At 35.2% G+C, this 72,089-nt stretch overlaps 1 protein-coding gene across 1 annotated transcript; it reads left to right on the top strand.

Annotated features, from left to right (window-relative positions):
* Positions 1-24,946: 24,946 nt before the first annotated feature.
* Positions 24,947-48,533, top strand: LOC131053707 (disease resistance protein RUN1). Its single transcript, XM_057988317.2, has 3 exons — positions 24,947-25,052; positions 25,165-25,950; positions 46,006-48,533. Exons 2-3 carry the CDS (start codon positions 25,265-25,267, stop codon positions 46,451-46,453), a joined length of 1,134 nt encoding a protein of 377 aa, XP_057844300.2. The 5' UTR covers positions 24,947-25,052; positions 25,165-25,264; the 3' UTR covers positions 46,454-48,533.
* Positions 48,534-72,089: the final 23,556 nt, after the last annotated feature.

Below are 72,089 nucleotides of genomic sequence, written 5' to 3'. Positions count from 1 at the left end.
TTTTTGACTTTTAGATTTTTCTTTTCAAGGCTTGATTTTTGATCCCCAATTAGTAAGGGCTTTTGTAATTCTTGTTGATCCAAGTTTGGAAGTGGAGTGGAAATGGAATGAGTGGATGAAATAGTAAGGCTATGTGAGTCATCAAGAGGGCTAGCAATATGCTCAATAGATTCTTTGCTAGAACAACTCTTAGGACTATTGATATCAAGAGTTGCTTGCACCACTAGAGGAGATTTGCATTCAGACTTAGTAGCCACAACACTAGGTGGTTCATACCCAATTCCTTGGCATTGCAAATTCTTTGTAGTTTGTTCTTGTCGACTGAATGTCTTAGCAGGTAGTGGGAGTTGATCAACATGAAAGATATACTCACCACATCCCATGTCTTTAAACTTGAATTTTTCTTTGTGCTCTGCTTGTTTTGATGTAGAAGCTTTCAAGGATTCTGGATCCACATATGCTGATGAAGGAATAGCTTCTCAATTGACTGGAATTGTTATTTCTGATCTAGGTCGCATATTGTTGCAATATATGAATGGATTTGGGTCAGCTTTGATGGTTACTTCAACTCCATTGTGTGGAAACTTGATACATCGATGATATGTAGATGGTACTGCGCTCATTTCATGAATCCATGGTCATCCTAGCAATATATTATATGTGAGATCCAGGTCTAGGACTTGACAAGCCACATCCTTTGTAACTGGCCCAACTCTGAGAGGTAAGGTGACTGTACCCTTGGATGAACGCTCTTCATCATCATATGCTTTGATGGTGATTTGATTTGTAGAATTCACAGCTTTATCAGAATATCCCAATTGTTTAATTGTGCTCAATGTACAAATATTCAGACCTGCTCCTCCATCTATCAGGACTTGTTTGATTCTATGTTTGTGTATGAAGGCTTCAATGTGTAAAGGTGCATTATGTGGCTGACTTACAGAGGCGTCCTCGGCTTTTGTGAATGTAAGGGATTGTGGAATGGAAAGGTATCCCACCATGGCTTGAAACTAGTCCACGTTCAGATCAGTAGGGACAGAAGTGTCTCTCAAGATTTTGTCAAGAATAGCTTTATGTGCGGGAGATATGCGTAATAGCTCAAGGATTGAAATGAGCGCGGGTGTCTTCCCTAACTGTTCTACAAGGTCATACTCAGGTTTAGTTGATGAAGAAGGGGTGTTTTTAGTTGGAGCACCTTGCAAAGTGATTTTACCTTGGCGGGTTGTAACATGACATTCAGAGGTAGGTTCGAAAGAAGATCCAATACCTTTTAGGACAATCTTGGGTCTCTGAGTAGAATTCTCGGATGCTTTGTCCTTGATGATAATAGTAGAGACGTAATTGTCCATAGATATGTGATTGATAGTTGAATCATAGTTGTAGGATGCTCTAGTATAGTTGGTTTGATCCTCTGTGGCTTTAGCTTTTCCTTTGTCATGTTTTGGGAATGGTTCCTTAAACATCTCATGTTCTTGATTAGATGAATGTCCCTCAATCTCAATGTCACCTCTATCAATGAGATCTTGTATGATGTTCTTCAGTCGATGACAATTTCCTATCTTATGACCCTTGCTCTTATGAAATTCACAATACTCATCATCGTTCCACCAATTTGGTTTGACCTTTGGTTCATATGGTGGGAAATCTGGAATTGTGATCACCTTGTTTGCCACTAACTTCTTGAAAATTGACTCAAGTGGTTCTCCCAACGCGGTATACTTCCTTCGTGATCTAGAAGTTGTTTGAGTATTCACTTGATTGTTTGTAGAACTTGATCCAGAAAAAATGAATTTGGGTCACACTATGTTGGCATCAACAACACCATCATTGACTGTGTTCTTGTTTTTATTCCAAAATCTTGGCTTGTCTTTTCCTTTAAAGTCATCTTTGTTTTCCTTGAATATTTTAATGACTCCTTGTTCAATTAGGACCTTTTCTGTCGCTAAGCCTTTTTCAATGACGTCCTTGAAGGTGGACAAACAAGCTTTCCTTAAATCATAGCCAATGTCTTTGTTAACATTCTGGGTGAACATTTCTACCATTTGTTTTTGTGGAATTTCACAAGAGCATCTGCTGGCTAGATTTCTCCATCTTTGTAAAAATGATGCAAAAGACTCTCCCTCTTTTTGCTTGGTGTTGCATAAAGTAGTGAGTGATATGTTTGTCTCTATATTGGAGGAGAAATGTTGAATAAATGCCTCTGCTAAGTCACCCCATGACTTAATACCAGGTGGGAGTTGGGAGAACCATTCCATAGCTTAATCACCTAAGCTTTGTGGGAATAATCTCATCAAATATGTCTCTTCTGCTGCTACCTCAATGCAAGCTGTGAAAAACTGTCTTATATGTGCCTTAGGATCCCCTTTTCCTCTATACTTATCAAATTTAAGCGTCACAAAGTGTGTAGGAAATGGAGGCATTGGAATGCTTTTGTCGAATGGATAAGGACATATGTCTCTCATTGTGTATGTTGGTTTCGGTGTATTTATGTCCTCCATTTTCTTTTGTAAGTCCCTGATTTGTTGCTCCAAATTGCTCTTAGGTGGAGATCGACACCCCATGCTTGAGGCACCAATTGGAGGAGGAGCATGGTGCATATATGGATGATATTGATCATACACATGTTCATACGGAGGAGGTCTATAATGATGTTGCATATATGGAGCACTTGGTATAGATTCATTTTGAGGAACACCATATCTATTTTGTGCATGTATACCATACTCTACAGGCATGTCATGTTCTATTGTGTTGCCCCCAAATTTGACACGGGGTTTCCTTGTGTCCAAATTTTGAGCATGCCTTTGAATATCCAATTGCTTTGGTAGTTGATCCTTAGCATTGGTATGTGATTGAGCATATCTTTCTGCATAAGACTTCCATAATGGTCTGCAAAGGTGAGTATCATATACTTGACCATGTGTATGTGGGACCTCTGGTTTTTGAAGCAAAGATGATGGTGATTCAGGTACCATATATGGTCCTCTATTTCCTCCACTATTAGGCCTCCTTTGATCCATGTTGGAGTGAGTTTGTTGCAAAGGTCGATTTTCCATTATTTGAGACATGTCAAAATCATGAGGTATTTTGGCTCCACTTTGTGCCATCATTTGTAAGAAGTATTGTCTATCCCTCCTCATTATTTCCTCAACCAATCGATTGAAATGGGGATTCATAATGGATTCTTCCACATCTGCTGAATGTATTGAAAAATTGTCCATATTGTCATTATGTGTAACATTGTTGTTTGTAGTGTCCGTGTTCTCAACATTTGGAATGTTTCTATAGACATCCATGTTAGGCAATGTAGTGTGATCAGTATTGAAAAATATATCGTTGTCATACTCATAAGAACTCATGTTTACGGACTCTTGAGCCTCTTTAGTTTCTCTTCTAGATTTTTGAAGATGAGTTTCAACCATGAACTAGGTATTGACCAAGATGTGTGAGACTAGATGAAAATGGAAAAAGTATGGAAGACCAAGAGTTGGATGGAGTGTAAATGAATCTGAGGTGTACTTGCAATGTCCAAAGTGTAAGACCAAGTATGTATGTAGTAGAGTAGGTGTGACTTCCAAAGAGAGGATAGTTTCTTTTGATGAGGTAAGTTGACCTTGACTCTAAGTAAGACCAAATGAGACCCAAAGGTAAGAAACCTTGATGAGGGACCACTTAGCAAAGTGTTGTTGTATGTAGTGTGTTGACAAAGTATGATGAGGACAAGCAAGTGACCTTTTGACTCAAGTTTAGACAATTGTGAATGTAAAGCAAGATGTAAAGCAATGATTGACTTTGTGAGACCCAAAGACAAGTTGAATGCTAAATGAAACCTAGGGAAATGACCTAGGAAGCTCAAGAATTCTAAAACTGATTGCTCTTGTTTGCTGGACTGTAAAATTTTTCCAATTTGTGAAGTTGTGACCAAATCTGAATGTTTAACTGTTTTTCGTGACAAGAGGACACAATGTTGATGAGGACTCAATGTTTGCAAGTGTTTAGACTCTCCAAGAAAAGTGTGTTGTTTGATGTAAAAATGTTTTGCATACACTTGAAAACTCAAAAGACACAATGTTTTGCTGTTTGGTTTTTGAATGTTTAAAATAAGTCAAGCACAATTCTTATGGCTGGCCAAGACAATAGTTGTTGATCCCACATGAGGTTTTACCCCCGAGGCTACGCTATTCAGAGCAGATACTTAGATGCTTGACCTCACTGGCTCCACCCTCGGCACTCACTTCTCGGGTTAGCCAAGCATCAGTCCCCACGAAAACTCCCCATGGTGAACTTTGTATCTCTACTAGGAACTGTATGTGTGTGGGCCGCTACCAGAGGTTCGACCTCCTGCCCCAACAACTAGAAGGATTTGGGCTTCTAAAACAAAAAGGTGCTAGTAAGGGCATCCGCTTGTGTGGCCATACATGCGGCACTTTCAGATTTGTAAATACAGAAGGCTCCCAGCCGGTAGGGGTTACGCCCTACAAATGATCAAATAAATTTGATCAAACGGGTTTATGGGGAGACATAGTGTCGGTATGAACTAATCAGCACACGTTATCCACAGTTTTCACCATGAATACATTTTTTTATAGTGGCTCGGAAGAGGTGGGTTTTCCTCGCTACCACTTGGGTCATTCTCTTCTCACTAGTAGTCCTAATGACCACACGGGAAGACAGACCCTCTAAAGATTAAACAAAAAGAGCCTATTGCTCAAGACACAAAAGACAATGATTCAATTTTAGTGCACCAATTGAAGTGTTTGCTAGTCTATGAAAACAAGGCACATAATAAAAATCCAAAAACCCTTGCCAAGGACTCGCAACAAAGATTTATTGGTAGTTTGGATTGTTTGAAATAATCACCTCTTCCTGCAAGCACACAAGTTAGGTAAATTTTAGATCCAAAAGACTTTGTGAAATAGGGGCCTTCAACAATGCGTTTTGTTGACCAATTCAAATATTTGATTCATCATAAAAAAAGGCCACCTGTAAAATTTCAAGAGATTTCCAGAAATGTAAGAAAATCCAAAAATTTTGCTAATTTGCTCCAAAAATTAATTTTTTATGAAAAATCATATAAAATGTAAAATCAATCCAAAAAATCTAAAATTTTTACTGGACAGTCCTGATGGTCTTCCGAACCTGCAAAAAAAATTTTCTACAACAAATCCAAGCAGTTTGTGAGATATGAGTAAAATAATGCAAAACACTAATTTTCAAAGATTTGATTTTTGAAGAATAATTTTGCATCAAATTTAAAATCACAAATAACAGCTCCTATGTATAATTCTGAGATATTTCAAAAAAGTAAGAAAATCCAAAAAATTTGCTAATTTTCTCTCAAAATTATTTTTTTATGAAAAATCATAAAAAATTCATATAAAATGCAAAATCAATCCAAAAAATATGAAATTTTTATTGATTCTTTCTAATACTTTTTCTGACCTACACAAAAAAATTTATGTCAAAATTCGAAGGCGTTTGTGAGATCTGATCAAAATAAAGAAAAACCCTAATTTTTAAAGATCCAATTTTTAGGGAAATATTTTGCATCAAAATTAAAATCACAAAGAATAGATCCTGTGTATAATTATGAGAGATTTCCAAAAATGTAAGAAAATCCAAGAAATTCTCTCATTTTCTCTCAAAATTAATTTTTTATGAAAAATCATAAAAAATTCATAGAAAATGAAAATATGCTTCAAAAATTTTGAATTTTGGATTGAGAGCTCCTGATACTTTCTTCAACTTGCAAAAAACATTTGGTGCAAAATTTCTAAGCCGTTTATGAGATATGATCGAATCTCTCCAAGATCTTGATTTTGTGTCCAAAACCCTAGCTGCACAAGGTTATTCTCCAAATTGTTTTACAAAATAGCAATATAGGGTTAGAAAAATCTGCAAAAAACACAGATATAAGAAAAATCCATGTCCCACCGGGCGTGCCAAAATGTATATGGTGAAAATGGATAACAATAATAACGATATTGGAAGGCTAAATGAATTCAACCACCAAACCCTAGCCTACAACAACAAAGATCCACCATAACATATGAAGATTACCTAAGACAATGCAAATCAAATGAAATCACAAAGATTATACCATCACATGTCCAATAGGGTTTTGATCTCCATTCTTCCTATCTCCATTGATCTTGCTTGATATATTTGCTCTCAGATTTTATGTGCACAAGAGCTCAACAAAGAACGTAATGTGGTTGCAAGTAGGATCGTAGTGTAGTCAATTGCATAAAAGATCATTAGCATGAATGATTAGGGTTTGATAATGAAGGAAGCATCTCCTTATATAGAAGACACTATATGAAATGGAGGGATAAGATTGAGAGGTGTAAAAGGAGGTCGGCTATGATTAGAGGGTAGGTAAAAGAAATAATAAAATAATGAAATGGGTAGGTAGTGTAGGAATTAAGAGATGAATGACATGTGTCATGGGTGGAAAAGGTTAATGAATTAATTAAATAAATAAAGATTTATTTAATTAATAGAAGAAGTGGGATAATTAAATAAATAAGATATTTATTTAATTTAGGAAATGGATAATTTAAATAAATAAATGTATTTATTTAAATGAGAAATAAGGCTAGAAGAGGATAAATGAATTAATTAAATAAATAAGGATTTATTTAATTAATGGAAGAATTAGGCTTAGATAATTAAATAAATAAAATATTTATTTAATTAGACATGACAATTTTGGGTGTCTACAGCACCATATGGTGTCCTAAAGGCTCATAGAACACCATATGACCCCTGAGGACACCATAAGACTTATAACAACATCATATGGTGTCATATGGTGTCCTAACGATTCATGAGACACCATATGACCCTTTAGGACACCATATTCTCTCTCACATTATTTCTTTTCCTCAATTACCCTTGATCACCTCTCTCCTCCTATGGGTTTATAGATACTTCCCTCTCCCCCTCTACCCACCCCCTAATTACTCTCTATTTCTCTCTTCACCTCCATCCCCATCTCTCTTCTCTCTTTGTTGATACTTTCCCCTCTCCACCTCTCCTCCTACCCCCTAATAATCTCAAACTCTCCATCTCATTCTCTCTTCACCCCAATCACCCCCTCCCTCTCTCTCTTCGCCTTCCACCTAATTACCTATAGCTCTCTCTCTCTCTCTATCTCACTCTTTCTTCCCCCCAATTAATCCCTCCTTCTCACCTCTCTCCCCCTCTCCTTTTTTTGATACTTCCCTACGCCTCTCCTTGTCCCCTCTGAATTTTGTTGCTAGAGATGATAAGGAAATATAGAGAGACTAGTCTAGATCTTAGGGAAGAGAGAGTGACATAGAGGAGGAAATTATGAAGAGGTAGAATATAAGCACATTGTAGAGCTTGAGAGATTTAATGAGGTATTCATTGATATTTAGAGATATAGGTCTAGAGAGAGATGTATAAATATGGACAAAAGAGAGGGAGGAAGAAACAAATAGGTGGAGTGATAGGTTTAGGAGAGAGAGGTGGAGAAAGGAAAGAACATAGAAAACATGGTTTATCAAAATTTATCGAACTCAATAAAATTCATAAATTTTCTATTATTAATTAATTACTTATTTAGTTTATTTTGAGATGATTATTACAAAAATTCATGCAATAGGGAAATCATATGAAAAAGTCATGAGTTTTTTATGTTTTAAAAATGAAGGATGAATTTAAATGAATTATAATTATTTTTTAAAACAAATAATTGAAAATATACCTATTCCATATCATAGAGCTCTTAATTACCTTTCCAATGCCTATAAAACATCAAAATTTCGAAATAAAACGCAAAAGTTATGCCCAATTTACTAAAATATATTTTTGTATTTTTTCAAAAATCGGATATCTAATTTTAAAACGTAATTTTTTCCCTCCATATTTTGGTTTGGGTTTGCTTTGGGATTTGGCTTGGAAGTAACAAGCCTGGAAAGTCAACTGAAAAAACGTGTTTTTCAGTATTCTTTGATTTTCTAGACTTTACATTGGTGGTTGACGACTTTTTTTATAGCCAAAATTGATAAAATGAAAAGGTTTTTTTAAGGACGTTCTCAGCTTTCCAACAATATAAGACTTGTCTTATTTCGACTTTAATAAATAATTATTATTTATTTTCTAATTGAATTCTGACAAAAGTCCTGATTGATAGACTAATTGAAAAATACTCATAACTTTCAAACCGCATAACATTTTTTGAATCTGAAACATGCGTCACATCCTATGCTTCGTCTACTATAGGTAAAAATTAAAAAAAATTGAATTTCATAAGGTTTTGACCAAGTTAAGGTGGTCAGACGTAGGAGTTTCTGAATTTTTGAAAAGCTATAGTAAAAAATTGATAAATAATTATTTACTTTATAAAAAATTATAAAAAAATATGTGTCACATCCGGACATGAGTCTAATAATTGTATGATAAATCTTATAAAAAAATATTATGATTTGATTGTGATTAGGGTGGTCAGACATACCCCTACTTCTTATCTTTTTCCTGAAATTTTTGTACCACTGCATTGAAATTTGAAATTTTCATCAAATAGGATTTTTTTTTTTTCAAAAAACAACTAGTAGCTTAGAAACTACATTCAATTTTCTATAGATTCTCTTCTTGCATATTTTAAAAATAATGTTCATAACTTATTCAATTTTTCATGTCAAGTTGCATAACTCTGATTTTTTGAAATTTCATTGCCACTTAAGGGGTTGTTTTGGCACACCATGATCCTGCACATACCCTATAGTCTTCTCTGCGAACTAATTGTATTATCTATTTTGTCTCGAGGAGGAATAAGCTCTATAGTAAGGCCTTGATTATCTCCTTATAGAAAAACTGAGGATGCAACAAGCTTCAGGCCTTTTAGGATATCAAAATTTAGGTAACCGACTAACAGGAAAAAGACAAAAAAATCTTTTGGATTTTCTGATAGAGACAAACATTCTTTTCCTTTGCTCTGTAGGTCATAGGTGTTGGAGATGATCTGGAATCCTCCTTTTCCTTGCTCGAGCTCCCTTATTAGGTTGAAAAAAGTGATAACCCTGCAGACCTATTTAATGCACAGTGACAGAGAGCAGCTTACAAATTCTTCTCAAAGATATGCAATTAATAAACAGAATAAAGATCAAAATCTTTTAGACAGAAGTAGAGATTGGCGATTTAACCAAGAAATTCGCCATCTGATATCTTCTACATTCGATATTATACAATTATCTCCTCTAAGAACTTTTTCTTTTCCAAACTAGAGGATTCAGCCATTTCTAGGGTTAGGGTTCTCTTAATCTTATTGAAACAGTAATCAAAACTTTTGAAATTAGGCTCAGGCCAAAAATAGGGTAATCAAAGGATTATACATAGTCGATAAACACACAGAAGGTAATATGAAGGATATAGCGAGTGCAATAAGGACATTGCAAAAACCCTTATCATATAAAACCTAATTGTGATAGCAAGGAAATATAAAAAGATTCAAAGCATATCCAGAGCACTGTAAATGTGAAGTTGAGCAAAGATGATGCCAATATAGCCGAAGATATCTAGATCATCGGACAATTGAATTCATTTGTTGCAAGCATGTAGGCTGCTGTGATGGCGGGAGATAGTTGTTACGATTCATATTTGAACGTTAGGGCCCCTACAGGAAAATATCGTTCAGTCAACGACGAGTGAAAACATAGCACATAGAAACCTCATTATTTTTTATTCACTTTCACCTCTTTGAGCTTTCTTGGCTCTACAAAGTTAACTTGGTAGTGCCTTTTTTGTTCAATTGTGCGATCACACAAAAATCACTTATTTGTAGTCGCCTTCTTCAAAAGTGCCTTCTTCCACCCGACTTAGAAGACGGGAGTATAGGACTCACACCCTTATTATGTGGCTCAGCCATCCATGTGTCCATGCCCTTATTGGTTCAAGTGTCTATCATCATCCCTTGTAGGCCCTATTGGGATATCACATTCTTTAAGAGCAATGGAACAATGGAATGTGTGTGCAAAAAGATCCTAAAAAGTGTGATCGGTTGATATGAGACTTGTGAGGGGCCCACTATCAGGGATTAGAGATTAGGAGGAACAAAGCTCGATGACAATGAGACTTATGAGTTACACTTCCATCGAGTAGTGATAAACCGATAAAGCAAAGGGTTGGGGCCCTTTTGATGTAAGTGAGACTCAATGCCTAGAATAAGGTTGATCAACTAATCGAGTATTTTTGGAACTAAATCATATGAAGTTCAACCCAAAATGAAAAGGGACTTTGAGACCAAAGGGGATATTTTGACTTAGTAAAACATGATGGGTAACAAACACCAGGGTTTAGGGTTTATGGGCTTTATACCAAAAACATTGTAGCAGAAACAAACCTTATACCAATGGCGGACAAAAAGTTTCAAAAAGCATCCCAACAAGACTCTCAAGTGTCCTTTTTGGTTTTATTCTAAAGCCCAAGCCACTTGGAATTGGATCGATGATTGTTTTCAAGTCATTTAGACCTAATTATTTTTCCTAGCACATGATTCTTTTATAGGATTCAACCAAAATTCTTGCAAATTCTACCTTAATTTGAGTGACTTTTAGAGTGGAAAACTTATTTAGCATTTAGAAAGATGGATATTATTCTATCTTTTTAGAATGTTGCTATTCAATATTCATTTTTTTGTCTATCAAGTACATGTTTTTCTCTAATGTTCTCTAATAAATACAAAAGCTAGCTAATAAAGTTGTACTTGAAGTAGCTCATCGACAAGTGTTTATTTACCATTGGAGTAATACACTTTTTATGGTTGCTAGAGTTTCAATACCCTCTCCTTCCAATAGAGGTCAATATCCTTCTTAAGGACGTTAATATTAAAACATTGGATATTGCATATCAACATGGTTTTCATTATTTTCATGCTTCTTAGCCTTCTCAATATGACTCATAATGTGCATGATTGGTCCTAGCATTATCATTTACATTCAATTTCTTCTTCATATTGTTTTCTCACCTTGCTCTAGTTATTTTTCCTACTATGAATGTTACTTTTCCTTTAGATGGTGAGCAAACTAATAAAGGAGGTGCTTCATAGCCAATACCCTCCTACTAATTGGGGCAATCTTGTTGACCATGATCTACCTCCTCCTCCTTGTGTTAGATCCATAGCTTATGTTATTAACATTAACAACTCTAGTCCTTGTCTTTTCTATTTGGATATATTTTTTAAGGCATTGCATTGCATGACTTTGGGGTGTAACTTTTTCTTTCCCTTTTTTGAGGATATATAGTGTAGAAAAAAATTGTATACAAATGAAGTAATATAAATAATTAATTTATCAAATAAATAGTAAATGTTTGTTTTAGGTTTGTATCCCAAAACACATTTCATGTTTTGCCTTCCCTCTTAGACACAATACTCATTTTAATTCATCCTCTAGACATGTATGGCATGGTCTATACTAGACTAGACACTGACTAATGCACCCATCCAAGATTAGGCATATATCAACTTAAGATATCCCCACTACTTGGGCAATATATTGTCTAGTACATACTAGGGCGTACATAAGACTACCATTCAACATTCACTCAAATTAACATTTCATGTTCCAGCTTCCCTCTTTTAAAACACAATACTCATTTTAACCCATCTTCAGGAATGGTCAATAATGGAATCCCAATGTTGAATACATAAGCCAATATCACTATCTCAAAAGTAAAAATAATTTAGACAAAAATAGTCACTTTCCGAATATCAAATAACAAAAATGCAAGGACATCACCGATAAGTTCCAACTTGTTGGGAATGGTGGATGTAAACTTAATGATGAAAGTGTTAACTTATCACTTTTCAATGCTACGTATATCCTCCTATTAATAAATCTTACAATATGAATATCCTCAAGGAAACTGGCCAAATAATAAATGAATCTATCTCTTCAAATCAAAGTATCATCTTCAAGAAATTTATCTCTCTAGTCCCTCCATCATTCCCTACTCTCCTTTCTCTAAATTTATATTATTTAACTTCCCTATTGGCCTTTCTCAACCCCTCATTATTCTCATATTATACCCATCATCTTATACTCATCCCTAATCACATTCTTATTCTTTCACATTCCTTGTCTCCCAACTCAATTTCAAGTCCTATGTCACCAATTATTCTCTGAATGTTCCTCTTACTTAAACCCTTGCAATCTTCCTCCCACTTTTCTTCATATTGTCACTACATCACCAATAATTTTAACTTGGATACTTTTTCACATTGGTTATTGTTAGGGACGAGTTTGATAAGGCCTCAAGTATTGGAAAGCCCTAAAGATCCTTTCTTCAACCTCCAAATAGGCTTAATAAAATATTAGTTGATGGCGTGTCATATGGACTTGAAAATTTCATGTAATTGCTCCTTAAATTTAAGTCTTTTGAATAATCCATATAGAAAAGAAAAGGTATTTCTTGAGTTCTTTCAATAATAACAACCTATTCTTGAATGTTACCTTAATCATTAAATCAATCCAAATTGGAGACAATTGAAAGCAAAATTATCCAACTCTCTATTATGATATTATCAAATGGATCATCCATGAACAACTCTTCATAGTGTAGAAAATACACATTCTTGATTCAAATAAAAAATGAGTAAATTTTACTCAAAACATCTTGAATAAACATAATTATTTCCCCTTTGTGTTTATAGTTAGATATTAAAAGAAAATATTATAGTCATTATCACTTTTTTTATTCTAACCAAGGTAAGTGAATATAATCTCATATAACCTTTGAAGGGAACTATGCATGTGTATACTTTTTTAGAGGAAAGGGATAGGTTATCACATAAACAAAACAACAATCTACAATTTTATATATGATATAATATAAATTTTTTTAATTAAAATGTTTAATATCAAATTTATGTCATTTTTTTAATTTGATAAAAATATGAATCTAAATTAATATTTTTTGATTGAGAGTTAAAAATTGAAAGGTGCCCATTTTATCTCTAGAGCATTAGAATTTTAGTGCATAATATAATACCAAAACATACCATTAAATTTACCAATTAAACTATAAGATGTGATAGATTTAAGAAGTGTATAAAAATAAAATAACAGTCAACTTTTATAGGCACTTACTATGGGGGCAAAAATTTGCACCGCCCCCATCCCAATGCCAGTGCAGCTTGTCTTAACTTGTCTTAGGGTTTTAGGCCCTCCCACAATACTTTATTTTAATACGTTTTTTATAATTTTTTATATTTATTATGTTTTTTATTTTTTAAAACTACAATTAGTAAAGCAATAAACATAATAAATTATATATTTAAAAATTTTAATAATAATTTATATGTTTAAATTTTAATTTTTTTAATTTATTTTAATAAAAAATATATTGATGCTCTACAAAATAGGATGTGTTAGGGCACACAAAAACACACAATATCAAATGTTAATGATGTTAGTTTTAGATCATAAACAAAAGACAAAGGAAATCACTATCCTAAGCAAGCATATCAAGAGAGATATCAAACATCTAATAGAAAGCTTAACAAAACGAAGAAATGCAATAAAACATCCCCAAATGCCCTCCAACATGCTTGCTGCTGCTCCTCCCTTGTTTCTCTCCTCTCCAAGTTCCAAATGAGTGTAGCTCTCACTAGCTTTTTGCACTATCCTGGATGTCTTATTGAGATTCAAGATTGAAAATGATTAATTATGCCAATACAAGTATAAAACAAGCTAAATATGAGATGTTATTTAATTAACTAATGTTAATTTTAGCCAAAAGACAAATGTAGATTATGCTAAAATGCTCTCCTAAATTCACTATAACTTAGATGCATGCAAGATTTCTGGATCTAGATTATGAAGAAATGAGCTTTATTTATAGGAAAAATGGAGCAATGGATGGTTGAGATTGAGTAATCTCAACAAGGGTCGGGATTGATGGGTTTATGATCCATGTGAGGGCTTTCAATCCAATCCCAAGATGACAAATGTCAACATGAGATGGATTGAGAGGAGATGGAAGAAGCATTAAATGCTTGAGATTACTTGAGGGTTACCTTAGGAGTTAAGGTTTAAGTTGGGTTGAATGAATAAAGCCTTTATCCAATGAATAATGTCTTTATCCAATGGATAAACTCTTGTGCAAGAGTTAGTGAGGATAACAATGGTTAAAGCAATGAATGCTTGAGGAGACACATGGGTTATATGGAGGTTGAGTTAGAGGTTAAGCCTCTAACCATGTGGGCAAGTGGAATTAACCATAAATGGTTATGTAAGAGCCATTAATGGTCAATGTAAGAGCCATTGGTGGTTTGGAAGACTTTAGGGGTTAGTTTGTTGAACACATAGAGCATTAAATGCTTTTCAAAGACTTTGGAGGCTTTGAGAAATGGCTTCAAGTTGCTTAGGAATGTGACAATATTTAAGAGATGGATTAGGCTAATTAAGAATGGTTAGAAGAACTTAGAAAGTGGTTAAAAGAGTCTAGAAGGGGATTTACGATTGCAAGTGGGTTTGGTCAGTGAGGGAAAATAGGATTTTAATTGAAATTAAATTAATTTATTTCAATTGTGGTTTTAACTTGCATTTATAGGAAAATGCAAGTGGGGGGGATTTGTTTTAGTGATTTAAATAAATGTTTTAATTATTTATTTAAAAGAGGAAAGGGGGTTAAATTAAATAAATATGATTTATTCATTTAATTAATTTTGAGTGTGGCTTAGTGAATTAATTTAAATAAATTGAATAATTTATTTAATTAATAGGAGAAGAGGTTGAGGATGAATTAATTAAATATTAATTTAATTAACATATTATTGAAGGTTAAATAATCAAATAAATAGTAAATATTCATTTAATTAAGTGGACAGATTTATGTGACTACATATATTATATTTATATATTTTTAAGTAATTTTAAGATATATATTATACAAATTTTAATAATATTTTTAAAACTTTTTAAATAAATAAATAAATATATATATATATATATATATATATATATATATATATATATATATATAATAACATACATAATTATATAATATATAATCAAGTGATATACTTATTAGAATTTTTTGATATATGTTAAAATCGTTGAGTTATATATGATCTAACTAAGTTATATATTATAAAATATGTTAAGTCACATATTATGTATGTTAAGAAAAAATTCTATGTTGTTATTTCTTAAGTTAAATTTAACAATGCAATTTTAACATACAAATTTTTATTTTCAATTTATGTATGTTAAAAAAAATTCTATGTTAAAATCACTTAGTTATATATTATCAATGGTAAAATCACTTAATTATTTACTAAGTTAGACAGGAGCGAAATGGCGGCACTGGATGGCAGCAGGAGCGGCACTGGCGAGAAGAGCAGGGTTACCGATGTGCGGTATTATAGTGCCCAGTTGAAGGTAGGATCTTGGAGCAATGAAGCAGACATTGCCTTCCCCATTGAGATAGGTAGATTGCATGTTGCTTAGAAACCGGTTAATGCTGGGAAAGTAGATAGGTTCCAGGGCATCACATACTCCAATCCGCGGGTAAACTATGGAAATCCTTATTCAAGTGGTAACTAGTACCCTATTGACCCACATAAGTGGAAGGCGAACGGGTTCATTTGGAATAACAAAGGCTAGTTTCTCAAGGCTAAGCATCCTGCATCTGAAGGCCCCCAAAACTGGTACCCACCGTCTGAACCTAACATTTCCGATGCGCCACTCGAGAGAGGTAATCCTCACACTGACTCCTTTTTGGTTCCCCCGACTGATCATGGTAATTTCCAAAAGCGGAATGGGCGCTTTAGGCAAGATAACTCAAGAGCAGACCAAGTTAGGTTTTGGAGATCCAACTTCCGTCGGAACCCTCGATCGAATCATGAAAGATGCCCTAACTTTTGAAGAGAAAGTTGTCTCCCTCAGCGACCCCGTTTCCATAAACCGATAAGGAAAACCTCAAGACCCACTATCTTTTTGGATGAGAATAAAATTAATTCTGCTAGGTCAAATTTGCTTGAGTTTTGCCTTTTCATCAAGTGGGGTGGTGGAAAGTGGGTTAAGGACAACTTTGAATCCTGGTGTAGAGCGTAGTGGGGAATGGATATTAACATTAATATTCTCCCGAATGATTTCTATATGATTGAATTTATGAGCAATGAGGAGAAATGGCAAGCTAAAAATAAAGGTCCATACATCTTAGATGGCATTGAAGTTCACATCATTGATTGGCAGCCCAATTTCAATCCCCGGACATATGTATTGTCAGACAACAAGGTATGGATAAGACTGTATAATTGTCCCTCGGATTATTGGCACATTGATGTCATTAAGGATATATGAAAAAACCTTGGTACCTTTGTATCGGTAGATGACATCTTGTAGGATAAATTATGGGGAAGCTTTCTCAGAATTTGTATTAGCATAGATCAAATCAACAAGATCCCTGACGAAGTCAGAATTATTGGGGCAGGGAAGATCTGGATCCAAAAGATTGATAGGGAAGATCAGTTGTATATTTGTCCTAAATGCTTCTCCTTGGATCATATCGGTATTAGTTGTCATATTTCGACTATGATACAACGAAATTATTCCTCTATGCAATCTCCTATTGAGGTAAATCTGCAACCAGAACCTCCCATTGCCGTTGACACCGAGGAAGCCTTTTGCAATGATACTCTTAATAAGGAGAATGTTGTACTAACAGAGGCAACCCCTTTGATCATAGTTCCCCCCTCCCCTGATCAATGTGAGAGCCAACAAGATCTTCTCACACTTCTGGAAAAGACCAAATCCCTACAGGCAGACATTGAATCCAAGTTAGCGGACTCGCTTCTACACTCCCCTTTTGTGCCTAGGAATCAACTCGCAATCGAAGATGGCAATGTGCACTCTCAGGGTATAGAGACTGGCACTATAGGGGAGATGGGAGGGCAGATTTGCTCCTCGATAGGCATTGAACTAGAAGATGGTGAAATTGAAACCTCCTCCTCGGAGGGGGAGGAAGACTTTGAACCTAACTCAGAGCGTATATTGGAGGGTACTTCAAAAGGTTTTGGAAAGTCAGATTCGACTATTGACAAACCAAATTTTAAGCCAAAAGGTGTGCGGGGGCGTAAGTCCAAAAAAGTTATGCTAGCAGTAGCTGGTGCTGCCAGTGGTCAAACCAAACTTAATTTAGGGAAGGGAAATGCCCTTCCCCAGGAGCTATGAGACTCCTATCTTGGAATGTTAGGGGCATCAATGCCCTTGACAAATGGCGCTTGATTAAGCGCCAGATTGATGACACCAAAGGAGATATTTGGCTACTATAGGAAACTAAATGGAGCAAGGCTGAGATTGATGCGAAAATGAGAGTTTGGAAATAGTGGAATGGGCTTTTTAGGCAATCGGACGGAGCCTTTAGTGGCTTGGGAATCATTTGGAATCCCATGAATGTTAAGATCTCACTTGTGGGGGAAGATAAGTATTGACAACATTGCTCGGTCAGTATTCTTGGACAGAATGAGAACGTCAATCTCTTCAATGTGTACGGACCATCTTCTGCTGGTGATAAACAAGCTTGCTGGAATCTCCTATCCTTCAAGCTAAACAGTATTACTGATGGTAGTTGTGTGATAGTCGAGGATTTCAATGCGATCCTTTCTCACACGAGGAAAAGTGGGGGTATTCAGAAGACTGGTACATCCCAAAAGGACTTCTTGGATTTTGTTGAGAAGAATCACCTTTTAGACATTGTTCCGAAAAATGGAATTTTCACATGGACGAACCGGAGAGTGGGTTTTACTAATAATGTTGAACGGCTTGACCGGTTCCTTGTTTTTGGTGAGTGGTTATGACAAAATCTAGCCTTAGAATCATCGATTCTCTCGCTCACCGGATCAGGTCACTACCCGATCTGTTTGGAGGTCACCTTGGCTCAAGCAGAGGGAGGCACCCCGTTCCGATTTGAGAAAATGTGGCTCAGAGTGCCTGAACTATATGATCTTATAGCGGCTTGGTGGAATGAACCGGTTTTTGGGAATCATTCAAGACTTCTCATTCTCAATAAAAAGCTCAAGTATATTAAGGTCAAGATCAAAGAATGGAATAAGAGCCATTTCAAGAATATTCATATGGAGAAATTAAGAATTAAGGCTGAACTGGTAGACTTAACTAACTCTGTTACATCCTCAGGAATGACTGAGGATCTATTTATCAAAGAAAATTCTCTCAAATCTTATCTAAATGAAATCCTTCGATGTGAGGAAATCCACTTGCATCAAAAATCAAGGGAGCTATGGTTAAAGGAAGGTGATAAAAACACCAAATTCTTCCATCGGTCAACCATTGCCAATCGAAATAAAAATAGAATATCGGAGATTATGAGACCAGATGGAATCATTGTCAGGAATTACAAGGACATTGCGCAGGAAGTTGTAAGATTCTTTGACTCTTTGCTGAATGGTGACCATCAGGTCAACCATGAAGCAAGAGCCAGAATTCTGAACTCAATCCCATCCGTTATTTTCGTTAATCAAAACACAGCTCTCTGGACTCTTATTTCAATTGATGAAGTAAGGAATACCACCCTCCAGTTGAAACTGGATAAGACTCCTGGCTCATATGGCTTCCCTGCCGCTTTCTTCCATCATTTTTGGGATATCATTGCTCAAGATTTACATCTTGCAGTAGAATAATCAAGAAAGAAGATGACTATGTTAGGTGCCATCAATCACACCTTCTTGACTCTAATCTTGAAGAAGCAAAATCCACAACAGATGAGTGACTTTAGGCCTATCGCTCTATGCAATACTGTATATAAGATTGTAACAAAGATCATAGCTAACAGGTTGAAGCCCCTCCTTAAACACATCATATCAGATGAACAAAGTGGGTTTGCCCTTGGAAGATCCATTGTGGAAGGTATCATCGTTACTCATTAAACACTTCACATAGCCAGGAAGACCAAGGACTCCTGTACGATTTTAAAATTGGACATTCTGAAAGCTTATGACATGGTGGACAGGGATTTCTTATTTGATGTTCTTAATAAATTTGGCTTCTGCAAGGAATGGCTCACTTGGGTCACAAGTTGTCTCTCTTCCCCCAAATTCTTTGTTCTGGTTAATAGCTCATCCCACAGTTTCTTCTCTTCGACAAGAGGAATCAGACAAGGTGATCCATTATCACCTTTTCTGTTTATTATAATGGCTGAAGCTTTAGGTCGATCCATAAGAGCTCTCCAACAAGATGGTTGTTGGGTTGGAGTTAATGTGGCAACAGGGGTTGAAAAAATGACTCATCTTCAGTTTGTTGATGACACCATTCTATTTGGTTCGGCCTGTAGGAGGGAAGCTAGAACAATCAAAACTTGCCTTGACGATTACTGTATGGCTTCCGGTCAAAAAATCAATGGGCACAAATCTGAAGTGTTTTTTGTCAACACTCTACTTAACTTGCAAGTTGTATTATCAAGGATTCTTAATCTCAGAGTCGATAATTTCCCAGGGTAGTTTCTTGGAACCCCCCTCTTCATTGGTAGTAACAAAACTCACTACTGGAAGCATCTCATTGATAAGTGCAAATCCAAGCTTGCAACTTGGAAAGGCAAGTGGTTATCCTCTACTGGGAAACTCACTATGATAAAGTTGGTCCTTTCAGCGCTACTGGTTTTTTCCATGGCTTGCCTGAGATTACCGGTGGCAATTGAAGATTAATTGATTTCTCTAGTGAGAAATTTCCTTTGGAATGACTCAGATGACAAAGGTAAATTTCCCCTGATAGCTTGGAAAAAGATCTGCCAACCAAAAAAGGCAGGTGATGTTGGTATTCGCCAAATATCGATTATGAATTTAGCAATGGGTGCTAAACTGGTTTGGGAAATGTGTAGCAACGGGAAGCAAAAATGGGCAAGGCTCCTGAAACATAAATATCTGGACTCCCTAGAGCCTAAAGGATTCTGACTATCAACAACCCTCCCATAGGTTCGGCTATCTGGAATTTTATCGTGACAGCAGGGAAATCATAAGTGATCAGGTTACCTGGGAGGTCAGGAATGGCAGGGATGCCTCCTTTTGGTTTGATTCTTGGTTTGGTGAAGCTGTCCTATGTCTCAACCCCTCTCTGCAACCTGTTATGGAAGAAACTTGTCGCCTTTGGGGGCATAATATTTGTGATTATGGTTATTCGATCCAAGGAAATGGTATTGCTAAATGGAAATGGAACTCCTTGGATTAGCTAAACTTGGATCAACTTCAGAAAGACTTATTTACTGACATTCTCAACAAAAAGATCATTTTCCCTTCCCCTGATAAGGATATTATTAGGTTGTGCGGCTCCTCCAATGGAAAATTCAAGGTATGCTTTGGTTACAAGCTGAAAGAAGCGGCTATAGACAAAAAAGACTGGTCTGTTAATCTTTTTTGGCATCAACACCTCCTTTCCAAAGCGGGCTCCTTTGCTCGGTTGGCTTGCCAAAGGAAAATCTTAACTCAAGAAAGACTCCATTCAATGGGTATCAATGGACCCAGCAAATGTCCTTTATGTCTAGATCAGGAAGAGACTGCAGATCATCTTCTTCTCCACTGCAAATTCTCCAGTCACTGTTGGTGGCATTTCATGGGAAAACTAAGAATCTTCGGTCCCTTCCCAGTAGGGCTAGATAAGTGGTTTTTACAATGGCCTAAACCAGTAGGAAAGGTGGTTTTTTTAATTTTCTTTTCATCCTCCCATCACTTCTGATTTGGGAAACTTGGAAAGAAAGGAACCGCAAAATCTTCCAGGGTAAAGAAATGAGCCTTCTGTCTCTTTGTGGGAAAATTGAGAACCACCTGACTGAGCTCCTGAATGTAGCAGCCCAATCCAAAACACTCAAGAAAATTTGTTCACAGACTGGGATTGTAAGATTAAGCTGGTTCTTCCAAACCTACTCATCCCTTCGATTTTCAGATTGGGCACTCCTGTGGGTCAGACCAATCCAAGAGTGGGGGTGAATTGGGATGCACCAGAGATTGGTTGGAGCAAGTTAAACTTTGATGGTGCTTCTACAGGAAATCCAAGTCAAAGTGGTATTGGTAGCATTCTGAGGGACTCTGATCGTCTCTGTATAAAAGAAATCTCTGAAAAGATTGGAGTGGCTACTAATAATGAAGCGCAATTCAGAGCGACATTCAGAGGTCTTCAGCTAGGGAAGGAATTGGGGGTGCAGAAAATTCATTTCGAGGGAGACTCATTAAATGTCATTAATGCGACCTGTTCCAATAGCATCCCTAGTTGGCACCTTAACCAGTGGCTTCAACCGATCCTGGCGCTGTTAGCTACCTTTGATGAATTTCGGGTTAGCCATGCCTATAGAGAAGGTAATAGTGAAGTCGGTAGACTTTCTAAATTGGCTATAGTCGTTAGTAACCCCGCCTGAATATCCATTGAGGAAGTTTTTCTATTGGACTAGTTGACATGCTCTCCTCACTCTCCGGTTGGGTCCATTGAAAGTTGGCGTGCTCTAGTTGGGTCTATTGCTAGTTGCATGCTCTTCGGTTCTTTCTGCATCTTTCGGTTGTGGAGAAAATTAGTGCTTTGCTTCCCGATTGCCGCGGTTCCCCCCCTCCACTTTATGATCATTGTTTCCGGTGAAGAGATCGATCGTCTACCCTGTTAACCTGTTAAGGTCTATACTTATCAACGTGATGTGACGCTTTGTCAACACCATTGATTAGTGCTAGTTTTTGGCTCGTGGCTATTAAATATAAGTGTACTTTAAGAATATCTAGTTACGACGGGATCCTCCCAAGATTTGTTTATGATCACTTGATGCTTAAAGTCGGTCGACACCAAGTTGAGGAGCTTTAGAGCAGATAGTTAGTTGGATACTGACAGGTCACGCGTGTGGGTATTTAATGGATATGTATTGTTTGCAGGGTGTCGTATTCATTGGTTTGATGCCTTGCTATTTAACAATGGAATACCCTTTCTTTCCACCAAAATTTACTTTCCTTTCTTGACATCTCGTTATGGAGACCCCAATCCTCCTTGAAGCTACATGTCGCTAGATGGCTTTCCTGGGCGAAATCATAGACACACATCTACAAGAGGTCCTATTCTCTCGACATCCTCTTATTCTATACAGCCTAAAGAGGATTCTGGGAAAGGAATTTCTTATGGCTTACCACAGGTACAGAGTCAATGCCGATATTCTAGCCTTTTTTCTTGCAATGATAATCTACTTGGGGACTAGTAAGCAAAAAGCAAAACAACTTACTCAAATGATGTTTAAGCACCGCCTGTTGGGGGAAATAGATGTTGTATTGGACAATATCGATGCCAATCTTAGAATACCTCTTCCCCAAAATTACTATATGTCACTTAGCAATGGAGCGGAGGTGAAGAAGCTTGTGATTGTTAATTCCCTGGATTTCGAGTCCCTCCAAGCAACGTGGCCTGTCATCTCTAGGAATATTGATTTCCTTCTGAAAGTGGCTAGTATACAAAGAGGTTTCACGTTAGATTGGAGGGCAAAATTTCTCTGTGATGAAGATCTAGCGGGAACTGATGACTTCGATATCTTGGAGAATGGAGATCTGGTGGATGGAAACGACTGGGGTTTTGGGTTGGGTGAAGAGTGGTTTCCAAATGATTATCGACTCCCCAAGGAGAAGGCAGAATCGACAGCTCATTCGAATTGTGGCACTGAATGTCCCATTGTCCTACATGCAGCTAATGCGCTTGTGGATGATGCTTTTGAAGACTCTCTTTGACTGCGGTTGTCACTAGGCCCTCCGGTCTCTCTGTTTTTTGAGATTGCTTACTTTTTGTCTCATAACCTCTGCTTCTTTAAGAGGTCGGTATATAGTTGTAGTCATCCAGCCTTTAGGGTTGGTTTCTCTTGGGTAGGGACTAGAGCTAAGGTATGGGGTTTTCTTCCTAATTCTTTCCCCCTACCGCTCTTATTGAATCAAGCCTCGTATTCTCCTTTTTGTTTAATACAAGGGTGCTGCCTCTCTGATACAAATTTTTATTTTCTATGTTAAATGTAACATAAGTAATTTTAACATAATTTTTTATTTTCTATGTTAAATTTAAAATAAATAATTCTAACATACAATTATTTTTTAATATATATAATATATTATGTATGTTATAATATACTATTAAAATTGGTAAGAATAATTTAAAAAAAAATCATATAATTTTTTTTTTTTTAATGAATAAGCCTCTAATCTATATTAATAAAGAGATTAAATACATATTCACAAAAAAAGGGTTGGGTGGTAAGAAAGCACACCCCGAAAGTCACATGGGCAGAGCCCAGAAAATCAGAAAGTCATGGGCCAAGCCCAGAAATCTAAGATAACAAACATTAAAAAAAGGCCATCAAGCGGCCAAGGCAGTGCCAGCTAAGCCAGGAGGGTCTTTGTCATCCCTCTTTCCCCATACATCAGCGGGGTTAGGATTGACGTCAGGAGGAGCCCAACCATCATTATCTTCTTTTTCTTTGATTTCTTTCTCGCGCCGGGGCGAGATTGCAAGGGCCAGTCGCGAAAAGACTTTATCTGAATCTGGCCAACTCGAACCAAAAGCAATACTAGGAGCAGGAGCATCATTAGAGGGCCAACCACCCCCACTCCCCGACGGCCCACCAGAAAACCACCTCTGGCTAGCCCGCAGCGGAGGAGAGCGAGCACGTCGAGGGGGGCGGGAGTCGCGCTGAGGCGGAGGCTGAGAGCGGGGGCGCGTGTAGCCACTTCGTCGCCAGCCCCGAGAGGGCGACCGATGGCGGGAGGAGGAGGGCAAGTCAGGGACTTGGGCCACAGTGCACAGGGCATTGCCCTAATGGTCCAGGAGGACCTGGAGGTGAGCCACTTCAAGCGCCACTTTATTGGCTTGCACCTGTATCTGAAATAATACATTAGAGCAAATAGTAGCTTTAGAATACTCTCCAAAAGCTAAACTTGTTTGTAGGGATCATAAATTGTTTATCAAAAAATTGAGACCTGTTTATTGGCACTTATCAGCTAAATTTTTGAACTATTGAGGATAGAAGTAGGGAACTATTAGTACATGTGAAACATTTTAGTAAGTTTTTTATTATCCTTTTCTTTTTGTAAGGTTAGTAATTGAGGGGTTGAATGAATAAGAAGTGAATGATTATTGGAACAAACCCTTCCCTTAAGAGTTGAATGATTTATCAATGCTTCAAAAAAAAAATTATTTATCAATTTTTAACATCAGTCTAGAGTTTGCTACCTAGTAGGCTAGAAAGCTTCTCACCATAAGAAGTAAATAATTTAATATTTTGAAAGATTAAATATTAACGTTGGATATTTTGATCAATTTTGTTTAATTGACAAATTTGATTGGTTAATAGGGGAAGAGGACTAATAGCCGTTATAGTTCCACTAACTATTAATTCTTTGTGCACCTAACCCAATCGCCCACTTTTTAGCTTTTTTGGACTATAATTGACCCATCTGTGTATCTATTGGGGCATTGAGGCAGCATTGAGGCATTTGTGCATGACTATTGAGACATTTGTGCATAAGTATCGTCAATTTTAAGTGCACGATTTTTTAGATAGCTTTAAGTAGGTATTGAATGACAATTTGAAATCTATTCTTTTTATTCTTACACACATAAAAGATCACACAATATGCATCATTTGTTATTGAAGTCATAACAATAGCTATAAATAGTAAAATCTCACACAAAGACAACTTAAAATAATTGTCAAATATACCAAAGTTAGCTATATCAACTACCCTCCCTTCAAATGAATTGAATCAACATAGGAAGAATAAAAATACTCATTTGTTGTCTATCGTTTTAATTCCATGGATAAGACGCACTGTGGACATGAAAAAAATTTAGAGGACAGCCAAACAAGCGAAGTTAACAGTGACGGGAAAATAAAAATACATAAAAGTGGGCCCGGTGCCGTCTCATCAGTACGTATTCTCCATATCGGCAGTCATTAAACATGAAAAAGTTCGTGACGGGACAGAAGAATTAACAGAAATGGGCTCGATTCCCTTTACTTCACTGCAAAATGTTGGATGTCATTTGCAAATTGGAAGTAGATTTGGCATGGTAATGTGTGATAGGAGTTACAGATATATGTAGTTGAGTTAACATCTGTAAAGTAGGGTTGAATCCCCTGTTTTCCCTCTTTTGTTACTGAGCCCCGCCTTCTATTTTGCAGGTCTACGATGGAGGAATTTTACCCTCCCACATCGTAAATTTCCTTCAAAAGCGATAAGAGGTATGATGGGTTTCTGAGTTTCAGGGGAAAAGATGTGAGAATGATACTGCTTGATAATCTCTTTCGAGCTCTGTCCGAAGCCGGTTCGCAAGTCCTTTTAGATAGCCACAAATTGAAAAAGGGAGAAATAATTTGGTTAGGGTTCCTATGTTTTCCCAAGGCTATACAGATTCAGCTTGGTGTCTCAAGGAGGGGGCTGCAGCAAATTTTGAGAACCCAGGGCTTAATCATAATTTGGTTAGGGTTCCTATGTTTTACCAAGGCTATGCAGATTCAGCTTGGTGTCTCAAGGAGGAGGCTGCAGAAAATTTTGAGAACCACGGGCTTAATCATAATTTGGTTAGGGTTCCTATGTTTTCCCAAGGCTATGCAGATTCAGCTTGGTGTCTCAAGGAGGAGGCTACAGCAAATTTTGAGAACCCAGGGCTTAATCATAATTTGGTTAGGGTTCCGATGTTTTCTCGAGGCTATGCAGATTCAGCTTGGTGTCTCAAGGAGGAGGCTGCAGCAAATTTTTAGAACCCAGGGCTTAACCATTTCTCTGTTTTATGACGTGAATCCATCTGAAGTTAGTTCTTCTCTAAAGGACTACAATTCATATAAGAAATCAGTTTTGAGACATTATAGCCATCCAGATCAATACCCAGAAGAAGAGATTGCTGGATGGAAGCGTGCCCTTGAAGAGATCTGTTCTCGCTCAGACTGGTCCATGGAGATAGCTGGAGGGTAAGTAATGAAACTCACTTTCTGGTTTTTGTTTTGAGGGTTTGTATAATCGTTGAATGGCTTGTCTAAGAGTAAAGATAGGGTTTTCTATTTTAATTTTTAATGAGAAAAGTGGTTTTACTGAATGAATTGTCCCTGTAAGATAGGAGTGTTTCATGCTTAACATATGAGTTCTATACTGAAATAGAAGAGGGGTTTTCAAGTTTTTGCATTCTAGGTTGCAGAGCACATATGCTTTTATAGTTTTTATTTAAATTTCTGATTAAAAATATTATTTAAATTTTTTAATAAAAATATTTAAGTTTTGTTTTAAAAGTTTTCTAATTATTTTAGAATGAATTTTAATTATTATTTTATTTTATGTATGGTCTATTTTTATATTAATTATTTAAAAGATAATATACATTTATTTTAAAAAATATTCAAATGATATTATATTTTAACCAGATTAATATTTTTTTAATAGGAAAAATATCTGATATATCATTTGTAAATTCTCAATTCTGATTTGTTAAAAAAATATTTATTAATAACTAGTTAATAACAGCCCCTTGACAATAGTTCTATGCAATGGCAGGAACTAAAAATAATTTATAACAGATTTTAAAACAATCCAGGTAAAAAATAATCAAGTCATTAAGCAGTTAGTGTAAGAGGTAAGTCTTTATCAAAAGGATTATCTTCAATCCTTTGGGAAGTCCTGACTGTTGGGTATAGGCTCCCAACTTGAAATAGTACCATCTTTTTTAATTAGTAGGAACAATAAGAGCAAGAGCCAATTCAGGGTGCTTGTCACCATCTAGCCACCTAAAGATGAATCTATCATGAGGATGAGTAGCAATAAACATGTCATGTGTTTGCAAGGATTAACCACATCCATTATGTTGAGGTGAACCCTATAAGCCACGGTTAGAGCTGTGAGAGTGGTGCCTAGAATGAACATTAGGTAGGACTATGACCAAGGAGGAGGACTTCTATTGGAAGGAAAGGGTGGCACATGTGCAACAATGCACAAAGCATATTTATTAAGAGTTTGCATATTGGCAACCTCTAGTGAACTTTATTAGCTTATACTTGAATATGCAGCAAAACATTAAACCATATTATGACTTTAAAGTATATGGAAAAAATGAGAATCCACAAAAGCTCCAAAGAGATTAAAACAAAATCATCTCTTTTCATATATTGATTAGAATCTCTATTTTGAAAACATGTCAAATTTGGTAAATTTAATTGGCATTTTCGAATAGTGATGCAAAAGAATCATGTGCCAACAGGACAACTCAGTAAAAAAAATGCTTGAAGAACTCACAAATATAGATCTAGGTACCTTGAGCCCATTGATAGAGCCATAAAAAATGCTTGAGAGTTTTTAGATGTTAACAAAAAGGACAATAGGAAGTAGAAACATCCAAATAGATCAAATAAGATCTAAAGGGGCGATCATGGTAAAGGAGATACCAATCAAAATGAGCAAGTGTGGGCTTCAAAATGATTTAGACAATATGAAACATGTGCTGTCATCGAGGAGCAATAAATTGAAGATAGCACTTTGTCATTCAATTTTTGAATCATTAGCAGATGCACAAGGTCATGAATAGCCTATGTGATGATGCTTATAATTCTTGAAAGGAGTGTCTAATACCACTTTCAAGTTTCAATACTTTTACAAGGGTTTAGAGTATGTAATTCCAATCTTGTGTACCACATCTAAAAGAATATATTCCACAATGATCAAAAAGATTCTTAATCATACTCAGCGAGTTTTAAATTTTAATTAATTTTAATTAATTTTTATTAATATAATTTAATTCTTAAAATTTCATTTTTATTTGATTTTTTATATTTTAAAGTTTAAACTAATCAATTATTTAATTATTGAAAAAGAAATAATTTTGATACTTCATTTTATTTTAATATAATTACTTTAAAAATGTAGCCTAATTTAAAAAAAAAATTATTTGTTTTACATCTTTTTAACTTAAACAATTATTTAGATGATATTTATGTCTCAACTCTACAGCTCCATCCATTGATTTTTCAAATTTTATTATTTAATTTTCAATTTTATTTTATAATGCCAGTCAATAAATGCTTCCATTCTTAATTCTTAATTCCAATAAAATAATTAACATTTTAAGTTAAAACTTTGAGTAGTGTTTGAACTAATCTTTTATTAAATTATTAATTCTTTTATTTTATAATATTATTTTTCAATAAAATAATTGTATCTCCAACTTAAAAGCTTTTTTAAAATAATAAATCATTTAAAAAATAAATGTAAATTATTTTTAATACTCGTAATTTTTGTTGAAATGCTCTTTAATTTTTATAATATATAAAATAACGTTCTATTTACTTTCATTTCAATTTCCTATTATACATGAAGGCTTTATTTTCCAACTTTTCGTGCAAGTAGAACGAGGAGTTTCTATTGACTTTCTCTGGTCATATGTGAGCATTAATTTGCATTTCTTTCCAGTTGGTTGTTACTAAGGCTGATTGGTCATTGTAGTTTCGAAGCTCCAGTGGCTGAAACATTGGACAGAGACTGAGTGGGAATAGAGAGCCTGAATGAGACCTTCATTTGTGGATAAAGTTGAAGGATGCTCTCATTCATGGTTAAAGTTGGAATATAGGGTATTGGTGGTATTGGCAAGACCACAATTGCCAAGGCCGTGTACAGTCAAGTTTATGCTGATTTCGAGACTGCTTCTTTTGTATTTAATGTTGGTGTTACTGCTGCCGCAGAGGTTAGGGCCTTACACCAGACCTACAAAATTGCAAAAAAAAATTCATGAAGATTTATTCAAACATGGTGGAGAAGTGGACAGTGTTGATAAGAGCATATCTTTGTTCAAAGATCATTTGGGAGAAAAATGTGTGCTATTCATTTTAGATTATGTGAATGCTTAAGAACAATTGAATTCTTTGGTTGGAGATTGGCTGGTCTCTGATAACAGAGTTATAACTTTTAGAAATCAACACATTCTCAATGATGCTGAAGTCTCATCAGAATACATCCAATTGATCAGTGGATTGGAAATAAATGAAAGTTTCAAGTTATTTAGCTAGCACACTTTTTCCAGAGAATCTCCAGGTCTTGGTTATGAAAATATCTCCACCACGGGTCCTGATAGGATTCTGCAATTTGGCCAAAAATGATTTTTACATATGGACAGGGGTCTGCTTTAAATTTAAAGCTGAATATTATTAATAATTCAAGGTTTTTGTTGTACCATGTTATAATATCAGTTATAAACTTATTTCATTTGGATGTGTTATGGTTTCATAATGCATTGTTGTTATATATCTGCTAGTTGCACTTGCTGTCCCATTATAGCAACATTATCTGTTGTTGGGTTTGCTGCAACATCCATGATATTTTTATGTGTGAGGGTTTCACATGTTTATTTTTGCTATCAATAAACATTGATCAGCATTTATTAGAGCAGATAAACTTACTGGCCATATATATAGCCCTGATACCATTGGCAATCTGAATCATTTAGAAGCTTAAATAATAAATAATCTCCTTGATACCATTGGAAAACTGTCATGAATTGATCAGCATTTATTAGAACAGATAAACATACTGGCTATATATATAGCTAGCCCTGATACCATTGGCAATCTGTCACAGCTGGAAAACTTAGACTTGAGTGGGCGCAGAAACTTAAAAATTCTTCCTGACACTATTGGCAACCTGTCACAGCTACAGCATTTGTAGCTAAGGATTATATAGAAGCTTAAATAATCTCCCTGACACCATTTTAAACCTGTCACGACTGCAGCATTCGGACTTGAGTTTCTGTATAAACTAAAAAATCTTTTTTGATACCATTGGGAATCTGTCGCAACTTGAACACTTGAACTTGAGTTGGTGTCGAAACTTAAAATTCCTCCTTGATACCGTTCGGCACCTGTTACAGCTGCAGCAATTGAACTTGAGATGGTGTTGAAGGATAAAAATCGTCCCTGATACCATTGGCAGCCTGTCTTAATAACCTCCGTGATACCACTGGCAAGCTGTCACACCTGCAGCATTTAAACTTGTCTTCTCTGGAAGAAGTTTAATAACCTCCCTGATACCATTGGTAACCTGTCACAGCTGGAGGAAATTCAAGAAGTTTTTTCTTTGCAAAGGCATCTGCGATGCTATTATGAGCCCACCTAAAAACTCAGGTGTTGGGGACTGCTTCCTCACCAGTTGTGTTGAAGAACTGCAATGGATCTTCTATTGTTGCTTGAGACAATCGTTAGTCCTTTCACATGGTGAGTAAATGTTAAATATTCCTTGCATAAAATTGAATTGATGGAATGCAATTTTCTTTTTTCTATGCTTGCACGGAAATGCAAAATCATGAACACTTGGCTCTGTTTTACTTTGCGTACGGTATAGTAGGTGAGTGCAGACCACTTGGATTTCTAAAAATTTAAAATGTTAATCCCAAAAGCAAAATGATTGCAGAATGCAGAGTAATTTAAATTTGATGTTACAAACGTTAAATTTTGAGAAATTTTATAATTCTAGTTCATTAGAAAATAGGAGACCTTTAACTAATTTTAATGTCGAAGAAAAGAAAGCATAAGATTTCAAAGAAAATATTTGAACGTCGTCCTTATTGGGATAAAAATATCTATTTTTTATGAAATGATGTTGTCGTTTCCTCCCATCTTACTGGGTGGAACAAATTACAACTTATGGAGAATAAATATGAAGTTTCTGTAACCAGTTTAGTATCAGATACATCTGTAAGCACTATTACAATTTCTCGACTCTAAAATGGGTTTCATGCTGGGAAATTTTGAAGAGATTGGTTAACTGTCGATATATGCACTTTGAGGAAATTGGAGAATGGCTAACAAAAAGCAAGAGAAATGTGCTAGAAAGACCAGCATCGAGTCAACTACTCTGCCAAATTTGTTATTAAGTTCTCCCATCATGCCCACATTTAATTCCGGGTTAGAATTCTTAGGACCTTTGACGCTTGGTTCTAATTGATCTCATCAATCAGTAAACGATTCTGATATAGAAATATTCTGTACGGAAGTGAATCCTTTCTTGAAATCTTGCCAGACCTTCTCTCCTCTTTGATTCCCATTTCCAGATCAAAAAGACAAATTCTTCTCCACATCAAAATGCAACTGGAATGAATCTGAACCACCATAATGAGATGGACTAAATCAGAATGTCAGAACTCATATAAAATAGAGTAGGATGGAATTCCACAGTCTAACACTTAAAAAAGAATGTGTGATTTAAGCTGTCCGCTTAAGAAGACAAACCATTTGAAAGTCCAGAAAATGACCAAAGTAGGTCAACGTGATAAAAATAGAGCCGGTTACAATATCTAACTAAGACTACTAAAAGAAATTGCAACATCTGAAAAGAAAGCAAGCGCCATGTGACACGAACAGACAGAAAACCACCCATCTCATTACTACCACTGAAATCCACCTAATGACAGCGATAAGTAGTTTTGTGTCTTGTGGCAGATGACACATTTGGGGTCACTTCCCTAAACTGATGCATCCAATTAAACATTCTTAAATTTTAAGAGTTGCTTTTGGATTGGCCGTGTATGTTTTTGATCAATATTTTGGATTATACTCAATCATCTATCATGAAGATCATATTCTGATTGATTTTCATCTTCTGACGATGGGTCATTAAATGTGATCAGAAACGTTGATAATAAAACATACACAACTAATCCAACTGCAACTCTCTATGAATTGCGGATGACTAAATTTTAGCTAACGAAATGAAGTGACTTCTCTGCAAAACATCAATTTGCAATTAATGGCAGACACGTGAAACAGAACACCAAATAGTGGCGTGCAATGCGTTACTCCTCAAATCTCCCTATTTTCCCACAGCAACTCACTTTATCTTAAGAGTCTCAGAAGTAGCAAAACACAGAATGGCCTGTTCTTTTGTTGGTAAGTGTTTCTACGTAATAGTATATGAAATGTTTTACTGCTCCTAAACATTAACTTAAAACAATAGAACACTGCTTCTGAATGATCTAAAACTAAAATCTACTCTATAATTCTTCGTTTTTTTGAACATAAACTGTGAAAATCCAATCGTAACACAGAGAAGACTCAATCGTTTCAATGTAAAATTTGTATCCAAGTGAAAGGAAGCCGATCTATTTTGGAACTAATTCTTAAGTGGATTATCAGAATGGCAGTGAAAATTTTGATGTAATGCATACAGGAATCAACAAGTGCAATGGTCATTGGAATCCACTATGAAAGGATTCTGTTCTGGAAACAGTGAATGATCAAAGCACAGAAGAAAAACTCTATAAAGTGATAGAACATTAAAAGCAGGCAAAATACACCACACCTTCGACTTATGTGCTTGTTATAGTGTTCGAAGATTATCTCCGATCTCCACCGTATTACAACGAAAACACATGCTTATCTCCCTTCGGGTTCAGGAATACAGAGAATGAATTCCATATGCAAGAATTTTGTCCATGTTACAATTTTTTTTAATATTCTTTTCGATTTTTTTGAAAAAACAAAAGTAAAATATTAAATTCTTTAATATGTAATTAAAATTTTAATTTTATTACTTGATTTAACTTTTAATCAATAGATTAAAATTTGAAAGTCAAAATTTCAATTGTTGAATCAAAATTTTAAAAGTTTATTATTGAATTTTACATGTATAATTTGTAATTATAATAATTGAATAAAAATATTTTAATTAAAATTATATTGTAAATTTAAAAATATATGTTTGAAAATTTTATTTAGTTTTAAAACTCTTATTATATAAACAAATATTTTACTATTAAATTAATGCAACAATATCATAATTATAAAATATAAAATTTTAGGAAAGGGTTAAATGTTTTAAATCCTAAGCTAAATTTAATAACATGAGTAGAAGATTGACAACCTTATATTTTTAAGATTTTTTTTAAAAATTTGATAGATGTAGATGTAGTGTTTAGAAATATTTCTAAACACTACATTTACTAACTATGGATAATGGTTCATTTTTTCAAAATATAATGGTTCATAAAACCCTCTCTTACGAATGTTTTCCCATGTGAGATAGTTGTTTTGATTACACAACCATAAAAAGAAGTTGTATCTAGGTCGACCAATCGTATTCCAAATTTTCTCCCATCTAGGAAACTCGATGTATCCTCCATTATGAATCTCTAAATCCTGATGCCCAAGCTTGATAGAGTACTCACCTTTAGGACTAAGGCCCTAAGTAATAATATTTGAATCTTCCAAAGGACTACATAATCTAGTATCCAAAATAGAAGCAAGAGGCTTCATGTCTTCCACAAAACCTCCTTTAAGCCAATTTATTGGATCCTTCCATCCATATCTAGCAAGGATCTTCTCAACACATTTTCTAACTTAAAATTTGCCACATTAGATCACCTTGCAACTAGGAAGAACTATCACAAGGAGGTTGGAATGAGGAAATGAAGATATAATAAGAGGACGATTGCCCTAAGAATCATCCCAAAATAAAGCTTTATTCCCTTGATTAATGATATAGAATAGACCTACCCTTTTTAATAATTTTAACGACCTTCTTCAAAGTTCTAGATCATTGATCCTTTTCTGCTCAAGTCCATGCGAGGAATATCATCATCAACCACCCCTCCCAAAATATGTGAATTTAAGGAGTCAGTCCTAAGGGTGCTCTAGGTTCTTACACCATCTTCAAAATAGTTTGTCAATGAAAGCTTGATAAATGAGTGTAGAAAGATGAAGATCGAGACCATTGACCTTTTTGGAACAACAAACATTATCCCAACTCACAAGGCTCCATTCTTGAGACTCAAGATTACTAGCCCAAAGAAACTTCCTAGAAAGGGAATTAAATTTCTTAAAGAAAATTTCAATTTAGTAGTAAGAATCAAGAGGTGATCTTGCAAAATTGACTTAAAAAGAACTGTTTTACCAATTTAAAAGGATAATATTGACAAAAAGTTCAATGATTCACCCTCAAATGAGATTTGTCTAAAATCTTCTTCTAGTGCACTCTTCCAAGTTTGCTAGTATAAAGGGGAATCCCAAGGTAATCCAACTATAAACTCTCAATATGGAAATGAAAAATGTCTACAATTATTCGCTAAATAGCCTTAGAAGTATTAAAAAAATAAATTTTTACTTTAATTTATTTGTTGGCCTAAAGAAAACAAGTATGTATCCAAAATTCTTTTAAGATTGATTTTATCATTAATTTTAGTCACACCCATCAAGACACTATCATCGAATTTTTTCTTGTATGTGAACTAAGATTATGAGTGCAAGACCCCCCTTGAATATCCCCTGCAAGCTTATGATGCTTCAACAATCTACCCAAACCTTCTAGCTTCAAAATAAACAAATAAGTAGACAAGGTTCTCTTTGTCTTAGCCCTCTAGAAGAAGAGAAAGGAATTGAAGTTATACCATTAGTTGAACTCACACAAGACATAACCCAATCAATCCATTAAGAGATGAACCCAAAATCATATACAATTTAATAAAGGAAGGACCAACTAACCATGCCATAGGCCTTAGACATCCCAATTTAATGAGAATGGACTTCTCTTTGGATGCAATCATAGAATGGATGGTTTCAACAATGATCGTGCAATACCATCCAAAATATGTCGACCCTGCACAAACCCTCTTTTGTTAAGAGAAATGAGAGATCCCAAAATTTTATTTAATCTTTCAACAATGAATATTGAGACTATCTTATAAGAAACATTACGAAGAGAAAGAGGCCATAAGATGTCCAAAGAAGAAACTCCATTTTTCTTAGGAATAAGAGCTAAGAAAGAAGTATCGATGGACTTGAGAATTTTCTTATTAAGTTGAGATTCTTTGACCACCTCTAGCAAATCCCACTTCAAAATCTCTTAAAAGCACCGAAGGAATTCAATAGGGAAGCCATCGGGTCTAGGAGCCTTACCCTTTTTCATTTAGGACACAAATTAAAAAATTATTTCTCTTTTGAAACCAAGGTGGTGATGCAACCAATAATGAGCTTTTCTTCTTTAATGTCTTGAACATCTTAACGATAAAATAAAGGGGAAAAATAAGAAATGACTTCCTTGGAGATCTCTTGGAAAGATGATAGTATGTCTCCCTATGCAAACACATGTGAACCAATAACATTCCCACTTCTCTAATCCTTTACAAAATTATGAAATAACTGTTCTTATCTCCTTCATGTAGCCAATCCATCATGAATTCCACTTCCAAAAGCTTTCTTCCTTGAGCACCCATTCAATTAACTGCATGGAAGAAAATAATTTTTCCTTCCAAAGCTCCACAATCATGCCTTCCTCCTTAATCTAAAAAGTGATGCTCTTATGTTGTTCTTAAAGAGCCATCTTCTCTAGGAAAATATTTCCAGAAGTACTTTTGTTTCACTTCTTGAGATTATATTTCACAAATTGAAGCTTTTTAAAACAAGAGTACATTATAGTCTCACATTCAGGCTTCCGTTTAAACTACCAATCTCTTACTAGGCTATAAAGATCTTAGTGCTGAATCCACACCAGTTGAAACTTGAAAGGAGGATTGTTTGGAAGATAAAAAGTTGAAAAAGAGAATTTAATTGGCTAATGATTAAAACCCTCATGTTAGGATTAAGGTGCCATCTACCTTATAACTATGACATGATTCCAACATCCTTGGATAGTGTCCTAAGAGACTTAAGGTGTATTGGGAAAATATTTTGTAATATTTATTCTCACTATTGTTTGTAATACATACATAAGGGGTTTTGGAGTTCACTAGCAATGATGTATGTGGGTTGTGAATATAATGATTTAATATTATTTCCCCCACACATGGATACCTAGAATTAGATAATTAATGACATAGAAAGTTAATAAATGTGTGACCTTTAGGGTTCTCCAAGTGGGAACTTGGAAGAGGCAACCTATGTCTCTTGTTATCTACCAATATTGCATATAATGTAATGTTTATCTTCCTTGTTTGGGTGCCCAAGTTGGAGGGAAAGTATTGGAAGCAGAACTACGTTGAAAATCTAAGGGTTGAGAATGTTTCAAATAAAGAGCCTTATTTAGACACCTTGTTTGGTGGTTTTGTATCTCTTGTCATTTTATATAAACAACTCATTGGATGTAAAATTTATGAGGAATAGTTGGATCTAGAATTACTTTGCAAGAACAAGGATAGGTGGATGCATAAGGCGGTTATTCATGGGTACATAGGTGTTGCCATGCTGAAGCTAAAGAGGATAATGAAAGTGTGTGACATATTGTAATCTTATTTCAAAGATAGTACATACATGATCTCTCTTCTTGTGGATTTTTTTTTTCACAAGGGTTTCTCCACATAAATCTTATGTTATGTGATGCTATTATGCCATTGATTTGTGCCTCATTGCTACTACCTTGTAATGGTTTTAGGTTTTTGTTTATTTCTATTATAAGTTCATATAAGCTAGTATGATTAAATATGATATGTAGGTTGATTTTAGCATCATAAAGAAGGATTTAAGCATGATATTTCCATATTAAGACAACTTAATTTTTAGATTTGTATCTAAGTTTTAGATTTTCATGTTGTAGTATTTCAAGCCTTGTATCTCATCCTTTGATTATTTGGATAGAGATTTAATTTCACAACCTTTGGTATTAGACCCTATATATTTCTGAATATTTTGTATTAGAGTTGAAGGTTAACTAGTTCTAGTTATTCATCTATTTTTTTTATTCAAGTGGTTTAGAAAGATTTTGGGAATCTATTAGAAGGAATTACAGGTTGTTGAAGGCTTATTATGTTGCAATGAATGTTTTGTGAGTTAACTTTATTTTGCAAATCTATGAGATTGAAAGCTCATGATTGTGGATCTTCATGAAGTTGGTTGTGTTTTAACATCCTGGAGCTCTTGTTTGATAATATGTTTGTATCATCTTGTTTGTTGGTTTTGTTCATTTACCTTGTGGTCATGTGTAGTGAGAAGGTGTTCATTTTGGATGAGTACTTTTGGCATTCTAGTTACATGAAGAAACACCAACTATATGGACTATAGACTGGAGTGCTTCTGTTGGTTCATAGTTTTAGCCCTTGGTTACATGAAAGAATTGGAAGATAAGCCATTAATTTTTTGGTAAGTTGTGGAGTTGATATGTTTCATATATTATAAACTCCTAGGAAACTTGGTTTCCTTGTTGAGTTGCAATTTATCTTGTTTTTTAGTTATTGGTTTGCAAATATTTGTTTATTCCATTATTTGGATGACATGTATGATGTGAATGCTTGGATCTTTAGGTGGATTATAGATTTACAAAGATGGTTTTGGAGGTTTTACATGTTAGCCAAAGTATGTGGTGTGGAGATCCATGGCAAGATTGTATTTAGGGTGTTCTAGGTGAAGACAAAATTTACAAGTTTGCATAGTTGATTGTAGGGTTCTTATTGATTTATGTTACTCTTATGTGGGCTGGTTTGGAAAATAAAATCTAGCATTGATCATGTTGTTTGAGTCTCTTAAATCCACATGTTATGCCTGATTATCTCTATTATGTGTGGTACAGATTTAGAGTTGAATATGTTTTAGTTATTTGAGATTGAAGAATTGACTATATATTTCTCCTTTGAGATGTTGCATATGTGTAAATCTTGTTAATTTTTTTAGATGTGGATCCCATTTGGTAGACCTTGCTTTTTTTTTTTTTTTTAGTGAAAGGCACATGCCACATTATATATATTAATTAATAAAAAGATTACAAAAAGGCCATAATTATAATACTGGCATAGACATTCAAAATGCAAATGAAGCAGCATTTGCCTTATATCTTTGTCCAACATTTGATCTAATATGACAAAAAGTCTAATGGTAGGCCTTACTGTTGGTCACTATATTACATTGGTATTTGATTGCAGTGAGAAAATGTAAATTTTTGGAGTATTTGATATAGTTGATCATTTGAATCTTTGGTAGTGGTTTATGGCACATGAAAATCTTTGTTCACTTCTATTGGAGTTTTGGTAATGATATTGGTCATGATGACATGCATAACTCAGTATCACTTTCAGTGGGAGATTCATGCAATTACATAATTTGTTCTCTTATTTGTTTTAATATTTTGGTTCTAAGTTGTTGTGAAGTATAGTGAGTCATGGATAATCTTTTATAAGAAGATGGATCATCTTTTGCAATGGCTCTTGGTGTCATAGGGAGATTTTGGATTCTGCCTTCAGATTGTAGTGAGAGTTTAACCTTTGGTTCTATTGACAAAGGATGTGTGATAATATTTCTTCTTGGTTTGCAAATTGTGGTTTGACTCTTCCCATTTAGAGCTTTTGGTGTTGAGTTCTTTAATAGTGTTGGGACTGCAAAGAATCTTCATTTAGGATATGGTTATCATGATTTTTGGAGAGCTTGGTTACATGATTTAGTGGGAGCTTTGACAGTAATGTGGATTCATCATTTGAATATGGATGGTTATCTTCATGTGATCGAAGATGGTGACGTATTGGTTTTCATTAAGGACTTTTGAATGTTTAGTGAGGTTTCAGTTTATGATATTTTATTTGGAGAATATGATCTCCTAGGAGGAGGTGTTACATCATGATGTCATGTTTATGTTCATGATTCTATAACTTTAGAATTTTGATAATGATATTATTTGTTCTCTTTGATTTTGAGTATTAATCATCATTTTGTTCAAGCTTCATGATTTTGCAGAGTTGTATCAAGAAGATGACATGTATTGATTGCTTGATTGGTGGATGCTCATGGAGACTAGAGGGACATGGATGAAGCTAATAGATATCATGTTTTAAGGATCGTATGGTGAGATGGTTACTCTTTGATGATGATTTTAGTAGAAAGATTGAGGAACCTACACCTAGTTTAAATCCATTATGGACCTAGAGAGAATATTGTCATTTATTGTAAGATTTTATTACTTGGTATTGTGTACACATAAAAATCTTCTATCCCACTCTTGGTCTATTCAACATGTGAATAGAGAGGTATTTCTCATTTGATGATCAAATGCATTCTATATTTTGTATCTTGTCTTCTTTTGTGAGTTAGTATTGAATATAATAGTTTTGCGGACTTGTTGATGCATGGTTTTATGATTTTTTATTATTCTCCTTGTTGGTATTGAGCTATAGATCTAGTTTTGAGGACTTATTTGGAAAGGTACAAGAAGCTTCATGTATCCCCAAGCGGGATGCAACTATGCAAGAAGAGTTCAATTCCTTGGGGAAAAACTACACTTGAGAGTTTGCACTCTTCTCAAGGGAAGAAAACTTGTTCAATACAAGTGGATTATCAGATAAAATTTTGTTTGTATGTGCTAGTTGATAAACATAATGCTCACTTGGTTGCGAAAAGATTATCCTAGATTCTTGGGATTGACTACTCTGAGAATTTTGCATTAGTCACCAAAATGAATCCCATCTAGCTTTTCCTTGGTATTATTGAAGCACACAGATATGAGGTTCATTAGATGGATGTGAAGAGTGCTTTTCTTCACAATGATCTTCAAAAGGAGCTATACGTGAAGCAACCACAGGGTTCATTTAGGATTATTCACTTGTTTTCCAAACTCATAAGTCTTTCTATGGCCTCAAATAGATCCACTGGGCTTGGTACGCTAAGATGGACTCCTTCCTTTTTACAATCGGGCTCACTCATTTCCATTCTAATTTGAACGTCTAAATTTTGCAGTAGGATGATACTCTCAATTTTTTGATTCTCTATGTTGATGACTTGTTAATCACAAGGAGTCACTCATACACCATTTAGATAGTGAAAACTACCCTTCAAGATCATTTATTGATGTTAGTCTTAGGTCTTTTACACTACTTCTTGGAGATTGAGATCATTCACTCTTCTTCAAGGATATTCCTTTTACAACCTAAGTACGCTCTTGATGTGCTCTCAAAATTTTGCATGACTGACTTTAAGCTTGTATTGACTACATTTCTATCAAGGGTCAAACTTGAGGCTAAGTATTCTTCACCTTTGGTGGATGGCACTTTGTATTGACAACTCGTTGGTAGTCTCATATACTTGACTCACATGAGACTAGACATTTCATATGCTATAGGCATGGTCTCTCAATTGATATAGGAGCCTCATGTGTTGCATTAGAAAGAAGCTAAAGAGGATTCTTCACTACATTTATGGTACTCATAGTTATGGGATTCACTATGTAGTGAGCATGGATTTTGACTCAGTAGGGTACACAAATATATTATGTTGCAAGTATATGGCCCTTGAATAAAATGTAGTGTAAATTAGGTATTCTCGACATACAATGATTCTATTTTTTGTGGGATTAACTACCAAAAGCCTCTCCTTTCTAATCTGCACCCACTTCATTTGTCCTTTTTCTTTAAAACCCTAGACAATTGAGAAACCAAAAAAAGAAGAATTGGTTAGCATTTTTACTTAGCCGTCACCTAATTTCGTATTTTTTGAATAAAATATATATAATTAACTGTCAAAAGCCCTTCCTATCAACTTTATAATTTCATTTGGCTATGGTGAGATTGCATTAATTTGCCACAATTTATCCTTTTCAAATTGTTTAAGATGTATGGGGTTTTCACTATATTGGGGTATTATTTCCTATGGTAGAATGCGAAAGATTCATGGTCTAAAAGCATGAAATCACCACATTGGGGTTTTCTTTTGATGTGGCATTTAATGTGAACAATTTATCTTTTGAAAGCATGAAATCACAACATAATTACAAAACAATACATGTTGTACAACTTACATCCACTTCATTTATCTAATTTTAATATAAAACCCTACACAAGTGAGAAACAAAAAAAAAAAAAGAATTAGTTCAAATTTTTACTCACCAATCACCTTAATATCAATTGTTTACTTTATCCACCATTTGCAACTCCTCTTGACTAACTCCACCTTTTAAATTTCAACAAAACACTACATGTTTTGCAACCTGCGCCCACTTCATTTGTCTAATTTTAATTTAAAACCCTAGACAAGGGATAAATTAAAACAATATGAACTGATTCACATTTGTACTCACCCATCAGCTGAATATTAGTTTACTTTGTCCCACACCTCCAACTCCTCGTGAAATCCACCCTACCTTTGGACAAAACACTACATGTTTTTGCAACCTGCACCCACTTCATTTGTCCAATTTAGAAAAAAACAAAAAAACAAAAAAACATAGATAACTAAGAAACAAAAAAATCATTCAAATTGCTTAGCATTTATGCTAACCCTTTCCTTGAATATGATTTGCTTACTCCTCCACATGGACTCCACCCCTTTTCCTTCCAGTAGTAGAAGGTAATTTTTCAAAATACACTATTTTGAAACACACAACATTTTTAAAACTACCCTTTTATGTTTGAAAAATTGCACAAAAATAGGGATCTATTTCCTTCTATTGACTACTGATTGCATGAAGGACATATCCTGTCAAAAACACTATTGTTGTCTTGTCTTTTCATCACTGTCTTTATCTCTATTGGCACATTCTATCATTAGCTCACATCACAACAACGACCATTGTCTTCATTTTTCATCACCATGTTAACATGGCTCCATTTAGGCTCATTCATGTTTGATGTACTTTTTTGTACCATATGTTGTTATGATGTCTAGACATGTCGTTCTGTACGGAGAATAGCACATCCCGTCATATGAGAGCTTGCTGCCTTCTAGAATGGAAATCCTATCATCCTATTACATTATTTAATATTTAAAAAATATAAAATTTAAATATTTTGATCTAACTATTTAATTTTTTTCTCTACTCTCAAAGATTTGAATTCATTTGATAAATTTGATTGTATAATAACATTCAAATGAATTGCTTCTGATGAATAGGAAGAAAAATAATCATTGTTTGTCTCATCTTTAAAAGCGTACGTGGAAGTGAAAAGGTTAAAATACAACCAAACACGGAAAGTTGACAGTGACGAGAAAATAAAAAAGTAAAATTGTAGAAACGGCCGTGGTCATTAAACGTGAAAAACTTTAACGTCACGAGACAGGAAAAATTAACAGAAATGGGCAGGCTTACATCGGCTTCACTGACAAAAGGTTGGATGCCATTCACAATTTGAAATCGATTTGGCACGGTAATGTGTGATAACAGTTCATGATCTGTGTAGTTGAGTTAAATCCTCTGTAAAGTTGGGTTGAATCCTCTATTATTAGCCTGCCTTTAATCTTTGCAGGTCTAAAATGGAAGAATTCAACCCTCCCACATCTAAAAATTCCTTCAAGAGCGATAAGAGATATCATATGTTTCTGAGTTTCAGGGGAAAAGATGTGAGAATGAGCCTGGTTGATCATCTCTTTCGAGCTCTGTCCGAAGCTCGTCTGCAAGTCTTTTTAGACAGCCACAAATTGAAAAGAGGGGAAAAAATTTGGTTAGGGTTAGAAAGGGCAATCGAGAGCAGTGCCATACGTATCCCTATATTTTCTCAAGGTTATGCAGACTCGGCCCGGTGTCTTAAGGAGGCTGCAGAAATGTTGAAAACCCCGGGTTTAATTAGTCCTCTGTTTTATGATGTGGATCCGTTTGAAGTTAGATACCCTATGAAGGACTCCAGTCTGTATAAGAAATCAATTGTAAAGCATTATGGCCATCCAGATCGATATCCAGAAGAAGAAATTGACGGGTGGAAGCGTGCCCTGGAAGATATCTGTTCTCGATCAGGCTGGTCCATGGAGATAGCTTGAGCCTGGAGGGTAAGTAATGGACCTCACTTTTGCTTTCTTTTTTCAATGGCGTCTTCTATTTTAATTTTGTATTATAAAAATGGAGTCAATGAATGAATGAATTTATCAGTGTAAAATTGGAGTGTTTCATCAGATGAATTTGAGATTGAGATAGGAGGGGTTTACAATTTTTTCCATTTTATATTGCAGAGTATATTAGTTTTTGGACAGCAGTCTGGTTTGTTTTTGCTGCTGTTGTATTTTAAGGGGAGAGGTTCTATAGTAAGAGTGATTTTTCAAATAATTTTCAATTTTGAACAGTAATTTATTTGTAAAATTTGGTTTCAAGTTCAAATTGAAAAAATGATACCAATTAGCATTTTTTTTTTTTTTGGGTTGAGAATGGTCCAAAAAAAGTAAGATGGATGGTTGTGACTAAATTATATTTTTTGGTGTGTTCACATAACTGGATATTTTTTTATATTTAGTGAAGTATTTTTGGAAATAAGTATTGATATGACTATTCGAGGTGTGCCATTATGACACCCTGCCTCCATGTGTCCTCTTTTCTTGTCTTTTCAATAAAAGAGAGTAAGGGAGAGGGGCCAGAACGTGTGCACCCTAACTTCACGCTTCTAATCATATGTGGACATTAAAAAAAATTTGAATTTTATAGAGTAGCTTACTTGTCAAGTCTCCTACTCAAAAACAAAATTTCAAGTTCACATGGTCAAATATGATGCCACATCAACATGCATTTTTGTGAAGGTGTCCAAAATGGTCCCAAATTGTCATAAGATCCACACGTGTGCACTAAGTCATGTTTACTTTTGCACAAATGTGGCATCATATCATTGGTTATTTTTTGAATTTTAGAGGTACTTTTTTGGGGAAAAGCATTGACATGACATTTTTAGAGCACCACTATTGGTCTCATTTTGTCTATGTACTATAACATGTATTGGTACCCGCACAGGTATTGGCTCCTCTCCCCTATATATGTTTTTTCAAATTTTATTTAATTTTTTTATAAAGGCATTTAAGTTTTATTTAAAAAAATTAAATTATTCAAGAATGAATTTTATTAGTTATTATTTTTATTTGATGAATAGTGTATTGTATATTAATTTATTAAAAATAATATGCATGAGTTTAGAAAAAAGATAGTGAAATAATATCACAGTTTAAAAAGTTTTCATTAAAGATTTTTAAACAATTCATGTAAAAAAGTGTAAGCAATAGGTCTTTATCAAAGGCACCATCCCTAATCATTGGGGATGTTTTGAGCATTGGGGAGATGCTATCAATTTGGAATAGTACAATCATCCTCTTTGTCATTGTCTTTTTCTTAATTAGTAGGAACGACACTAATACAAGTCAATCGAGGGTGCTTGCCATATTTTGGCCATCCAAAGATATATATTTTGAGGAGGGATATCACTAGACATGCCACAATTTTGCAAGGATCAACCATATCTTTTAAATTAAGATGAGTTGTATAAGCTACAAAAAGAATCATGAGAATGGTGCTTGGAATGAACATTGGGACCAAGACCATGCTTATGCCCTCAAGAAGGATGACCCCTATTGGAGGGAGAGGGTGATGCATGTGCAAAAGTACATAATGCATTTGCCTAAAGAGTATACAAATAGGCAAATTTTAGTGAACTTTAACAATGTGCTCTTGAATGTGTAACAAAACATTAAAACATATAATGACTTAAAATATGTAGAAAAATGAGGATCCATACAGAGATGCATGTGTAATAGTACACAACACATTTACCTAAAGTGTATACAAAGAGGCAAACTTTAGTGAACTTTATCATTGTGTGCTTGAATGTGTAACAAAACATTAAAACATACCATGGCTTAAAATATGTAGGAAAATGAGGATCCATAGAGATAAAACAAAATCTCTCTTTTTTATATATTAATTTGGGTAAATTTAATTGGCATTTTAAACTAGTCATGCAGAAGAATCACTTGCCAAGAAAAAATCTTAGGTAAAAAATGCTTGAAGAACTCAAGAATCTAGATTTAGGTATCTTGAGCCTATTGATAGAACCATAAGCGAGGCTTGAGGGTTTTTGGATGTTCATAAAAAAGACAACATGGATTAGAAACACCCAAATGGATCAAATGAGATCTAGAGGGGAGACCTTGGTAGAGGAGATACCAAGCAAAATGAGCAAATGTGGGCTTCAAAATAATTACCTAGACAATATGAAACATGTTGTCTTTGAGTAGCAATAGATTGAAGATAAACACTTGTCATTGATTTTTTGGATCATTAGTAGTTGCAAAGAAAGTCATGAATAGCCTTTGTGAGGCTTGTAATTCTTGAAAGGAGTGTCAAATACCATTTCGAGTCCTTTCATGAGGGTCTAGTGGTTCTAATCCCAATATTATGTACTATCTCTAAAATAAATTATTTCACTATGATCTCAAAGATTCATAATCGTACTTAATGAGTTTGAAATTTTAATTAATTAATTAATTATTAAAAAATAAAAAAATATTTGATACTTCCACTTCAAGTTTTTAAATATAGTTGTTTTAAGAATGTATTCTAATTTTATTTATTTTTAACCCTTTTAATTTGTTAAATTATTTAGATGACATTTATGTCTCAACTCAATACATCTATCCATTGGTTTTTCAAATTTTATTTTTTAATTAAGACAATTAGTTTTCCATAATCCATAATAGTTGTTGTTGTTGTTTCTAGATTAGACTATGTATGTTTATTTGCATCAATGTTTCAGACCACACTTTGTGATCCATCATCAGAATGATAGAAAGCTCATGAAATAGAAATATTTTTTTAAAATTTTCATAATTTATTTCAAAGTGACATCAATAAATACTTTCATTCTTGATTCTTAATTTTTTTTTAAATTAAGATTTTTAGTTACTTTTTATTAGAGGTTAAGCTACTCTTCTTTTAAATTATTATAAATTTTAAAATGATATCAACAACTAAATTAAACTTTTTATTGGTACTTGATTTACTCTTCTATTAAATTATTATTATTTTTATATTATATTATTTTTTAGTTGGCTCCCAACTTCAAATCTCTCAGAGAATAATTTTAAAAATAAATATAAATTATAAATTTTTTTTAATTTTTTTTTGGTCAAATGTTCTTTTATTTTTATAATATATAAAATATCGTTTTATTTTCCTATTTTTCTCTTTCCTATGAAGCTTTTATTTTCCAGCATTTCTCGCTTGTCTTTTTGTAGTGAAGTAGAATGAGGAAAATAAGCAGTGCTTTCCTGAATTTGTATTTACTCTCGTCATGTGCGAACATTAATCAGCTTTTCATTCTAGTTGATTGTTACTGAGACTGGTCATTGCAGTTTCGAAGCTTTAGTAAAGACGGTGGTGAAGGACGTGATTGAAACATTGGACAGAGTTCCTCTACAAGTTGCCAAGCACCCAGTGGGACTGGATAGAGTGAAGAAGGCTCTCATTCAAAAATTAAATCTGAATTCAGCGGGAAGTGTGGTTAAAGCTGAAATATGGGGTATGGGTGGTATTGGAAAGACAACGATTGCCAAGGCTGTTTACAATGAGATTTATGCTGATTTCCACGCTGCTTCTTTTGTATTTAATGTCCGCTCCACTGCCACAGAGGCCATGGGCCTTGCAACTGGGCTGACAAGAATGCAGAAAAAAATTCTTAAAGATTTATCCAAATATGGTGGGGAAGTGGATAGCGTTGATGAGGGCATATCTTTGTTCAAAGATCATTTGGGAGGAAAACGTATCCTACTCGTTTTAGATGATGTGGATTCTAAGGATTAATCAAATGCTTTGGTTGGGGATAGGCTGACCCCTGGCAGCAGGGTTATTATAACTTCCAGAAACCAACACATTCTCAATGATGCTGGAGTCTCATCAGAATGCATCCAATTGATCAGTGGATTAGAGATAAATGAAGGTCTCAAGTTATTCAGCTGGCACGCCTTTCTCAGAGAATCTCCAAGTCCCGGTTATGAAAATCTATTCAAAGGAATAGTTGAAGCTTGTAAGGGGCATTCTCTTTCACTGGAAGTTATTGGATCTTTCTTGTATGATAAGCAGAACGATCCAGATTGCTGGACAGAAGCTCTTCACAACATTACCAAACACCCAACCATTCACAAAATACTATGTATCAGTTATAGTGCTCTTCAGCTTCTTCCGGTGCCCCTGCATCGTCTTCCTCTGCTGATGCCTCTACGGCTTATTGCTGAATGTGACGGGGGTGACGGGGCGTAAGAATGTCTCCCAGGTACTTCAAAACAGAGTCCCCCCCTCTCTAATATCAGGAACTAGTACGCGCCAGTAGTCTCCCCAAGGCCAGGCCCCCCCACCCGAGGTAGGGTTGGAGGAATATCTTAGTGACGAGGAAAAAGAAATATTTCTGGACATAGCTTGCTTCTTCATTGGAGAAGAGAAAATGTACCCCATTGTTTTCTGGAAATCGTTGTACAAGATGGTAAATATTGCTATATCAAATCTTTCAATGAAGTTGCTGATAAAGATTGACGACAAAGGTGTGCTAGATATGCATGACCATTTGCGAGATATGGGGCGAACGATTGCTGAAAAAGAGGGAACCCGAGTATGGAAGGCTGCACATTTAAGCTCTGCATCCGACAATACCAATTTCTCTCGCATTCGGCTCAATGGAGGTAATTCACAAAGGCCTGAAATGTTGTACAGACCTGGTCTTCGCTATCTTCACTTGCAGTGTGTGCCCATTGAAGGCATGACAGAAGACACGCTTGCTGGGCTTCCTCCAAGTTTGATATGGTTGAGGTTGGAACATCGTCCCTTTGCAACTGGGAAGAAGACAGCTCTTTCGAGATTTGGGTGTAACATTTGGCAATTGTCAAAGAAAGGGATGGAGAAGCCAGATCGCTCCAGATTTGTGGGCAACATCGCGCAATTGAGGTTTATGCAGTTAAAATACTGCTATGACTTTGACAGCCTTTGTATCTCCTCATTATTTTCACTCCCTAATATACAGCTGCAGCACTTGGACTTGACAGGGTGTGAAGGCTTAAATAAGCTCCTTGGTACCATCGGCAACTTGTCACAGTTGGAGCACTTGGACATGTTTCATTATACCAGGTTAAATAACCTCCCTCGGACCATTGGCAGTCTGTCACAACTCAAGCACTTGAACTTGAGTTGGTGTAGAAGTTTGAAAATCCTCCCTATACCATTGGCACCTTGTCACAGCTGCAGTACTTAGACTTGGGAGGGTGTGAGAGACTAAATAGCCTCCCTGATACCATTGGCAACCTGTCACAGTTGCAGGACTTGAGCTTGAGGTGCTGCAGAAACTTAAGAATCCTCCCTCATACCATTGGCAACCTTTCACAACTGGAACACTTAGACATGAGTGAGTGTAGAAACTTGAAAATGCTCTCTGACACCATTGGCAACCTGTCACAACTACGGCACTTGTACTTAAGATCATGTAGAAGCTTAAATAATCTGCTTGATACCATTGGAAACCTATCACAGTTGCAGCATTTGGACTTAAGTTGCTGTATAAACTTAAAAATCCTTTTTGATACCATTGGGAACCTGTCACAACTTGAGCACTTGAACTTGAGTTGGTGTAGAAACTTAAAAATCCTCCCAGATGCCATTGGCAACCTGTTACAGCTGCAGCAATTGGACTTGAGGTGGTGCGAAAGGATAAAAATCCTCCCTGATACCATTAGCAGCCTTTCACAGCTGCAGCAATTGGATTTAAGATGGTGTAGAATCTTAAGTAACCTCCGTGATACTATAATCAACCTGTCACAGCTGCAGCATTTAGACTTGTCTTTTCTGGAAGAAGCTTAAGCCGCCTTCCTGATACATTTGTTAACCTGTGAAAGCTGGAGGAAGTTCAAGAAATTTTTTTGGTTGCAAAAGCATTTGTAATGCCATTATGGGCTACCTAAAACTCAGGTGTTGGGACTACCTCCTCAGCAATAGCGTTGAAGAACTGTAATTGAGCTTCTATTGTTGCTTGAGACAATCTTAGTCCTTTCACATGGTAAGTACATGTTTAATATTCTTGCATAAAATTGAACTAGTGGAATGCAATTTTCGTTTTCCTATGTTTGCACAAAAATTCAAAACCATAAACAAGTGGCACTATTTTAGCTCTGTACAAAAGGGTCGATGATTGCAGAATACTTGGAATCCTGCAAATGTTATTCCCAAAAGTAAAATGATTGCAGAACGCAGAATACTTTGAAGTGATGTTACAATGCAGAATACTTTAAGTGAAATTGATTAATTTTGTAATAGTTGTTCATAGCAAAAAGACCTTTAAATGATTTTAATGTAGAAGAAAAGAAAGCATAAGATTTCAAAGAAATGTCTGAACGCCTGCATAGATCTATTGGGAAGGTCTTGCTACAATTGGGATAAGATTATTTGTTTTTAGTGAAATGGTGATGTCCTTTCCTGCTGGGTGGAATAAGTTACTACTTATGGAGAATATATTTGAAGTTTTCTTTATAGTAAAATGGTGTTGTTTATCCTAATTTTTTAAGACAAGTTCTACAATTGACTATCTTGGCTTTAGCAAGTGGTTTAATAAATGTGATATTATTTATAGTTATCTTTTTCAGTGACTTTTTATGAACTCTTACATTGCATTGAGGATGTCGATTATTCTAAAACCATGTGGTGGATTCCTTTGAAATTATTCAGTAACACGTTTCTTGATGTTTTGACAGACATTTTTCTCGCTCCAAGATTCCTATCTTTGTGACATTTGTTGTGTCTTTGTTGGATATTGGCTTGAAGATTATACCCACTTCTTGGAGTCCACATTCTATTATTGGTAAATGCAAGTTCCTACACGGATTTTTTTTTTAACTCTTTCGTCAACTACTTCATCATGTAATCCATCTTATTTTATGGATCATCCTCTTTTAATGGCTACATTGAGGATGTACCTACTATAGGCTATTCTATTATGGTGGAGATTCCTCGCCATTTTTTCACAAACATTTTTTCACAAATTATGTTCAAGGCATTTTCACCACAACATTTAGAAAAAAAATTAAACTATTCTATAGACTTTCCCATTTCTTCCATCACATCCTCTTTTAAAGTGTGAAATCTCACATCCTCTTTTAAAGTGTGAAATCTTCATCACACACCTTGATTTACATCTCTTCCTATGTGTAATAATATTGTTTGATACAAGTGGACTGTCTTCAACACTCAATATAATCAATTTTCATCTCGTTTAGATATAGATTCCTCAAGAATAATGAAGTTTTTCTTTAGGGGGCACTTAATCCTTTTTCTCTATCTACTCTTTTCTTTTGTGAGGACCACCTCTCTATTTCATTAGGGGGATTCATTTATAAAACTATATAAGAGTACCTAATGTTGCACCTTGTTCTTTAACACACGTTTTAGGGTTTTAAGGATGTTGGCATTATAATTATATTTTATATTGCACCTTTTTTATTTATATTTATTTATAAATTTTTTTTTTATCATAGGTAGCTAATAAGCATGTGTACTTTCTTGATTGAAGGTCTTCAAGTATCATTGATACATGTTTAACTGCCACCATTGCATCTAGTTGTCAATTTCGCACCATTTGTCTTGGACATTTCTCACCATGACTTGTACATCTAAGAAACTACATATGCGTATTTTATTTTGAATAGGTAATGGATTAGAAAACCAACTTCTATTCACATGGATTGTTAATTTCTATCAATTTTTGCTTCTATGCATAGATTGAGTTAGTCGTAATTAGTTTAATTGCGAAGGGCTTGCTAAAGGTTGTAAGCCTTAGTTAAGAAATTATAACATCCTACGTACAAAATCACTTCTTGTGGAGCATCATATGAAAGGAAGTACCCAAATTAATCAAATGGAGTTCCTCCTTTCTATGCAAAAAGCATTATCAAGTACCTTACCTAAATGCCAACCTTTTTAAATCAACATTGTTCCATAAAAGGCATGATTTTACCTCAATGTCAACATGTCTTCATAAGGCTTAATGGAGATTAAGATTCACATCCTGATTTTGATTGCATGCTCCCTTGTTTATTTTTGTTTCTCTCTTGGGAACGACCTATTACAAATAAGCCATCCTTTGTTAAATACTCCATGGGATTTTGACATGATTTTCTAATAACAAGGATTCAACTATCTCTTCAAGCTTTGATTTAGATCAAGAACTAATAATGAACATGATCCAATAAGCTTGACAAAGACAATACCAAAGTAATGCATTTAATATCTTCTTCATGCATTTTAATATCAGTTAAGGCTAACTGCACTGCCACAATGTTGAAAGCATTCAGGCGTTTTGTCATAAAGTCACATCATTTGTTTTAAGAGTGCAATTTATTTCAAAGGATTTTTTTGTTTACTAGGGATTTTGTCTACATAAAGATCTCATCTTATACCATAGTTTCTTAGCACTAGCTTCTAATTGTTGCTATTTACTAAGTTGTCATTAGTTTTATGCCCAAAGTCATTCTATATATTCTAGTCAGTTAATACCACCGAAATGTCTAGTCGGTAATTACTAAGGTGTCGGTTACAAAGAAAGGCTAGTCACCGAGATGAGACACACTGATTTGTCTACCGAATAAAGTTCTTATGCCTACCAAGCAACAAAGAAGGTATATTGAGTCAATCTGAATCGAGTGAAAACGTGTTACCAGATTCAATGAACCTAGACACACATGTGAAACGTGTTACAAGATTCGAGAACATGGAACCGTTATTACATAGGAAATTGCATTTAAAGATTTTGTATGATTTTGAGGAAGTTTATTCAATGAAATAATTTCTATGTTTATTCATTTGGTAAAACATGTTCGTATGATCGGTGCATGATAAGATCACCGTCTCAGAGAAAAATATATACAGAATGATTTGAGTATCTAAACAAGAGGGAAAATGATGAGTTGAATATGAAAATCTTGAGAGAAGATAAGATGTGAAGATTAACAGAGATATTAAGAGGTCACCAAGAAGGTTTTTAGAGAACAGTTTAAGTGACAGAGTATACAGAAGTGGTCACTGAGTTGACTTATCAATTACTGAGGTATGCTATGAGCAAGGTAATTTCATATTGAGCACATAGAGTCTGCTATAACATTTCAGATGTAAAGTTGCAGATATTTTGTAAAGATTTTGATTGAATTATTTTGAGTTGAGTTAGAAACCTTTAACAGGGTAAAAGACTTTAACAAAGTCTATAAATTGTAAAGCCTTTAACCAGGTACAACATTTTTGTAAAAGTGTTTGTAAAATCCTTTAGCAAGGTAGATCTAAAGATCTTTGTACTCCTAACAGGGTAAGCTATCAGAAATAGCTAAACATGTAGCTCTAACCGAGCAATCTTGATTATTGCAGTAGTGAAGTTGTGGGTGCCATCCCCACCATAGTTTTTCTCTCTAACCAGGAGTTTTTGCGTAACCAAAATCTTTGAGTTATGGAATGAAATTTGTATGGATGTTATTTCTATAATTATGTTTAAGCATTATATATTATGAGATCAACAATATTCAGTTTGTGTTTATTAGTAAAATTGTTTGTGAAGAAAAGTTTTGAAGTACTGATTCACCCGTCCCCTCTTAGTATATTAGCTTTCCTAGTTGGACCTAACAATTGGTATCAGAGCCCTACTCTTGGTAAAGGGATTAACAACCTAAAGAGAAAGATCCTATCAATGGAAGGCTATAAACAATCTCGCAGAATTGTGAATCTTCAAGAAGAATTGGATCATGCTAATCAAGTGATTGCAGATATGTAGAGACAAATGTAAAGATCAGTGAAAGTCAGAAGAAGGTTGTTTGATGATTTACAGGACTCACAAGAGTTGGTGGAACAAATTGAGACATCATCTGAGAACATCATATCAGAAGAGTCTGAAGAAATGATTGTAGAACGGAAAGAATAGAACAAAACACTAAATGAACAGCTAAAAGCAATGAGAAGGGAACATGATTATTTCAACACACAAATGACTGAAAATCTTGATGCATTGAGAACAGCTGAAGATAATATGTGAAATGTAGAAAGAGAAAAACAATAGCTAGAAGCAATGGTGTCTGAAAAGAATGATGAAATATCAAGGATGACTGGAGTTCAACATAATCTGTCTGATCAATTGGGTTATGCACATCATGAATCAAATCTAAAAGAAAATGAGAACCAAGCATTGAAACTTGAATTATCAAGATTGATCGATGAACTAGAAGAAGAAAAGAAGTCAAAAGAAACACTGAAGAAAAGTTATGAAGCGTCAAGAATGTTGGATGAGCAACTAAACTTAAGATCACCTAACAAATCTGCCGAACTCGGTTATAAAAGAAATAACTCTATCAAGAAAGGGATCAACACCACTGAGAAAGGAGAATCATCAAAGAAGGCTGGAAACAAATATAAGATGAAAGACAAGAAGCCTATTTGCAACTACTATGTAAAACAAGGACATACTATTGACGTTTGCCAGATCAAAAAAGGTAAGCAACCGAATGTAACTAGGTCTGATGATTATTGTTACAATTGCAATAAGTATGGTCACACATCTAAACAATGCAGGACAAAGTCTGTTAACGATTATCAAAAGGCAAAATTCAAGGGGTTTTGCAAAAATTGCAATAGATATGGACACAATATCGAAAAGTGTTGGTTTAAGTAGAAAAACTATATGTGGTCTCCACACCGAGCAAATACCAGAAGCTACCGAACTCACAAAAATCTCAATTGACAATATACTTCAGTACCATGGGATTACAACACAAGAATATGGTGTGAATGTTGTGGAAGATACGAACATATAAGTGCTAACTGTATGATAAGGTTTGGAATGAACAATCGGAGATCATGGAGAAATCCTGGAATGGCATGCTTTCATTGTCACAAAGCTGGACACTTGGCTAAAGACTACAAAGATCAACCTAGAGGAGATACTAAGGAGATAACAAGCAAACTATAGAAATTATGGAAAAAGAAGGAAAATGTGTCAACTAATGAAGAAAGCACCTTACCTACCGAGTTAGGTGCATCTACCTCAAATTAATCAATAAAGGTATGAAGGGACTGCATTCTCACAAGGTTAGATCTTAACAATTCCTATTTAATCATGTACATAATTCCAAAATCTGCATAGCTAAGATGCATTAACATTTTTTTAAAATATTATCTAGTCTTTTGATTTATCAGAGAAGTCAGTAAATACATTAAGCCTGTCTAGTCGGTAAAAGCGTATAAGAGAGATAGTCAGTTTGGTGGAACCGAGTGCATTTAATGCTTATTATACCTAATTGCATGAAGCCCGATAAGGTAAAGGATGTATTTAAAAGTACTATGCATGGTCATTTTACTCTTACCAGTTTTTAAAGAGCAGAGCTAAGCGAATCAAAGGCGATCAAATATTTCCAAGAGCGAATTCAAGGTATTTCACACAATCTAAAATGCATTTTCAAGCAAGTTAACCGATCAAAATCAGTTGTGAATATTTGCATTGTATTTACTTAGTTGGAAGCGTTTTCTGGTTATTTGAAACCCTAAGCTTTTCCGTAAGTAGAATTCCAAGTTTGAAATGGCTCCCAAGGTGCGAAAACCCGTTGTAGTTGAGACCATTGAGAAGCCATCAGTGAAATACACCTTACCTCCCAAAGTGGCATCCGAACCCGATGAGAAAACTGCATTCTCTCTTACTTCGGATAGGGTTCTATTGATAGAAGATGTCAGATTTTATACTAAGTGCCATGTTGAAGAGCTAGGTCATACTGAAATTAAGGATATGTATGATGAATTGTGCATCGATGGAATCTTGGACAACAAGTTTGAGCACATCAAAGTTAAGGGATTGACCGAAGCCCTAACCTATCCTCGAGTCTTCAAACCCCAATGGGTCAAATTTGTCTTGAGCAGAGTGCATGACGATTTTATGTGGTTAGAAGATCAACCTTTCAAGATCACCAAGGAGATTATTCACATAATAACCGGATACCCTATATTTGACCATGCTTGAGCATAGAAGATGATTTCACAGAAGGAATTGATAACATTAACCGGAGTTGAGTCTGATTGCAGAGGTCTCAAGTTGAACAATGTAACTAATGTAGAACTTAATTTTGCAATTAGAGTTATTGGTTATTGTTTCTTCTAGTCGGCAAGAGAAAACAATGTACCGTGTGTAGCTGTAGATTTGGCCTATAAAATTGTGAAAAAGGGTATGAAAATTGACTTATGTGAAGTGTTGTTGAAGAATCTTTTTGAAAATCTCAACACAATAAGGAAACCAAAGAAGAATAATACTGCTAACACACTAAAGTTTGGGCCACTCTTAGTGTCTCTGTTCTTCTATTTTCAAAAATTCTTTCCATCTGTCGGTAACATCGTTTGGGAATTACATCGACCAATCACCCATTAGATAAATGATTTCATCAATCAGCTAGGTGATAATTTCAATGTGATAATGGATGATTACTTTAACAATTTTTAGAAAAAGATGCATAGCAGGTACAGGATCCCACCGCAGCTAGTGGAAAAGTATAAAGATACCATCTGTTTTGAGTTGGATACGACTACTGTTATGTCAACGCAGTAGAGCCCAGGACTCAATCTTTACCGCCTATGGGTTATGAGATTGATTTTGACATTGCTCAATAGCAGATAGATGCCTTCTTAGCACTTCCAAGGCATTCTACCGAGATCAGGTATGGCACCTATGAAGAGGTAAAAGAAAAAGTAAAAATGAGCATTGTAGTACCAAAGGCTACCAGAAAAGCCACCAAAATGATCAAGGACTTAACAAAAAAATTTGGAGAAGGTTCTACTTCCACACCTACTAAGCCAGCAAGTAGGAAAAATGATCAACTTTCTATCGAAGAAGAATCTGAAGCTCAAGAAGTAGCAATTACACTGAGCACCGAGTTGCCAAAGGGCAAAATCTTGAAAAGGAAGAAACAAGATACAACCAAGGTATCACCGACCTTGCCAGTAAAGCGACTGGACACTAGATCATCTACCGTGTCACCTGGTAAAAGGAAGAAAAATATTGAAAAGCCTAAGGTTACTAAAAATTATAAAAAGATGACCAGAAGACTAATTTTGAATAAAGAGTCAAGTGATATAGAATCTGAAGATGCAAATAAATTTCAGATTGTAAAAGACACAAAGGAAAATGTACACAATGTTGATAATTTTTGTGCAAAATTAAAACAATATGGTGGATTTGGGTCATTTAGATATGTAAAGTATGACTCCAGAACAAAAGAAGAGAAGAGGCAAATAGAAGAGTCGATAGTTTGTACACTTCTCAAGTTCCGAGTAGTTCCATTAGAAGTAACTGATTTTCTTCCAAAAACATTGTACTCTTATATTGACAATAGATGGAAATATGCTATGGACTCGGAGAAGCAGATAAGGGAAAGGGTTTTGGTACATTTCTTTCTAGATATGTCGGTAGATGATATAAAAGATCATTTGAAAAACTACCAGACAAATTTTTAAGTAAAGCAAAGGGCCTTGAAAATGATGAATGGCCTTTATCTTGAAGTAGAGAATGAAACTAAAGAAAAATGGCATGAAATATTCAGAATTCAGACTGAAGAGCCTCAAGGTGAAGTGAAGATAGTTGACATCACCGAGCAAGATCCTGCTTCAACTATTCAGTTAGATGAGGATATAATGGACACTGAGGCACATGAAGAAGAAATGATAGAAGGGAATGCCTATGCCAAACTGGTATCAAGTGAATCAGTTTTGGAACAAGTTAAGTCCTATCCTCCGGTAACTCAACAAGTTTCAATCGAGAAACCACAGAACATAAATCAAGGTAAAGAGGGTCAAAAGGCTGCACAAGGTGAATCTACCTCTCAGGCCACCGACGAGCAAACTTCCCAAGCACCTTCAAACACTGAAACTATTGCCACTGAGACCCCAAGCAAGGAAACACGGAAGGATACAACAGAGGCTACATGTATCGACAAAAGTGTTTCCTCCATAGAGCAACTTACCGAGGAAGGACAAGCCTCCAAAGCCATTGTCCCCATTCAACCAGTGAAAACATCATCAAAGGAGAAGAAAGCAAAGAAGCACAGTTTCAAGATAGATCTATCAAAGCCTATTGTGTTGCCGAATGTTGACATTGCAAAACTAAAAGGGCAAGCACTGATAGAATTCGGTGAGCTTTGTAAAGCCAAAGCAGAGCAGGAAAAACAGATAGAAATACAAAAGAAGAACCGAGTACTTTAGAAGGTCAAGACTTTATTGACAGACATGCTACCTAAAGCTACTGTAAATAAAGATGCTACCATCCATATGCAACTGGATGAACTACTCACTCAATTGGAAGCATCAAGAGTAGAAGCATCAGGATACCTTAGCAAATTGAAAGAAAAAGAGCTAACTGCCAAGATGATTGAAGAAGTGCAGAAAGCAATTGCTATAGGTAAAACTAAGCTTATTGGATTCATTGCTGAGTTGTCCCCTCAACTCAAGCATATTATTTATTTATTTTAGAAGTTATGTACATTGTCATTCTTTATCAAAGATATCAAGAATAAGACGGAAGTCATTGAAAAAGAGATTACCGATCTCTCAAATAAATTGACTACCGAGCCAAATTCTATTCAACATTTTTACACAAAACTTCAAACTCTTATGGCTCAACAGTTAGAACTTCGGAATGCAGAGCACAAAATAAGGATGGATATCATGACTCTTTAGACATTATTTATTCCCCATTTATCATCAATTCGAGAGTAGATCAACCGAGCTACACAATTGTCCACTCAAGCAGAGGGAAGCACTTTAGATGGTTTGATCTCACTATCTGATGATTACAGCTCATAATTCTCTAATGGAAAGTGTCAAGGATGCACTTACCAATGCTCTCAAAGATGCTCGTACAAAGTATAAATATATTTTTGATCAGTTGCCCCCACCAAATGGTAACTAGTTTAGATGTTTGTCAAAAAGGGGGAGTGTACCAAGTATACAGAGTATCTGAGTGTATAGAGTTTATAATATACATACCGAGTGTATAGTTGAAATTGACAAGGGAAGCATGAAATACAGAGTATAGATCATCAAGTTATATACAACATATTGATAAGGGGAGCATGCATTTGAGTATGTATTTGAACAAATGTATATACTGTCATTTCAGTTTATTTTGTAAGTATATAGATTTTGTATTATGACTTTGAAAGGAGTTTTGTCAAACATACCAAACTAATGTCAAAAGGGGAGATTGTTGATATTTACTAAGTTGTCATTAGTTTTATGCCCAAAGTCATTCTATATACTCTAGTCGGTTAATACCACCGAAATGTCTAGTCGGTAATTACTAAGGTGTCGGTTACAGAGAAAGGCTAGTCACCGAGATGAGACACACCGAGCTGTCTACCGAGTAAAGTTCTTATGCCTACCAAGCATCAAAGAAGGTATACTGAGTCAATCTGAACTGAGTGAAAACGTGTTACCAGATTCAATGAACCTGGACACACATGTGAAACGTGTTACAAGATTCAAGAACATGGAACTGTTATTACATAGGAAATTGCATTTAAAGATTTCGTATGATTTTGAGGAAGTTTATTCAATGAAATAATTTCTATGTTTATTCATTCGATAAAACATGTTCGTATGATTGATGCATGATAAGATCACCGTCTCAGAGATCTATATATACAAAATGATTTGAGTATCTAAACAAGAGGGAAAATGATGAGTTGAATATAAAAATCTTGAGAGAAGATAAGATGTGAAGATTAATAGAGATATTCAGAGGTCACCGAGAAGGTTTTTAGAGAACAGTTTAAGTGATAGAGTATACAGAAGTGGTCACCGAGTTGACTTATCAATTACCGAGGTATGCTATGAGCAAGGTAATTTCATATTGAGCACATAGAGTTTGCTATAACATTTCAGATGTAAAGTTGCAGATATTTTTTAAAGAATTTGATTGAATTATTTTGAGTTGAGTTAGAAACCTTTAACAGGGTAAAAGACTCTAACAAAGTCTATAAATTGTAAAGCCTTTAACCAGGTACATCATTTTTGTAAAAGTGTTTGTAAAATCCTTTAGCAAGGTAGATCTAAAGATCTTTGTACTCCTAACAGGGTAAGCTATTAGAAATAGCTAAACATGTAGCTCTAATCGAGCAATCTTGATTATTGTAGTAGTGAAGTTGTGGGTGCCATCCCCACTGCAGTTTTTCTCTCTAACCAAGAGTTTCTGTGTAACCAAAATTTTTGAGTTATGTAATGAAATTTATATGGATGATATTTCTATAATTATGTTTAAGCATTATATATTATGAGATCAACAATATCCAGTTTGTGTTTATCAGTAAAATTGTTTGTGAAGAAAAGTTTTGAAGTACTGATTCACCCCTCCCCTCTCAGTACATTAGCTTTCCTAGTTGGACCTAACACTAATGACACATTCAACATTATTGAATCTAAAAGTCTTAACTAGATTGATTTCTTTGTCTTGTTGTCAATCTTAATCAAATATTCCATCATCATGCAAAAGGGCTACTTGACTCAACAAACCCATTGATCTATATACATAGCAAACCCACTGATCTATATGCACAAGAATATCTTCCAGCATAATCTTTCATATCTTAGAACACCTCGCAATTATATTTCTCTATCTTTATCTTTGGATTTCTCTAATTTTTCATGTTCACACAAGATTTACCTACATAGAACTCCCATTGTTGAAAAGTTTGTAAACAAGCCATTTTTCTCAAAGACCTAACTAAACCTTTAACTAAGATACTAAAAGAAGAGAATAAAACTGATTGACTTATTCAAAGAGAAAAATGCTATTGAAATCCTAAATCTACCACATAGTGATACATAGACTATGATTTCTTTTCATAAATTAAGATATAATAAGATTCTAGTTATTATTATTAATATTAAATAGTGTAATTGAATAAACTCAAATAATTTTTAATTTTCTCCTTAATTATTGTTTTTTTCATAGGCAGAGAGGATACTGGAAAAGGTTGTGGAATTTGGACCTTCCGATTGCATTTGCTTGATAGTTTCTAATGCCTTTTCAAACAAATCCAGATTGATTATATCCTGCAATAATGGCATTCCATGAGATCACAGTTCTTTGAGGCATTTTGTCAAAACACTTCACATGCTTTATCTATGCTTTCACATTTTGGAAGCACGTCCTGCAAGGCAATTGCAACTACAACATCTCACAATATTTTCTATCCTTTATGCTTTGGTGGATGTCCATACCTCGTTCGAAAGCTTCTATTTTGGCATAGTGGGGAAGGATGTAGAATTTTACTTCATATCTGCCAATTGTTGGAATGTGAAGTCCAAATTGGACTCTTAGCTAGCAGTAGCTGAGTTATCATGGCTATCTTAGCTAGCAGTGGTTGCGTCATCATGCAAATTTATTTGAGACTTACTATAAATAGAAAGCTTTGTTAATAAACTTTCTATAAATAGTAATTTCAACATGTGTTTTACATGCAATTGTGCGAGTCATACTTACTATATTTAGTAAGTTGTCTTCAAGTAGGACTAAGCAACTTGGTTGTTTTAGGCTGCTTGAAGTCATGTTTTGATGTACAATTAGGAGATTGTTGTAACTCCGCAATTCCTGAGAATTAATACGAAAGACAAAATTTACCCGTGGTTTTTTACTGGTATATTTTTACCAGGTTTTTTCATGTAAATCTGTGTGTTATGTGCTATTGTTCTCTTTGCAAATTTTCTACACTTGTTATTTTTCTCACACCAATTGCATTTGCTTGAAAGTTTCAAAAACCTTTTCAGCAGATCCATTCGTTGTGTATCCTGCAATCATGGCAGAGAGGATGATGGGAAAGGTTGTGGGATTTGGCTTTACACCTGCCAATGGCATTTTCTTGAAAGCTTCTAGAGCTTCATAGCCAAACCAATTTTGTGCATATACCACAATCATATAAAATCACCTGCAAAACCTCCTAGAACGCTCCATTCTTCAGTATTGCAGGTCAAGGATACAGAAAATTGAAGCGAAAGGATTTTAAGAGTGTTCTGATTGCTATGATCATCGCCGCCTCTACCATTTTTTGTGGCTTCACATTCACCATGGCATGTTGACAAACCTTTCAACAATGGGAGTTCTATGTAGGTAAATCTCGTTCTCAAAGAGCTAACTAAACCTTTAACTATGATACTAAAAGAAGAGAATAATACTGATTAATTTATTCAAAGAGAAAAAATGCTATTGAAATCCTAATTCTACCACATGATGAAATACTAGCACACACGATATAACAAGGGATTTTTGAAGCCTCAAAATGATTTTAAAAATGTCCCAAAGAAAACAACACATTTATTGTTTTAACTTAATTATTATAATACAATAATATATTTTACATTTATAAGTTAAGCTTAATACATTTGCAGTCTTTACAGGCACATTAGCATAGGAAACCATTAAGTGGTATTACAATACATTAGATATGATCTTTTAAAGACCAATTTTTTTTTATCAAGCCCACTAATTGTGCAAAATAGTATAAAAATTATGAAATATACAATCCATATTTCAACAATTACACTTGGTTGTTACCATCCTGATGGAGTGATTCCCTTTAGAAATATAACAAGACAACATTCATGAAATATTTTATATCTTAGGTGATGAATTGTTTTGTAAATAAGTTCATCTGCCAGATTTCTCAATAGCTTTTATGCTCACACAAGCGGATTTTTTTGTAATTTATTCAAACTTATAGTGTGTATGTTTATGGTGAAAATGGATAAACAATAATATTGAAAGACTAAATGAATTCAACTACAAAACCCTAGCCTAACAACAACAAAGATCCACGATAATGTATATGAAGATTACCTAAGACAATGCAAATCAAATGAAATCACAAAGATTATACCATCACATGTCCAATAGGGTTTGAATCTCCATTCTTCCTATCTCCATTGATCTTGCTTGATATATTTGCTCTCAGATTTTATGTGTGCACAAGAGCTCAACAAAGAACGAAAATGTGGTTGCAAGTAGGCTTGATCGCATATGAAAGTTCAAATGCTAGGATGCTTGATTAGAATGTATATGTCTAGGGGGTTGATAATGAAGGAAGCATCTCCTTATATAGAAGACACTATAAGAAATGGAGGGATAAGATTGAGAGGTGTAAAGATAAATGGTCGGCTATGATTAAAGGGTAGGTAGAGAAAATACGAAAATAATAAGAGGGTAGGTAGTGTAGGAATTGAGAGATGAATGACATGTGTCATTGGTAGAAAATGTTAATGAATTAATTAAATAAATACAGATTTATTTAATTAATAGAAGAAATGGATCAATTAAATAAATAAAAGTATTTATTTAATTTAGAAAAGGATAATTTAAATAAATAAATGTATTTATTTAAATGAAAAATAAGGCTAGAAGAGGATAAATGAATTAATTAAATAAATAAAGATTTATTCAATTAATAGAAGAATTAGGCTTAAAGTAATTAGATTGGACAATTTTAGGTGTCTACATTTTGCCCCTCTTTGAGACAATGCAGCTTGTCGCATTGTTTCAAAGAAGATAAGATGAACTGATACAAAGTTGCCCCAAGATGGGAATGATATGCCCCCTCGAGAGATTGGATGAAAATGTTTGGAAAGATTGCATACAATCTCTCAATAAGAAAGAAAATCTAGAATGGACTGACCGGATAGGATAAAGTGACAGAGTCACGGGATAAAGAAGACTGACTTGAGAAACGAGGGTTAGGGCTAGGGTAGTCTATAAGATAGACCACGAGGGGAAAACATCCTCATTGTCATCCATACATCCAAGAGATCAGAGTGCAGAGAGAGAATAGAGCAGCAACAGTCAGCAGTAATGGCAATGGTTCACAGATTCGATCGTGTTCGCCGATTTCAGAGGCCAGTAGATGCAAGAGAGTTGGTGAGTACCACAAAACCTCCTTGTACTTTATCACAATAAATGTTGTCATAAATGCATGCTAGGTAGGGTAATAAATGCGCTTTAGGTATGTCTAGAAAAATGTCAAGCGGGAGGAAAAACATTAAGGCGCGTCTGTATTTTGTGCCAGTCGTGTCTAGATTGGCTAGGCGCATTTGTGTCATGAATGTGCGTTTATGTCTTCTAGGACAAATCGACAATTCTGTGATGAACATATACTGTCGATTGGATAAGCTGTTGAGAGGATACACTCAAGTAGGTCCTCTAAGGAAGACTAGGATAGCAGATAGGGCGAGGATTGACAATTCTGTGATACAACATATGTTGCCAATTAGGAAACTACTCAAGAGGATACACTCAAGCAGAGGCCCTAGGATAGAATAGATCAAGGCACTTTGTGATGAACAAGGAGTACCAAGACATAGTACTTTGTGATGAACATGGAGTACTAAAAAGAGCAACACTCTGTGATGAACAGGGAGTACCACTAAGATAAACAACAACACTTTGTGATGAACATTGAGTGTCACTAGGATAGAGCGTCGTATGATAGATATAAGCACTAGGAAAAATAAGCAGCATTTTGTGATGAACAGTGAATGCCACTTTAACTGACACAATTGATTTGCTTGACTGCAGGAGTACCTACCTATGCTGGAGTCACGAGAGAGATTCCCCTCGACTCAGAGTTTACGACCGGAGCTGAGTTTTGAGGACATAGCAGCTATTGAGGTTATGGGATTGCAATTCATTCTGTATGTGCCTGAGTTTCGGGCGAACATGGGATTGCTAACTGCACTTGCTGAGAGATGGCACTCAGAGAGTTGTAGTTTTCATTTGCCGATGGGTGAGATGAAAGTCACCTTGGAGGATGTATACAGGAGACTGAGGATACTGATCGATGGGGAGTTAGTTCCTTATGATCGAGATGGAGACAAGGATGCATTGAGACGCGTGTTTCAGGATCTAGGACTGGAGATGAGGGCTGGACATGGGAAACCACAAGAGAGATGATCCTGGGGCAGGTTCTTCTAGGGCTCAGACTCCATTGAGGCCAGTTGGCTCCGAGGGAGGGAGTTCATCATAGTCGTAGAGGGATCCCTATGTATCAGTTTTGTACCATTTTGTATGATGATACCTTTGGGTGATTGTAGCCATATATATTTTGACATCATTGTATCATGACACTTATGATTTTTGAGATATATATATATATGAGATGATTCATCTTTACAGTAGCTATATGCATGTGTACCTATGTGATACTTATGATATGGATGCAAATATGTACATAATGAAATGCAATATTTTTGTTCTTTTATGTTTTTTATATGTTATGCCAATGCAAATGTGAATGTATGAAATGCAGATGAATATGATAATGCAAATGTAAAATGTGCTAATATGTGTTGTGTGCAGGATGTGATGTAATTGTAATATTTATATGTATGTATGAAATGCTTAATATGTGGTAATGCAGGTGCAACTACATGAAATGAAAATATTTTTGGTGTGTCATTATATTCAGTCGTGTGATAGTAGGATACATGGACTCGAGAAGGACTATGGAAGTCAATCAAGAAAGGGGGATGGAAGATAGAAGATATGAAAGTGAAAGAGCTTCTTGTGCATTATCATCATTGAGCTTTATTATGGTAAGCAGGTTATGATAATCGAGGTGTATGTTCAACCCAGAAAGTCATTGTACCTGTTTGCATGGAGATAAGACAGTTTCAAACGAGGAATGCCCCAATTCATACTAGACTCACAGTGTCCTCATATCCTTGGACAAGTGATAGCATTACTAAGAGACAATCCACAGACAACAAAAGAAAAATAGGTGACGATACCCCATCCTCGCCTTTCTAGTCAAAGACATCTTGGAGATAGAATCTCTAGTCAAAGACATCCCGGAAAAGCTAAAAGACATGTCACCAAAAGATAAAAATCAAAAGAAAACTAAGACTCAACACCAACATTCACTGTAGTCCTCAAGTTTAGTGTCTCTTGTCACTTGTATAAGTCTTATTTGATTGTGGTCACAATGTTTACTTTCACAAAAAGGATAGATAGCACCGAACCATAATGTTGTCTGAGTCTGTTGAAAGATTTGATTTGTTGAAGCCCATTGTTGCTATTGTGTCTCATCTGAAACTGATTGAATCCATGAAACTGATACTTTATTGCGGAGAAGATGAAACTTTATTGCAGATTGGCGATGCAATTGTTTCTTTATTAGGGATTGTGCACAGATAGACTAAAGAAAATTTGGAAGAAATTGTGCTCCTCTGAAATATGTGATGCTCTCAGTTCCACACCCATCACTAGATGTAAGATTTGCCTTAGCCACATATAGGATCTGATTTATTATGGATGGAAAGGGGTGTAAAAGAGGGATTATTATGAATGGCTAACCAATCTTGGGTAGATCAATAACAAGCCATGATGGGAATGGGTAAGTTTATTATGGATGGAAAGGTTGTGAGTGTGTGCAAAGTGAAAGGATGAAATGGAATCCTGAAGGAGGGAGGAGCAATGTCTCTACGCATGGCGTCGGTGACCTGGTTTTCACCATGGTACTTGCCCAGGGCGCCACCGAAGTGGTTTTCATCGTTGGACGAAATGTTTTTCTTTAATTTTTTTGATTTTTCAATTTTTTTGTGTCACAAGGCGCCCATTGGCTAGGTTTTCACCAAGTAACGATTTTTTATTTTTATGATTTTTTTTGTATTTTTGAATTTTTTGATTTTTTTTTTTTGTATTTTTGAATTAGGATACTCTGAAGAGCTATGTGTAAAACCTGCGAAGGTGCATGCTATTGATAGGATTCTCCAAAAGTTCGCCATCTGGAGTTGAAAACTGATATGCACCAGATCCATAGACTGTTGTAATGATGTAAGGATCAAGCCAATTCGGTTTGAACTTGCCCTTCTTCTCTCTGTTTTGCTGATTTTTAGGATTTTCTCTGAGAACTAAGTCACCTACCTCAAATGTGTGAGACTTGACTTTATGATTGTAACTGCATTGTTCCTTGACTGAATGATGTGTAGCTCGAGTGACTGTCTTCCTTGATAAATGAATTGAGATAGAATTACTAGTGTGTGGACTATGTTTTCCCGTATGTGTGTCACCTAAAGAAGTTTGGGCATCCCTAACAACAAAGTCCCTCAAGGAAGCTCCATTAAAGGTCCATGATGTATCGCCAAAAGGGAAAGGACGTGTGGAACAAGTGGATGAGTTATGAAGGCTTATGATTGCGAAAAGAAGTGAAAGTATCATGACATGATGGAGACTTAGGATCAACAAGTATGCTTTTTGACTTGAAATTTTAGAACTTTTTCCCCCAGTTATTTTTATATTAGGGGAGTTCATCTCTTGCTCTTTTTTCTTCATACGAATTTTATCCTTGACTTTGATTTTTGCAGAGTCCAATAGCTTATGATTTTGATTTAGACTGAAGGACTTTTCTTTAATTCTTACTTTTGGATTTTTCTTTTCAAAGCTTGATTTTTGATCCCCAACGAGTAAGGGCTTTTGTAATTCTTGTTGATCCAAGTCTGGGAGTGGAGTGGAAATGGAATGAGTGGATGATATGGTAAATCTATGTGAGTTCTCAAGAGGGATGGCGATACGCTCAATAGATTCTTCGTTGGAACCACTCTTAGGACTATTGATATCAAGAGTTGCTTGCACCACTAGAGGAGATTTGCATTCAGACTTAGTAGCCACAATACTAGGTGGTTCACACCCAATTCCTTGCAAATTGTTTATAGATTGTTCCTCTCGACTCAATCTCTTAGGAGATAGTGGGAGTTGATCAACATGAAAGATATACTCACCGCATCCCAAGTCTTTAATCTTGAACTTTTCTTTGATTTCTGCTTGTTTTGATGTAGAAGCTTTCAATGATTCTGGATCCACATATGCTGATGAAGGAATAGCTTCTCGATTGACTGGGATTTTTATTTCTGATCTAGGTTGCAGATTGTTGCAATATATGAATGGATTTGGGTCAACTTTGACGGTCACTTCAACTCCATTGTGCGGAAACTTGATACATCGATGATATGTAGAAGGAATGACTCTCATTTCATGAATCCATGGACGTCCCAAAAGTATGTTGTATGTGAGATCTAAATCAAGGACTTGACAAACCACATCCTTTGTAACTGGCCCAACTCTGAGAGGTAAGGTGACTTTGCCCTTGGATGAATGCTCTTCATCATCATATGCTTTGATGGTAATTTTGTTTGTAGAATTCACAGCCTTTTCGGAATATCCCAATTGTTTAATAATGCTCAATGTACAAATATTCAGACCAACTCCTCCATCTATTAGGACTCGTTTTATTCGATGTTTGTGTAGGAAGGCTTCAATGTGTAAAGGTGCATTATGTGGCTGGCTTATGGAGACGTCATCGGCTTCTGTGAATGTAAGGGAGTGTGGAATGGAAAGGTATCCCACCATGGCTTGAAACTGGTCCACATTCAGATCAGTGGGGACGACAGTGTCTCTTAAGATTTTGTCAAGAATAGCTTTATGTGCGGGGGATATGCGTAAGAGCTCAAGGATGGATATGAGCGCGGGTGTCTTCCCTAACTGTTCTACAAGGTCATATTCAGGCTTGGTTGATGATGAAGTGGTGTTTTTAGCTGGGGCACCTTGCAAAGTGAATTTACCTTGACGAGTTGTAACATTACATTCAGAGGTAGGTTCAGAAGAAGATCCAATGCCTTTTAGGACAATCTTGGGTCTTTGGGTAGAATTCTCAGGCATTTTGTCCTTGATGATAATGGTAGAGACATAATTGTCCATTGAAATGTGATTGATAATTGAATCATAGTTATAAGATGCTCTGGTATAGTTGGTTTGGTCATCCGTGGCTTTAGATTTTCCCTTGTCATGCTTTGGGAATGATTCTTTAAACATTTCATGTCCTTGATTGGATGAGTGTCCTTCAATCTCAATGTCACCTCTATCAATGAGATCTTGTATGATGTTCTTCAGTCGATGGCAATTTCCTATCTTATGACCCTTGCTCTTATGAAATTCACAATACTCATCATCATTCCACCAATTTGGTTTAACCTTTGGCTCATATGGAGGCAAATATGGAATTTTTATTATCTTGTTTGCCACTAGCTTCTTGAAAACTGATTCTAGTGGTTCTCTCAATGGGGTGTACTTCCTTCGTGATTTGGAAGTTGTTTGAGTATTCACTTGATTGTTTGTAGAGCTTGATTCGGAAAAAATGATCCTGGGACATACTGTATTAGCATCCACAACACCATCATTGACTGTGTTTTTGTTTTTATTCCATTTTCTTGGCTTGTCTTTTCCTTTAAAGTCCTCTTTGTTTTCTTTGAATATTTTGATAATGCCTTGCTCAATTAGGACCTTTTCTATCGCTAAGCCTTTCTCAATGACATCCTTGAAGGTGGAAAAACAAGCTTTTCTTAGGTCATAACCAATGTCTTTGTTAACATTCTGGGTGAACATCTCTACCATTTGTTTTTGTGGAATTTCACAAGAGCATCTGCTGGCTAGATTCCTCCATCTTTGTAAAAATGATGAAAAAGACTCTCCATCCCTTTGTTTGGTGTTGCACAAAGTAGTGACTGATATGTCTGTCTCTATGTTGTATGAGAAATGTTGAATAAATGCCTCTACTAAGTCACCCCATGACTTAATTCCATGTGGAAGTTGGGAGAACCATTCCATAGCTTGATCACCTAAGCTCTGTGGGAATAATCTCATCAAATATGTCTCTTCTGCTGCTACCTCAATGCAAGCTGTGAAAAACTGTCTTATATGTACCTTAGGATCCCCTTTTCCTTTGTGCTTATCGAACTTAGGTGTCACGAAATGTGTAGGAAATGGAGGCATTGGAATGCTTTTGTCAAATGGATAGGGACATATGTCTCTCATTGTGTAAGTTGGCTTTGGTATATTTATGTCCTCCATTTTCTTTTGTAAGTCCTTGATTTACTGTTCCAAATTGCTCTTAGGTGGAGACTGACTTCTTGGACCATACCCCATGCTTGAGCCACCAGGTGGAGGAGCGGCATGTTGCATATATGGATGATATTGATCATACACATGTTCATATGGAGGAGGTCTATAGTGATGCTGCGTATATGGACGACTTGGTGTAGAGTCATGATGAGGAATGAAAGATCTGCTTTGTCCATGTATACCATACTCTACAGGTATGTCATGAGTTTGTTCTAATGTGTTGCCCCCAAATTTGACGCGGGGTTTCCTTGTGTCCAAATTTTGAACATGTCTTTGGATATCCAATTGCTTTGATGGTTGGTCATTAGCTTTGGCATGTGATTGAGTATATTTTTCTTCATAAGACTTCCATAATGTTCTGCGAAGGTGAGTATCATATGCTTGACCATGTATATGTGGGACCTCAGGTTTTTGAAACAAGGATGATGGTGATTCAGGCACAAGATGTGGTCCTCTATTGCCTCCACTATTAGGCCTCCTTTGATCCATGTTGAGGTGAGGTTGTTGCAAAGGTCGATTTTCCATTATTTGAGACATGTCAAAATCATGAGGGATCTTGGCTCCACTTTGTGCCATCACTTGTAAGAAGTATTGTCTATCTCTCCTCATTATTTCCCCATCCAATCGATTGAAATAGGGATCCATAATGGAGTCTTCCACTTCTGCTGAATGTACTGAAATATTGTCTGTATTGTCATTGTGTGTATCATTGTTATTTGTATTGTCCATGTTCTCAACATTTGAAATGCTTCTATAAGCATCCATGTTAGGTAATGTTGTATGATCAGAATTGAAGAAGATATCATTGTCATACTCATAAGAACTCATGTTTGCGGACTCTTGAGCCTCTTTAGCTTCTCTCCTAGATTTTTGTGAATGGGTTTCAACCATGAACTAGGTATTGACCAAGATGTGGGAGACTAGATGAAGATGGAAAGAGTATGGAAGACCAAGAGTTGAATGGAATGTAAATGAATCTGAGGTTTACTTACAATGTCCAAAGTGTAAGATCAAGTATGTATATAGTAGAGTAGGTGCGACTTCCAAAGAGATCATAGTTTCTCTTGATGAGGTAAGTTGACCTTGACTCTAAGTAAGACCAAATGAGACCCAAAGGTGATAGACCTTGATGAGGGACCACTTAGCAAAATGTTGTTGTATGTAGTGTGTTGACAAAGTATGATGAGGACAAGCAAGTGACCTTTTGACTCAAGTTTAGACAAATGTGTATGTAATGTAAGGTGTAAAGCAATGATAGACTTTGTGAGACCTAAAGACAGGTTGAATGCTAGATGAAAATCGAGAGAAATAACTTAGGAAGCTCAAGAACTCTGAAACTGATTGCTCTTGTTTGTTGGACTGTAAATTTTTCCAATTTGTGAAGTTGTTGTGACCAAATCTGAATTTGTTTGACTGTTTTTCATGACAAGATGACACAATGTTGATGAGGACTCAATGTTTGCAAGTGTTTAGACTCAAAATGACTCAAAGAAAAGTGTGTTGTTTGATGTAAAAATATTTTGCATACACTTGAAGACACAAAAGACACAATGTTTTGATGTTTGATCTTGAATGTTTGAATGTTCAAAATAAGACAAGCACAATTCTTATGGTTGGCCAGGACAATAGTTGTTGATCCCACATGGGGTTTCTCCGAGGCTACGCTATTCAGAGTGGATACTTAGATGCTTGACCCCACTGGCTCCACCCTCGACACTCACTTCTCAGGGCAGCCAAGCATCAGTCCCCACGAAAACTCCTCGTGGCAAACTTTGTATCTCTACTAAGAACCGTATGTGTGTGGGTCGCTCCAGAAGTCTGACCTCCTGACCCAACAACTAGAAGGGTTTTGGCTTCTAAAAAAAAAAGGTGCTAGTAAGGGCATCCGCTCGTGTGGCCATACATGCGACACTTTTAGCTCTATAAATATAGAAGGCTCCCAGTTGGTAGGGGTTACACCCTATAACTGATCAAATAAATTTGATCAAATGGGTTTATGGGGAGATATAGTGTCGGTATGAACTAATCAACACACGTTATCCATAGTTTTCACCATGAATATAGTTGTTTATAGTGGTTCGGAAGAGGTGGGTTTTCCTCGCTATCACTTGGGTCGTTCTCTCCTCAGTAGTAGTCCTAAGGACCACATGGGGAGATAGGCCCTCTAAATATTAAACAAAAAGAGCCTATTGTTCAAGACACAAAAGACATTAGTTCAATTTTAGTGCACAATTTGAAGTGTTTGCTAATCTATGAAAACAAGGCACATAATGAAAAATAAAAAACCCTTGCCAAGGTCTTGCAACAAAGATCTATTAGTAGTTTGGATTGTTTCAAATGATCACCCCTTCCTGCAAGCACACAAGTTAGGTCAATTTTAGATCCAAAAGACTTTTTGAAATAGTGGCCTTCAACAAAATGATATTTTTGACCAATTCAAAGATCTGATTCATCATAAAAAAACACCACCTGTAAAATTTCAAGAAATTTCCAGAAATGTAAGAAAATCCAAAATATTTGTTAATTTGCTCCAAAAAATATTTTTTTATGAAAAATCATAAAAAATTCATATAAAATGCAAAATTGATCCAAAAAATATGAAATTTTTACTAGAAACTTTTGATGGTCTTCCACACCTACATAAAAAACATTTCTACAAAATTTCCAAGTAGTTTGTGAGATATGAGCAAAATAATGCAAAACCCTAATTTTAAAAGATCTGATTTTTTAGGAATGATTTTGCATCAAATTTAAAATCAAAAAAAACAAATCCTATGTATAATTCTGAGATATTTCCAAAAATGTAATAAAATCAAAAAAATTTGGTAATTTGCTCTCAAAATTAATTTTTTTATGAAAAATCATAAAAAAATCATATAAAATGCAAACTTGATCCAAAAAATCTAAAAGTTTTACTGAACACCTCTGATAATTTTCCTGACCTGCAAAAAAACTTTGATGCCAAAATTCAAAGGGGTTTGTGAGATTTGATCAAAATAATGAAAAACCCTAATTTTTAAAGATCCAATTTTTAGGGAAATATTTTGCATCAAAATTAAAATCACAAAGAATGGATCATGTGTATAAATCAGAGTGATTTCTAAAAATATAAGAAAATCTGAAAAATTCACTAATTTGCTCTCAAACTTAATTTTTTATGAAAAATCATAAAAAAATTATGGAAAATGCAAATGTGCTCCAAAAATTCTGAATTTTGGACTGAAATCTCTTAATATTGTCTTCAACCTACAAACAAAATTTGGTACAAAAATTCTAAGCCATTTGTGAGATCGGATCAAATATCTCCAAGATCTTGATTTTGTGTCCAAAACCCTAGCTGCATAAGGTTATTCTCCAAATTGTTTTACAAAACAACAATATAGGGTTAGAAAAACCTGCAAAAAATACAGATCTAACAAAAATCCATGTCCCACTAGGTGTGCCAAAATGTTTATGGTG

This window comes from Cryptomeria japonica, chromosome 10 (assembly GCF_030272615.1).
Source record: "Cryptomeria japonica chromosome 10, Sugi_1.0, whole genome shotgun sequence".
Lineage (NCBI taxonomy): Eukaryota > Viridiplantae > Streptophyta > Pinopsida > Cupressales > Cupressaceae > Cryptomeria > Cryptomeria japonica.
This window is presented reverse-complemented; position numbering and strand designations above follow the sequence as displayed.

Bases quoted from the DNA above. Each gene is read 5' to 3' on its own strand.
- LOC131053707 (XM_057988317.2), top strand. From the start codon at position 25,265: ATGATACTGCTTGATAATCTCTTTCGAGCTCTGTCCGAAGCCGGTTCG. The intron at 25,951-46,005 runs GTAAGTAATGAA...TGGTCATTGCAG, and splicing joins TCCATGGAGATAGCTGGAGG to TTTCGAAGCTTTAGTAAAGA.